Source organism: Nicotiana tabacum, chromosome 14 (genome assembly GCF_000715075.1).
Source record: "Nicotiana tabacum cultivar K326 chromosome 14, ASM71507v2, whole genome shotgun sequence".
Lineage (NCBI taxonomy): Eukaryota > Viridiplantae > Streptophyta > Magnoliopsida > Solanales > Solanaceae > Nicotiana > Nicotiana tabacum.
The window spans coordinates 26,948,303-27,020,391 of NC_134093.1; the positions used below are offsets into that span (position 1 = coordinate 26,948,303).

The following is a 72,089-nucleotide window of genomic DNA, read 5'->3' on the forward strand; positions in this document are numbered from 1 at the left end:
TCCCATGTCCTCTCCTTGGCCTTTCATTGCTTGGGGAATGGCCAATCGAGCCAAAGGCTTCAAATGGTCATAGATTCATTCTGGTCGCCATTGATTACTGCACAAAGTAGGTGGAGGCAGTTACTTTCAAGGCAGTCACCAAGAAAGCAGTGGTAGATTTTGTTCATTCCAACATCATCTGTCGCTTTGGTATCCCAAAGACCATTATCACTGACAATGCAGCCAATCTAAATAGTCATCTGATGAAGGAGGTATGCGAGCAATTTAAAATTGTGCATCGCTATTCTACCCCCCACCGGCCTAAAGCTAATGGAGCCGTTGAAGCAGCTAACAAGAATATCAAGAAGATCCTTAAGAAAATGATCCAAAGGTCTAGGCAATGGCATGAAAAGTTGCCTTTTGCTCTTTTGGGATACCACACGACTGCTCGCACATCTGTGGGTGCAACTCCTTATCTGTTGGTTTATGGAACTGAAGCTGTAATACCAGCTGAAGTTGAAATTCCCTCTCTCCGAATCATTGTGGAATCAGAGATTGAAGACACCGAGTGGGTCAAGACCAGATTAGAACAACTAATGATGATTGATGAAAAACAGCTAGCAACAGTGTGTTTTGGCCAGTTATACCAGCAAAGAATAGCACACGCTTATAATAAGAAAGTGCACCCGAGGCACTTTAAGGTAGGCCGGCTCGTTTTAAAATGCATCCTTCCGCACCAGGTAGAAGCTAAAGGAAAGTTTTCCCGAACTGGCAAGGACCCTACATTATCAAGAAAGTGTTACCAAAAGGGGCTTTGTACTTGGTAGATGAAGAAGGAATGGTACCAGACATGATAATTAACGCATATGCAGTCAAAAGATATTATGTTTGATACATAACTACTGTAGAAATTCCATTTATCGATTTTCTCAGATCGAGATAATGAAGGCTATATTTGCTCACTACCCCAAATAAGTGTCACCCTTTTGTTAACCCTTTTTGAGCCATATTTGTCTTCTTGGTTTTCCCTCCTTTTGGAACACACTTGTAAAAAAAATAAAATAAAATAAAATAAAAATAATAATAAAATAAAAAAAATCTTCTGAGTTATTGAACTACGTTCGACTTGATTTCGAAAGGATACGTAGGCAGCCTCTCTCTGGGGTTCAGTCACACCAAAACAAAAAATCCACATTCCCCCCAAAAAATGAAACTAGGGCAGATGTTACAATGGTTCGGCGATGGTTTCGCCTGAAAGGTCCCAAATTTGTAATTCAATCCAAATTCTTTTTACCCAAATCCTTTTCAAGTCCTTTCGATCAATCAACGAGAATGTTTAATAATTGGAGGATACAGTTATTTGGATCTGATGCAACCAAAATGAGAGAAATAAAATGAGAGAGTCTTATTGGAGAAACCCTCACAGGCACCATAGGGCGATGACGAGTAGAGAAAATGAAAATGAGAGAGTCTTGTAGTGAAAACTCGTAAAGAGCACTATAAGGCGATGGTTAGAAAAGAAATGAGAGAGGTCAGTTAGCAAAAACCCGCAAAGGGCGCTACTAGCCGAATGAGGGTCTTTGATACTTCGGTTTGAGCACAACCAAGACAGTTTCAAGTTGAACATTTGCGACGGATTCTGAGAATTAGATAGCTCAGATAGATCAAGTGTCCAGTCCAAAATGCATGTCATGATTCATTGAAGTCGGTACATACCTCCAGATAAGTCTCCCTATTCCTCTCCCCCGAAAGGGGCACCTTTTGTTTAGAAACATTTTTTTTCTTCACTTTCAATTGTTTTTCTATTTTAACCCATAATTTTTCTTTAAGTTCTTTTTCGGTATAATCTTGCATTAATAGCAAAGAAAAGAAATGGCTGCAAAACTGACTACAATTTCCCTATAATACCAAGCATAATTTGGGGCATATACGGAACTAATGAAGGCACGAATCCATCTGTGATCTCTTTCAATAAGAAGAACAAAATGTCTCAAAGAAACTAAAAAGGTCGCCTAAGCAAGACTTGATTCGTGGGAAAGGTTTATAAGCATTACAAACACAAACTGGTACTAAGTGCAAGACAACTAAGTTCGATTTTAAAGGAATTTTGCCTAGCCTTAGGGACAAGGGTTAATGGTACCCTGGACATCTGGATATTAAACAGTCGAGAGGAACATCGGAAAGCCAAGGTCTCCACAATGTGATACAGAGTATCCGAGCATCTCGGTACCACACTGACATAATCGGTTCTTCGATGACAGTACCCATGAATTCACACTACTCAGGGCATCAAGGCCACAAACCGACCACCACTTTAAAAACTCACAGTTTTTCTTTGTTTGAAGCAGGAACAAAGCAGTGCAGAATGGCAATTCTAAAAGGACAAATGTCACCAAAGATAAGTTTCTCAAAATCTCCATTTTTCCTTTATTTTTAGCATGCATCACTACTGCTCATACCTCTCATTTTCGTAGCTTAACTCAGGTAGAACCTTTTTGCCTAGGGGGATCCAGCTCATAGTTCCGGGTAGAAGTACTCTTCACTCAGGTTATTTTACATAGCTTAACCCAGGTAGAACCTTTTCGCCTAGGGGGATCCGGCTCATAGTTCTGGGAAGAAGTACTCTTCTCCCAAGCTTGTTTTTCGTAGCTTAACCCAGGTAGAACTTTTTCGCCTAGGGGGATCTAGCTCATAGTTCTGGGTAGAAGTACTCTTCGCCCAGGCTGCTTTTCGTAGCTTAACCCAGGTAGAACCTTTTCTCCTAGGGGAATCCAGCTCATAGTTCCTGGTAGAAGTACTTTTCGCTCAGGTTATTTTACGTAGTTTAACCCAGGTAGAACCTTTTCACCTAGGGGATCCAGCTCATAGTTCCGGGTAGAAGTACATTTCACTCAGGTTGTTTACGTAGCTTAACCCAGGTAGAACCTTTTCGCCTAGGGGATCCAACTCATAGTTCCGGGTAGAAGTGCTCTTCGCCCAGGCTGTTTTTCTTAGCTTAACCTAGGTAGAACCTTTTCTCCTGGGGGGGATCCATCTCATAGTTCCGGGTAGAAGTACTCTTCGCTCAGGTTATTTTACGTAGCTTAACCCAGGTAGAACCTTTTCGCCTAGGGGATCCAGCTCATAGTTCAGGGTAAAAGTACTCTTCACTCAGGTTGTTTTACATAGGTTAGCCCAGGTAGAACCTTTTCACCTAGGGGGATCCAGCTCATAGTTTCGGGTAGAAGTACTCTTCGCCCATGCTGTTTTTCGTAGCTTAACCCAGGTAGAACCTTTTCACCTAGGGGGATCCAGCTCATAGTTCCAAGTAGAAGTACTCTTCGCTCAGGATATTTTACGTAGCTTTACCCAGGTAGAACCTTTTCGCCCAGGGGATCCAGCTCATAGTTCCGGGTAGAAGTACTCTTCACCCAGGATGTTTTATGTAGCTTAACCCAGGTAGAAACTTTTCACCTAGGGGGATCCAGCTCATATTCCAGGTAGAAGTACTCTTCACCCATGCTCGCTTTTCGCACTTTAACCCAGGTAGAACCTTTTCGCCCAGGGGATTCATTTTCATTTCAGTAATACATGGCACTAACCCCTAGTTACATTTCTTTTCCGTAATACATGGTGGCATCCCCTGGTTACATTTCCTTTTAGTAATACAGGACGCCATCCCATGACTATATTCTTTTCAGTAATACAGGGTACCAACCCCAGATTGTATTCTTTTTCCGTAATACAGGATATCAACCCCTGGTTACATTTCCTTACGAGTATCAGGGTACACCAATCCCTAGTCGCTTTTCCAATATAAGGTCTCCACTCTTTAGTTTCTTTCATTTTAGACATAGGGTCTCCATTCCCTAGTCTCTGTTTTGTTTTTTGGGATATACCATTCCCGACCTTTTATTGCTTTCAATAAAGAACTAATTTAGAATTTTGTTACAATAACTCACGAAATTTTCCTAGTACAAACTGGGGCAGAAAAAATTTGCTCGTTTGTTTGTTTTGGTGTCTGAGTAGGTTTTACCTTGAGGCACATGATTCGAGATGGCCAAATGAAGAAGTCTCAATTCAGAATAAAAGAAAAGAAAAAATAGGTGAATCCAAAATGCAAAAGTAGTTGAAAAGATGTGGAATGCTCAAGACATGACTGAAGCCACGAGCATTGGAGTCCTGTTTTGATTAGAAGAAGCTATAGAACAATGAACTAGCACCTACAACTAGCGAGCATCAAGGTTTATATTAGAGTCTGCATGAAGAGCCAGTCAAGACTCAAGATCAAGTTTCAGAAGACTCATAGATAGGAATCTTGTAACTCATAGCTGATAGGCTTGTTTAGCTTCTTTTTTATAATAGTAGGACCGCGGACCAGAGCCTCGATGGAATTTTACTCGACTCATCCACTTATCATTCCACCATTCTCCTAGAACTACACGTGACCTGATTCCCCCATAACCCGGGATATGTAGGCTGTCCAAAACCAGGACTCGGTTGCACCCTGACTTTTATTTCTTTTCCTTTTGAATAACGGTTTGATCAAAAATTAGTCACATGGCTCACCTAGTCTTTTCCTGAAAACTCTTCATGTTTCCAAGTAAAGAGGGGCAGTTGTGAGCACCTAATTTTTGACTATATTTGAATTTTTATCACCTTATACTATGTAAATATTTTTAGAAATTTAATACATATATTTTTTAGCTTTGTTACATTTTTTTAAATAGGGTAAGAATTATAAATAATTTAAAAGGTCAAATTATTACTATTAGTATTATTTTTATTTTTTATCTTTATTTTTAAATAAAATAAATTTTAAAAAAACCAAAAAAATTAAAACACAATTAATTTTCGGATGGTGAAAATTTAAAAAAGAAAATTAAAATAAGTGGATAATAAAAAAGGTGAAGTAAAAAAGGTGGAAAATTAAAAATTAAAAGTAAAGGAAAGTGGGGAATTATTATTTTTTTAAAAAGAAGAAAAATGGAAGTGTGAATTCTTTTTAATTAAAAAATAATAAAATAATAAAATAATAAAATAATTAAAACATAATCTGAAAAATTCTGAATTTGTTTTCTATAAATAGAAGAGAAATGTGAGGAGAAGAGAGAGAGAAGGAGAAGAAGAAAAGAGAGGAGGGAATTGAGAGAATTTTGTTTTCTTCTTCTATGCTAAGTGAATTTCTACTCGTGTCATTCTTTCTTCGTCTCTTCTTTTCAAAAATTCTAGCTATTCATCAACCAAAACCCAACAAAAATACTTCATAACATCCCTTTTACACGCCAAAAAGTGAAGTCAATAGTCGAGGTCGAGGATTCCGTTGGAGCTATGTTCACTAGCTTTGATGTTCTTCTTCGCTTATGCTTGTTAGACGTTCGTCTGAGTTACTGTACATGTTCTTGGAAACTCATTTAATTAGAAATTTTGCATTAAAGGTTTATTCTTTCCTCTATTCTTTTAATCTTATTTCATGTGATTTTATTTATTTGCCTTTAAACTTTATAAATAATAATGTAAATTAGTCCTTAAATGCTATATACTTAATCATGTCTCTGAAAATATGGTATTCAAACTTGCTTTAAAGTTGGAAAGATTAGGACCCTAATAAGTTTGGGTTTCAGTTGTTGGATTGTAGGGTATTGATATATGACAGTTTATTTATTCAAATATCTAAAATCATACACTTCTTCTACAAGTAATTCCATAATTCATGACCTTACAATAATCTCAAATATATAGGAAGAATAATGAACAATGATAGAGTTCTTTAGGCACGCCTTTAATTAGTTTATCGCGATTATGTATACGTTCACGTGGCATAATTATGATTTCCAAAAATAAAACAAAAATATGTGTTAACTATGGCCAAAACAATCTTAATAATAAAATTCTATTAATTGTGTACACGTATGCGTGACAAGATTTTGGCATAATAAATAAAACGGATTCACACACGTGATTCGTTTCAAAGATAATTTTATATTTTAATAATTAAAAGCGGATAGATAAAATATTAAAACCAATAAATCATAGTTTATCCAAAATTAATTCAAACCAAGTTGTAGTCAATAAAGCAATTGTGCTGGAACCACGGGACTTGGGGAATGCCTTATACCTTCTCCCCGGTCAACAGAATTTCTTACCCAGACTTTGTTTTCGCAGACCAATAATAAAAGAGTCAAATTTTCCTTTGAATAGGGATTCAAATAAAAGGTGACTTGGAACATCCAAAAAATCAATTCCAAGTGGCGACTCTGTAAATAAAATAATCCCTACTCAAATTTTTCACTTTAATTGGAAAAACTCTTTAACCCACAACAATCCATACACATATCTTTTGTGGGGTAAAAGGGGGTGTGACAATGTCTCCTTTGGAAATGGGAAGAAAGGTGAGATCATTGGGGTTGGAAAGGTAGGTAAGACTGATTCTCACTCTATTGAGAATATCTACTTGATAGATGGCCAAAAATACAGTCTAATCAGTGTATCACAACTGTGCGATAGAGGTAACTTGGTAGCATTTACCTCTATCAAATATATTGTGATTAATCTTACCACTGACAAGATTGTTTTGCAGGGAAAAAGAGTGAACAATATATATATAGTAGATATGTCCACACTTTCAGAAAATGAACTCACATGCTTAAGTGTGTTGGACAATGATCCCCTCCTTTGGCACAAGAGACTTGGACATGCAAGTCTGAGTTAACTCAATAAATTAGTCTCTAAGGACCCGGTGATAGGGTTGCCTAACATTAAGTTCAAGGAAGACAAAGTGTGTGAGGCTTGTGCAAGAGGAAAGCAGGTAAGATCCTCTTTTAAATGCAAGAAAGTGGTAAGCACCACCAGGACGATGGAACTGGTCCATGTGGATCTCTGTGGTCCAATGAGAACATTAAGCAGAGGTGGTAAAAGATATCTGATGGTACTTGTTGATGATTACTCTAGGTTTACTTGGACATTATTTTTAACATCTAAAGATGAAGCATTGGACATGTTCACTTCTTTTGTTAGAAAACTTAGAAACAACTAGGTAATCAACTTGCATAAATTAGGTCCGATCATGGCACTGAATTTGAAAATGCTAAATTTGCTGAGTTTTGTGATGAGCATGGCATATATCATAATTTTTCTGCTCCTAGGACTCCACAACAAAATGGAGTAGTTGAAAGAAAGAATAGGACACTTGAAGATATGGCTAGGACTATGCTTCTTTCTAGTAAACTGCCCCATAGCTTCTGGGCAGAAGCTGTAAATACTGCATGCTACATCATAAATAGGTGCATGACTAGACCTCTTATAGAGAATACTCCCTATAAGTTACTTAAAGGGAGAAAACTAAACATATCCCATCTTAGGATATTTGGATGCAAGTGCTTTGTGCACAATAATGGTAAAGACTCCCTAGGTAAGTTTGATCCCAGAAGTGACGAGGGAGTATTCTTGGGATATTCTTCACATAGCAAAGCTTATAAGGTCTATAAGAAAAGAACTATGTGTGTAGAAGAAAGTGTTCATGTGATTTTTGATGAAACTAACATTCTTTATGAGAGGCAGAAACATGATGATGAAGTAATTAGACTGGTAAGAAACTCAAATGAAACGACAGCCCAGACTGAAGCTGCACTAGAGGAAGGAACAAGTGATGGAACAGGTTCTTCCACTCAGGGCAACATGATCGGGGGAATAGAACAAAGAGGGAATGATTCTCAAACCTCAAGGGAACCTCTCCATGAACATGTTCCACAACAACAAAGCATTGAAGGAACATCAAGGGGAAACCAGTTGGTTGTAAAATCTTACAAGTATCAAAGTTCTCATCCAATTGAGAACATAATCACTGATCCAACCTCTGGAATCAAAATCAGATCTTTATTAAAAAATCTTTGTGTTTTTGATGCCTTCTTATCTCTTATTGAACCTAAAAATATTGCTGAGGCTTTGCAGGATGCAGACTGGGTAAATATAATGCAAGATGAACTCAACCAATTTGAAAGGAGTCAAGTTTGGCATCTGATACCAAGAACTAAGGACAGATCAATAATTAGCACAAAATGGGTCTTCAAAAACAAACTTGATGAAGATGGAACAGTTACAAAGAACAAGGCAAGATTGGTGGTTCAAGGATATAGCCAAGAGGAGGGCGTAGACTATGATGAAACCTTTGCTCCAGTTGCAAGGTTGGAAGCAATAAGACTCCTCATAGCCTTTGCTGCTTACATAGAATTCACCCTTTACCAGATGGTTGTCAAGAGTGCCTTCCTCAATGGCTATCTAAAGGAAGAAGCGTTTGTAAAGCAACTTCCGGGGTTTGAAAGCACTTTATGGGCTCAAGCAGGCTCCAAGAGCATGGTATGAAAGATTATCAAAGTTTTTGCTTGAGCATGACTACAAGAGAGGTAAAATTGATAATACTTTGTTCTTGAAAGAAAAAGGTAAAGATCTCTTGGTAGTTCAGATATATGTTGATGATATAATCTTTGGAGCAACTACTGATAAGTTAAGTAAAGAATTTGCTAAACTAATGGGGAGTGAATTTGAAATGAGCATGATGGGCGAGCTTAATTTCTTTTTAGGATTACAAATTAAAGAAAATTCAAATGGAACTATGATCCATCAGCAAAAGTATGTAAAAAAGTTGTTTAAAAGGTTTAAAATGGAAGATTCCAAATAAATTGACACTCCTATTGCAACAGCTACAAAGTTGGATATAGATGAACATGGTTCATCTGTTGATTAGAAGTTGTAAAGGGGAATGATTGGCTCATTGTTGTATCTCACTGCTAGTAGACCTGACATTGTTTTCAGTGTAGGTCTTTGTGCAAGATTTCAAGCAAATTCAAAGGAGTCTCACTTGACTGCTGTCAAGAGAATTTTGAGATATCTAAAAGGCACCACTGATCTCTGTCTATGGTATCCAAAAGGTAGTAATTTCAATCTAGTGGGATATGCTGATGCTGATTATGCAGGTTTTCTAGTGGATAGAAAGAGCACCTCAGGTATGACACACTTTCTTGGCTCATTTCTTGTATCTTGGGCTACCAAAAAGCAGAATTCAATGGCCTTATCTACTGTTGAAGCTGAGTATGTTGTTGCTGCTTCATGTTGTACTCAATTGTTGTGGATCAAACAACAATTAATGGACTTTGGAATTGATGTTGGTTGTATCCCCAGTTTTTGTGATAACACTAGTGCAATTAGTATGATCAAGAACCCGGTTCATCATAAGAGAACTAAGCACATAGATGTTAGGCATCACTTTTTGAGGGATAACTATGAAAAAGGTTTGATAACTGTGGAATTTTGTGCTATTGACAAGCAAATAGCTGACATCTTCACAAAAGCCCTAAGTAGAGATCACTTTGAAAGGAACAAGTTAGAATTAAGGATGATTAAGATCACCTAAAAGGACCAGTTCAAAATTCCCAATTAAAAAAAAAATTGGTTAGAAAATCTGTAAATTGTGTATATAATTAGATTAAATTTTGCTCAGTCTCGTACTTTCAATAGTATACTCTTGTGTCATGTGCTAAAATGACTCATTAATCTCTAATGATATTTTCTCTATTTTTGGCAAAGTTAGACTTACACAAGAAAATTCTAAGTGAAGTACCTGGTTCATCAAGATAACACGGTATGTTTTCTACACTCTGCATAATTTGAAATAATAATATTTGGATCATGAGCAGAGTTCTACCTAAGTCCAAATTCCTTTTAAACTTATCCAATATAAGTGAACCAGTTCCGTTCAAAATAATCCTAACCAAATTAAACCACCTAGATACTAGGGAAAGACTCCACCGTCTCTTCAAAACTGACAATTCAGTTTGATTAGACTTCTAAAAGTCTAAAAAGCCTGTCGTTACCCATTAATTACCCCCTTTAAATTGATCATCATCATCATCTCTGTCTTCATTCCAAAATTTTTAAGTCGTCGAAATACTCTCCATCTTCTCTCATCCTCCAAATTTCAATCTACCTCTCTTTTTCTTCCAGAACCAAGTATAGCAATGGCTAACCCTTCTGAAAACCCCGGCACACCCCCACCATGCTCCTCATCTTCAACCACTCCTCAACCTAAGAAAAGAAGAGTTAAGATGCGTGCTCGCAAGACAATGGCTGGGAGTGAATTATCAAAGAAATTAGACGCTCAATTGAAAGCTAGCCAAACCCAAGAACCCCAGAACTTTGAAGAATACTTCAAGTCTGCTACTGAGGGGGAGGAAACTGGGTCTTCTGATATAGAACAGGTAACCTCTGGTCCAAATACTACTACTGACGTCATTTCTGAGTTAGCTGAGAATCTGGAGAACATGTTTATTCTGGTTGGATATGTGGTTGATGTAGAATCTTCTGAGTTCAGAAGGATTGGTGGTAAAAATAAAAAATAAAAATAAAAGGAGAGTGAGGATGCTCGTAGTGAAGAAAGGGGAATGGGTAAAAGAGTGGTTGATTCTTCACCCACTCCTGATACTGGTATAATGGCTGTTTGTGGAGCAGAATCAGGTAAAATGGAGGAAAGTGTGAAGAAAACAGGGAGAAGTGGGTCTGGCGAAGCCGCTGAAGGGCTGGTTAAACTTGGGCAAAATGTAGATGAACCTGGTTTATCAATAGAAGAAACCCTCGCAGACCTATTAAATAAAGTGAGTGAGAGCTACAACCCAAAGAAGAAGAGAACTTCCAAGGCTAAGATCCCTGACACTGCTTGGGCTAACAATAAAAGGAAGGCTGCTCCTTCTGATTCTGCTGAAAATCCTCCCACAAGAGGAAGAGCCACAAGAAGCCAGCTAAAACAGAATGAGGCAGATTTGCAAAAAGCCTTAGAAGAAAGCAAAACAAAAGCGATTGCAAAAGGGAAGAAGAAGATGGCTGAGCTTGTTGAGAATGTTGATGTTGATAAGATGGACCTGATCCATCAAGATAAAGATGTGATTGAATAAGTGGAGGTTCAGACTCCCAAACCCAAGAAAGCCAAGACTTCCACTAAGAAGTCTATCTCTATGTCAAAGTCTGCTGAACTATCCACCCTAGCAAAAAGGACCAGGTGTGCTGTGAAGACAAAACAAGTAAAAATTATTGAGGAAGAAAAATGGAGTGGAGAGGAAGAGGAAGAGGAAGAGGAAGTTGATTCAGATACTGAGAAGGACAAGATGGCCAAGTTTGGTAAGAGGACAATTCTGAAGGGTAGACTCCTCATGGATTTGGAGGAGGAAGAAATGGTGCTACTGTTGGAGAAATTAGGATTGCAAGGCTAGAAGGACATGGTCCTTCAGATGGATGGCTGATTGGCCAGGAGTGAAATTTTTGAATTTATGGCAAATGCTGCAGTGAAGGATGGACGAGTTACCAGCTTGGTGAAATGGGTGCAAATCTCTTTCAATGTGAAAGAGTTGGGTGAAATTATAGGTGTACCTGCTGAGGGGTACAATGACTACACAAAGCTTAAGTGGCCAAGCCTAGAAAACCTTCCTACTGCCCTGCCCATTACCAGAAAATTCAGTGACAATGAGGAGGAACTTGAGCTCAAGGCTGTGTACAAGAGTGGGATGAAGCCATCCCACAAGGTGTTGCTCGAATTTGTCAACACGTGTGTTCTATCTAGGCAGGAAAGGAGGAACATTGCCAACTTCACGGACTTGGTTCTGATGGAGTGTTTGGATAGTGGGAGGCAGATCAATTGGCCTAAATTTATAATCCAACTTCTTGATAGGGTTATAAATGGCTCCAAGGCTGATGTGATTCCCTATGGCTTCATTCTCACAGTTGTGCTTACACATTTTAAGGTGCCTATGAAGAAGTGGGAGGTGGCTACAAGCAAAGATTGCTTTGGGGCAAATACTCTGATTGCTTGTGACTATGAGGTCCATACCACTCCTAATGAACCTGGTTCATCCCAGAAGGTACCAGTCAATAGCAAGGTCAGAGCCTTGGTGCAGGAGAGTGGGGCAAAGCATGGTGAGATTGAGAGGCTGGAGAAAAGGTTGGATGAGGTGGAGGCTAAGAGAGATGCTCTCAGAGCTGAACTGGCAAGAGAAATTGGAGGAGGAAGAAATGGTGCTACTGTTGGAGAAATTGGGATTGCAAGGCTAGAAGGACATGGTCCTTCAGATGGATGGGAGATTGGCCAGGAGTGAAATTGTTGAATTTATGGCAAATGCTGCAGTGAAGGATGGACGAGTTACCGGCTTGGTGAAAGGGGTGCAAATCTCTTTCAACGTGAAAGAGTTGGGTGAAATTATAGGTGTACCTGCTGAGGGGTACAATGACTACACAAAGCTTAAGTGGCCAAGCCTAGAAAACCTTCCTATTGCCCTGCCCATTACCAGAAAATTCAGTGACAATGAGGAGGAACTTGAGCTCAAGGCTGTGTACAAGAGTGAGATGAAGCCATCCCACAAGGTGTTGTTCGAATTTGTCAACACGTGTGTTCTGCCTAGGAAGGAAAGAAGGCACATTGCTAACTTCACGGACTTGGTTCTGATGGAATGTTTGGATAGTGGGAGGCAGATCAATTGGCCTAAATTTATAATCCAGCTTCTTGATAGAGTTATAAATGGCTCCAAGACTCATGCCATTCCCTATGGCTTCATTTTCACAGTTGTGCTTGCACATTTTAAGGTGCCTATGAAGAAGTAGGAGGTGGCTACAAGCAAAGATTGCTTTAGGGCAAATACTCTGATTGCTTGTGACTATGAGGTCCATGCCACTCCTAATAAACCTGGTTCATCCAAGAAGGTACCAGTCAATAGCAAGGTCAGAGCCTTGGTGCAGGAGAGTGGGGCAAAGCATGGTGATATTGAGAGGCTGGAGAAAAGGTTGGCTGAGGTGGAGACTAAGAGAGATGCTCTCAGAGTTGAACTGGCAAGAGAAATTGGAGGAGGAAGAAATGGTGCTACTGTTGGAGAAATTGGGATTGCAAGGCTAGAAGGACATGGTCCTTCAGTTGGATGGCAGGTTGGCTAGGAGTGAAATTGTTGAACTTATGGCAAATGCTGCAGTGAAGGATGGACGAGTTACCAGCTTGGTGAAAGGGGTGCAAATCTCTTTCAATGTGAAAGAGTTGGGTGAAATTATAGGTGTACCTGCTGAGGGGTACAATGACTACACAAAGCTTAAGTGGCCAAGCCTAGAAAACCTTCCTACTGCCCGGCCCATTACCAAAAAATTTAGTGACAATGAGAAGGAACTTGAGCTCAAGGCTGTGTACAAGAGTGAGATGAAGCCATCCCACAAGGTGCTCTTCGAATTTGTCAACACGTGTGTTCTACCTAGGCAAGAAAGGAGGCACATTGCCAACTTCACGGACTTGGTTCTGATGGAGTGTTTGGATAGTGGGAGGCAGATCAATCGGCCTAAATTTATAATCCAACTTCTTGATAGCGTTATAAATGGCTCCAAGGCTCATGCCATTTCCTATGGCTTCATTCTCACAGTTGTGCTTGCACATTTTTAGGTGCCTATGAAGAAGTAGGAGGTGGCTACAAACAAAGATTGCTTTGGGGCAAATACTCTGATTGCTTGTGACTATGAGGTCCATGCCACTCCTAATGAACCTGGTTCATCCAAGAAGGTACTAGTCAATAGCAAGGTCAGAGCCTTTGTGCAGGAGAGTGGGGCAAAACATGGTGAGATTGAGAGGCTGGAGAAAAGGTTGGCTGAGGTGGAGACTGAGAGAGATGCTCTTAGAGCTGAACTGGCAAGAGAAATTGGAGGAGGAAGAAATGGTGCTACTGTTGGAGAAATTGGGATTGCAAGGCTAGAAGGACATGGTCCTTCAGATGGATGGCAAGTTGGCCAGGAGTGAAATTGTTGAATTTATGGCAAATGCTGCAGTGAAGGATGGACGAGTTACCAGCTTGGTGAAAGGGGTGCAAATCTCTTTCAATGTGAAAGAGTTGGGTGAAATTATAGGTGTACCTGCTGAGGGGTACAATGACTACACAAAGCTTAAGTGGCCAAGCCTAGAAAACCTTCCTACTTCCCTACCCATTACCAGAAAATTCAGTGACAATGAGGAGGAACTTGAGCTCAAAGCTGTGTACAAGAGTGAGATGAAGCCATCCCACAAGGTGCTGTTCGAATTTGTCAACACGTGTGTTCTGCCTAGGCAGGAAAGGAGGCACATTGCCAACTTCACGGACTTGGTTCTGATGGAGTGTTTGGATAGTGGGAGGCTGATCAATTGGCCTAAATTTATAATCCAGCTTCTTGATAGGGTTATAAATGGCTCCAAGACTCATGCCATTCCCTATGGCTTCATTCTCACAGTTGTGCTTGCACATTTTAAGGTGCCTATGAAGAAGTGGGAGGTGGCTACAAGCAAAGATTGCTTTGGGATAAATACTCTGATTGCTTGTGACTATGAGGTCCATGCCACTCCTAATGAACTTGGTTCATCCAAGAAGGTACCAGTCAATAGCAAGGTCATAGCCTTGGTGCAGGAGAGTGGGGCAAAGCATGGTGAGATTGAGAGGCTGGAGAAAAGGTTGGCTGAGGTGGAGACTGAGAGAGATGCTCTCAGAGCTGAACTGGCAAGAGAAAAGGAGAAGAATGATGGCATTCTTCAAGATATGCTGAAAATTCTCCAAGCCAAAAACCAAGCACCTAGTTCTTCCCATCCTTAAGCTCCTAGCCTAATGTAGATACTTCAGTGACCCAGTTATCAAGTATCAATAAAATTTGCCGGTTTATTCTCTAACTGTTTGTTTATATTTCTTTGATGGTTAAAATTCTTAGCTTGATCGATGATGATTAATCCATGATTGCATTTGAAGTAGCCCCAGGGGCCATGAGTAAGTTTTAAAATCTGGGTATCGTACATTTTTATGCAACTTTTCGATGATGCCAAAAGGGAAAAAAGGTTGTGCTTTACACTTTGAACAGTGATGTTTATAACCTAATGAACCTGGTCCTTGATGATAAGTGATAAAAAGGAAAAATGTTTCTAACATTGTGTTGATGTTGAGCTAAATTGAAATAGGGCCTAAGCTTATGAAAAATACAGAGTTTGACATCATCAAAAATGTCTCTATATATTGCAAGATATTCTCATTCTACAGGTATACATAAAAGCAGAAGTTAAATGTGGATAGAGAGCAAAATAGCAAGGCATTTTGCAAGCAATTCGTGTGTGATTCAAGTGTGCAAACCTGAAGCTACATGAACCAGATAGAAGAACCAGCTCCAAGTGTCTGTCTTTTATTCTAGTTCAATTGTAGTAGGTATTTTCATATTGTGTCTTTCAGCTTTATCTAGAGGCAATTGTAATAGGTACTCAGAGTATTCAAGTTAGAGTTAACTTGAAGTTGTCGCAACAGTTAGAGGTTGTTTGCCACAACGAGATTAGAGTTAATCCTAGGTTTACAAAAGTATTTTGTAAATGCAGTTTTTGGCTTAGTGATTTAGTGGAAGAGTTTGGAAAAATCCTACTGGGAAGTAGGTCGTGCTTTTTTCACCTTTTGGGCTAGGTATTTTTCACGTAAAATACTTGTATTCTTTACTTTCCGCATTTACTGTTTTAACAATAGTAGGTTAAGTAACACATAGAAGAACCCGGTCCTTCTATAATCAGTTTAGGCGAAAAATTGGGTACCGCACAAATCACCCCCTCTTGTGTGGTATTGAAGTTAAAAACATCATTTAGCATTAAAACACCAAAACGTAAGATATGTAATGCACTAAAAATATGAAATTATAGCCAAACATCATTATCCTTTAGAGAAAATAAGCTACAATCCAGCTTGATTTTTCCTTTGTTGACACGTTCTACACTTTTACTACCAATTAATTTTTCTTTTTAAGTCGTAGGCTCTCTTGCTCATGTAAGTTCATCATCATTTCAACTTTCTTTTGACCATTTAATCTTATAATAATATTCGATGCTATGTGTAGCTTAAACAAAGACGGTACAAGTTAAATGCATGCTGCTACCTACTTCATAACTTTTAAAAAGAATCTATAACATCTTGTATATTTTACTAAACTTGAATTTATAGTACTGAAGTATCTCTGACTCTGCTTCATAAATAAACTTGGTTTGTATGATAAAATTACTGAACCGTATCAATCAATCAACTAAGCTTTAATCTTAAACCACAGTTAGGAGCGGCAAACGGGAAGGTCGGATCGAATATGAACCGGTTAAAAACGAGTAATTGCAAAAATAACTAAATATATCTAATCTGATTCATATTTAATACGGATAGGAAACAGGTTAAGCGGCAGATAATATGTATATTCATCTTATTAATGACTTCTTGAATATGTTCACATTTGGCAGAATTCTTAGTCTCCCAAAATGGAGGAATCCCTAATTTGAGTCTTTGCAAATGTAAAAGTTAAACTCAATGGTTATCCATTAATTATTTTTTTATTGAGTGGATAATATGAATCTTATTCATATTTGACCCATTTTTAAAAAGTTCATTATACAACTCATTTTTAGTAGGTAATATAGATGGATAACTGTTTTTGTAATCCACTTTGTCACCGCTAATCATGATTATAGGATTTGTAATTGTAAGTATCTATTAGGACTCATTTCGTTTATCTCAATGTACTATGTAATACGCATATCACAACAAAATTTAATGCCAAAAAGAGTTTATAATAATTTGATTGTTTGTAGATAGTCAACTTACTATTAAAAAAAAAAAGAACCTACTATAACTATTCTCCCTTATGCATGCAAGCTCACATACGCGTACAAAAGAAAGTTACTGAAAATATTATAAAATAATTAATGAATTTACGCAAATATGAAGACCTCACAAATAGGAAGTATCACATGTATGGTAAATTATTTATTTCTGTGTCTGTCTGGACAAAAGGAAAAGTACTAAAATTGAAGAGGAATGGGTTCGACGTTATAGTCTTGTTCTTCACACATTAAGCCGATCTTCCCACACCACACATTTTACCTACTTAACAATCAAAACAATCCCTTCTCCCTAAAGAACAATCTTTAAACTAAAATCACATTGGCTGTTTAATTTGCCTATCTTAACTACCTTTCCTTTTACCAAACACCTACTTTCGTCAAATATCTTTTTATTTATATATAAAAAAATATAATTATTCAGGATTTGAAAGTTTACCAAAAGAAGTTTTACCACTCCCTACCAATATTTTTTTTTTATTTTCAGAGTTTAAATTCAAAACCTCTTATTAAAGGCAGAGAAACCTTTAGCATTCCACGTTCATTCATCAAATTAAATTCCATTCATGCATCTAACACTGCTGCCAATAATAGCCCTTTTGTGTACGTGGCCACCATCCTAACCCCAATCCCTACCTCACCTCTTAGACCTAAAGCTAAAAATATAAAAAAAATAAAAAGAAGAAAAGAGCTCTCTGATTTGTGGAGAAACATGAGCGTATATAGTGTGTTACCGTTGAACCTATATTTTTTGACGCGGAGTAAAAAATTATACGTAAAAATTTATTAAAATTGCATAAATAGTAGATATTAAACCCATAACTTTAAAAATATAATGTGTTCAACACTAAAAATCTTAAAAGTTGAACCTATAAAATTTAAATCATGAATTCGCCTCAGTTTAGAAACAATGTATGACTAAAAATGTTAAAACACATAATGTGACGCTCGTGATGCATTCATTGTTTTGACACTTTGTGTCTGAGTCTTTCGGTACTAAAAAGAATGTGAGTTAATTTGGAATACGAAAGCCAAAACATTCCAAGTTTTAGTGTAAACTTAAATATTGATTAAATAATTTATATTTCCAAAAGTTACTCTAAAATGTATTGTATTATTGTTATACATACTCAAAATTCTTAATTTCTCAAAAAAATATTCTTTACTTTTAAAAATCGTAATAAGAAGATATATTTGATTTCTCTAATATCAACATTTTACCCCTAAGCTCTTGATTTAGTGTTACGTGTCAAACTTCTGTCCAAAGCTTCAATTTCTTCAAATGGTTACAAGTAATAGAAATCTTACGTAAGAATGATCAACACAGTTCATTTGATTCAACAAATTGACAAACAATCTAAGACCTTTGATCTTGAGAAGTAGGTAGCTAGCTAATTATTGAAAAAACAATCATTATTTGTGTAGAAGGTTTGCTAAGAGAAGAGTTGAAAAGGAAAATAAAAAGGATGGTCACGTGCTCTTACTTGTTGACGCACGTGATCTCTATCTACCATTCTCCTCTTGAGCTTCTCATATAAATAAGTTAACAATCCCCATAGACACTTATCACGTACTACTATCTTTAAGCTTATCACTAGCCATTTGAAAACCCTAGTAAATCGTCCATCATTTTTTCCGGCGAAAATGGTGACCGTCGAGGAATTTCGTAGGGCGCAATGTGCCGAGGGTCCGGCCACGGTCATGGCTATCGGAACAGCCACACCTTCCAACTGTGTTGATCAAAGCACTTATCCTGATTATTATTTTCGTATCACTAATAGCGAGCATAAGGTTGAGCTTAAGGAGAAATTTAAGCGCATGTGTAAGATAAAATTCTCTTACCTTTTGTTATTCATTCAATTTTATGTTGAGTTTTTCCCCACTTAATTGAAATTTCACAATACTCCTTTTTTTTTTTTTTCATTTCTTTTATCAGTATTATTTACTTTTTATGTTGGAGTTGTAGACTAATGGTTCCAACTCAATATTATTAACTCAACCTTTTGTTCTCTATTTCGGATTAGTAGGTTCCTTAAATATAGCATCCCATGTGAGATGCTTTCTAGGATATTTTGACTAAACTCTATGTTACTTTTCCTTAATAAGTTGAGATAAGATACAACACATGCATGTTATTCTTGCTTAACATTGAGCTTAGACAATTTTAAATATAATAATTTGTCCAAATGGTTTGAAATTTCTGATATATTTTATGCCTAAATTCTTATCTATTTCCCTTTTCTCCCTCCAACAAGAGGGACACTGACCTTGATAAAAACAAGGTCATGATAATTTGGCATAAATTTTACTTTTATACAGGATTAGTTACTTTAACTTAAATATAGGGATGAGTATCCAACTTTGGACTTCAGTTAGCATTCACTTTCAGCCCAAAAAGGAGAACGTTTTCACTAGAATCAACACAAAGTATTCAATTCGAGTACTTTAAACACCTATAAGCCTAACTTTTCTGTCGATCTACTTTTACATGAGAAAGAAGCTTCTAGTAAAGTTTTAATATATTTGAAACAAAAGACAATACGTGGCTGGGAGAAAATAATCTGTCAAGATGGGATAATTTGAAACTGGACACGTTCTACAGTTTATTTTTACTTTTGGGAAAACAAAAACGACACTGTATAACTGCTCTCAAAATAATAACCGAAAAAATTATATATATATATATATATATGGCAGCGGGCTAAAAGTGATGGTTGCCCTTTATTTTTTCTAAAGTTTGATTCGTATAACCTTTGAGTTTATGATTTATTGATTTCCTAACGTATCTTTCGGTAAATTTGCAGGTGAAAAATCAATGATTAAGAAAAGGTACATGCACTTAACAGAGGAAATCTTGAAAGAGAATCCTAATATTTGTGCATACATGGCACCTTCCCTTGATGCTAGACAAGACATAGTGGTGGTTGAAGTGCCAAAACTTGGCAAAGAGGCAGCCCAAAAAGCCATCAAAGAATGGGGCCAGCCCAAGTCCAAAATTACTCATTTGGTCTTTTGTACAACTAGTGGTGTAGACATGCCCGGGTGTGACTACCAACTCACTAAGCTACTCGGGCTCCGTCCATCGGTCAAGCGGTTCATGATGTACCAACAAGGTTGCTTTGCCGGTGGCACGGTACTCCGGATGGCTAAGGACTTGGCCGAAAACAACAAGGGCGCTCGAGTCCTTGTTGTTTGTTCAGAGATCACCGCTGTCACGTTTCGTGGACCCAATGACACCCACTTGGATAGTTTAGTTGGGCAAGCCCTTTTTGGTGATGGGGCAGCCGCGGTCATTATAGGTTCTGATCCAATTCCAGAGGTCGAGAGGCCTTTGTTCGAGCTTGTCTCTGCAGCCCAAACTCTTCTCCCCGATAGCGAAGGCGCTATCGACGGTCACCTTCGTGAAGTTGGGCTTACATTCCACTTACTCAAAGATGTTCCTGGGCTAATCTCAAAAAACATTGAGAAAAGCCTTGTGGAAGCATTCCAACCTTTGGGAATTTCTGATTGGAACTCTTTATTTTGGATTGCTCATCCTGGTGGGCCTGCAATTTTGGACCAAGTTGAACTAAAATTGGGCCTAAAGCAAGAGAAACTAAAGGCTACAAGAAAAGTATTAAGTAACTATGGCAACATGTCTAGTGCTTGTGTGTTGTTTATTTTGGATGAAATGAGGAAAGCCTCTGCAAAAGAAGGTTTGGGAACTACTGGTGAAGGGCTTGAATGGGGTGTGCTTTTTGGATTTGGGCCTGGGCTTACAGTTGAGACTGTTGTTCTCCACAGTGTTGCTACTTAGTGGGCTGGGCTTATATTGTGGGAAGATTTTAAGTGTTATAATTGTTTATTTTGTTTCTTGTGGTTGAATTTATTTTGTTTGTAATGAATGTATTTGCTCTATTTTGCTATTTCATCTTGCAAATAATGAAATTTGTAATGTGAACTATTTAATCAAAGAACTGAATTTCTTTCTCTTTCCTTCTCTTTCTTTTGGTTATTTTCTTCTATCTAACTTTAATTCTTTGATTGCATATTATCACTTTAATTTCAGTCTCCTTGCAACAATAAAAATAATTTTTCTACTACTCAAAAATACTTATTCTTCAAAATAAGCACGTTTTTTTTTTTTCAAAAAGGAGTTCTAATTTTCTGAAAATTTTGCCAAGCAGATTATAATATATAAACTGAAAATTTTGGCTTGCATATCAGTTTTATTTCCTATATATATTTTGTGTAAAAAAAAAAAAAGGAAAGGGAAGCTTAATATCTGTTGGTGATGTTGTCAAGATGGTATAATATATAAAATGAAAAAATTCGATTTCCTATCAATTTTTTATTTGTGTGTGTGTGTTAAAAACAAGGAAATACAAGCTTACGTATGACCCCTATTTAAGACATAACCGGAATTTAATTTAATTTTTGTTTTTGCAAGTTTAGCTACTTTAAAATCAACTCGAACTTCACCATACGGGTATGAAGGACACGCCAAAGCCTAACTTCGCTTGTGTATCTTGATATTTTATAAAGCATCTAGGAATTAAGAAGAAGGAATAAAACCTGTACATTCATAATTGAATTCAGAACAGAAACAATTAATTTCTAATACTAACTTAGGTATCAAGAATTAATCAAAAATGTTGTTTTGCAGAAACTCATTGATCATATCTTCTTGTGACGAGTCTCTATATGGACAATGTGATGTAATCTTTTCATCCAATATTTGAAGGGCCTTTTGAAATCCATAATCATTCCCAAAATTGAACAACACACATTCATCATCGGCGCTACTAAATTCAGTAGCTGTAGATTCTGTAGTAATCTTTGAGATCACGTTATTCTTCAGTTGTAGATTCAACTTTGGGAATTCAAGTGGAGGATCATTCTTGAATGGAGGACGAGGTTTCCTGAAGAATAACACATCTCTCGTCCTTCTATGTCTAACAACTTCTAAAGTTGAAGTTTGAGCTCCAACTTCAGACATTGGTTCAAAATAATTCTTGTAATATTACTTTAATGTAATCTATAAGAAAAATTTTCTTTTAATTCAGCTTAAACAGTAGGAATAAAAAACAATTAAGAATCAAAAATAATAAATTGAACGAATTAAGGATTGATGAAATACAACTGATTTCACATACCCGACCGTGGATGAACTCTTCTAGTTAGCAATTAAGTAAAAGGAGGAGAAGAAGAGGATCAACTTTTTTGTCTGAGCCACACTATTTTACTCGAGATATATATGTTAAGAGAACAAAAATTTGCCTAGTTTAGACCTTCTATATTTATTAGAGTTCTATTTGATATGGGAAAGGTATTAGATGATTACCATAAATTTAAAAAATCGAATCCTTTTATAATACTTATTGTTACCATTATATACAATTAAGACCATTTATGTTTATATATGTTTTCCTAACATGAGAAATGGTCCATCTTTTACGTTAATAATACAAGCTAAGCTAACAAACCTACCCCTTTTCTGAAACAAAATAAAAATTATCACAAGAGAGAGTAGGGATAGCAAAAATGGATGGAGGAATTGTATAGCACACAGAGGGAGTCGATTAGTCAGGAGATTTTTGCACTAGCCTCTAGTCTGTACAGATTTGAATTGAATGTATATTTGGTTGGTTGGAGATTAATACTAATATTTTTCTTTACACCAAAAAAAAATTATTGAGCGAGAAGAGCATTCCGAGTAAAAGAGGAAAAAAGATTTCATTTATTTGACTTTTTGATTACGAATCCTATTTTGTAACTGCAATGGCTTGTACAAATTGCCAAAAAATAAGGAGAGAAAAAATTTACTAAAGAAAGAATTGACAAGTCGTAGAAAAAAAGAAAGAAAAAACATTTTAGGGTTTCCTTACTTCCACGGTTACACTACTATATTAGGGTTCCCTTCTCAAGGAAGCCCATATTTCTTCTTTTTCTACAGAAGTTTCTTCAGGAATTTTCTCTCAGAGTTTTAGCAATGGCCGTGAAACAAACAAAGACGCAGAAAAAAGTTGCTTACGACCAAAAACTGTGCAAATATCTTGATTTGTACAACCAGATTTTGATCGTTAACGCTGATAATGTTGGGTCGACACAGTTGCAGAACATTCGTAAAGGTTTAAGAGGAGAATCTGTTGTTCTTATGGGGAAAAATACTATGATGAAAAGATCTGTAAGGATTCATGCAGAAAAAACTGGCAATGAGGGTTTTCTTAATCTCATCCCTCTCCTTGTTGTAAGTGCCTTCAAACTAGCAATAAATTAAAGTTCATAAGTTATTTTTAATTGTACAATTGTTTTCGTGTATAAGTCACGGGTTCGAGCTGTGAAATCAGCCATTAACACTTCATTAGGGTAAGCTGACTACATCACACTCTTGGCGTGCGGTCCAACCCCGAACATCCGGGCTGCTTTTTTTTTTTTTCAATCCCTCACAATATATATTACTAAATCTGAGAAAAAAATTCGATTTTATGCTTTCTATTCTTTTCAGTGTCAGCTTTTGGTTTTGTTCCATTGAATCCATTGATTTATTGTTAAGGTACTAACCTTTTGTTCGTTTGTCAAATATTAGGGCAACGTTGGTTTGATCTTTACGAAGGGTGATCTGAAGGAAATAAAGGAAGAAGTCGCAAAATACAAGGTATTACATTATTCTATATTTGATGGTTTTCTCCTTGTTATTGTATTGTATAATATATTGTATTGTATTGTATTTTACTATATTATTTTATATTGTTTTGATGAATACAATATTTGGATAGATTGTATCGCTTACCGTTGTTTCATTATATCACATACCGATAATATAAAGAATAAACATAAAAGATTACAAAAAAGGGGGCACGGGGTAGTATTATTATAAAAAAAGTTATTTAATGTAGTAAGTAAGGCAAGACGAGAGGAAAAAAATAAGGTAACAATGCGACCACACCACTTTTTGTTAAATTTAACAATACAATACAAATACGATACAGTACAATAGGTTCCATATGATATAAGGTATCATAGCAATATATAGTTACATTATTTATATTCATCAATCCCTCATGTTTTTCTTATGCTAAATATCATAATAAGTAGCTTTTCAATTTCATATTGTCTCAATTTGATTACACGTTGATGTTTTGTGTTTCAAAAAATTCTACCTTGATTTATTTCTCCTCATCAATTGCCATGTAGTTAGAAGCACATTATGTTGAATTTGGGTTCACCTGCATCCGTCTTTTTTGTTTATACCATAGATATGTGTATAAAGTATAAAGTTTTAAATTTTTTTAACACATTAAATTTAAATCTCATAGTAGGTATTTATTCTATGGTCCTTTTATTAATTGTTGTCATTACAAACAGGTTGGAGCTCCTGCACGTGTTGGCTTAGTTGCTCCAGTTGATGTCATTGTCCCTACTGGCAATACTGGACTGGATCCATCTCAAACTTCCTTCTTCCAGGTTTTTTATCTCATACCTTCTCATTATGTAATTTAATTTAGGTTTTATATTTCCTATTTTCCTTCGTGAAAGATCTTAAAGCCACACAAATATTATAGCATATTTACAAGCACAAATTTCAAAAATCTTTCTTTATTTCTTAAAATCGATGGTCAGCCAAGATATTGCTTCGTTGTACATTCATTAACAATCGATTCAAGAGTAAAAAAGGACAGTCCGGTGCACTAACCTCCCTTTATGCGTGGGGTCTAGATTCGTATAGAGCAGTTTTTTTAGTATAAAATGTCAATAATTTCTACAATTTGTTACTTTATAGGTTCTAAACATTCCTACTAAGATCAACAAGGGAACAGTTGAAATCATAACACCAGTGGAGCTAATCAAGAAAGGTGACAAAGTTGGATCATCAGAAGCAGCTCTATTGGCCAAGCTTGGAATAAGGCCATTCTCTTATGGTCTTGTTGTGGTTTCTGTTTATGACAATGGATCAGTGTTTAGCCCAGAAGTTCTTGATTTAACTGAAGATGATCTTATGGAGAAGTTTGCAACTGGAGTTTCAATGGTCACTACTTTGTCTTTGGCTGTTTCTTACCCTACACTTGCAGCTGCTCCTTACATGTTTGTCAAAGGCTACAAGAGTGTTTTGGCTGTTACTGTTGAAACTGAGTATTCATATCCACAAGCTGATCAAGTGAAAGAGTATCTCAAGGTAATTACTTAACTCCTTTTTATATGAATTTAAGTTAGTGACGGTGTAAACAGAGGCGAAGCCAGAATTTGAAGTTTATGAATGAGTTCTGAATTTAGCACAAAACCCATTGTTCGTCTTAGTTAGTGGGTTTGCAATTAAATATTTATGCATATTTAATTAGTTTCCTAGCCGAACCCGTACACTGTAGACTAGCTCCGCCTATGTGTATAAATAAATTTTAACATGTGATAGCATGCTCTAATTAGTTATAACTTTTATTAGGTTACTAATTAATGCTTTACTTGTGGTTACTTTATAAGTGACCTGATTCTATTTGTCGCACCAATGATTATTATATTGTTTTAATCTCATTAAAAAAGATGGTAGTAATATATTTCTTGTAGTATAAAATTTTGAAATGAAAACATTTATTTGTGTTTTTATAGAGATTCAAACATAAGTATGATTTTGGCACGGTTATTTTTAACTTGTTTAGTAGTAGTATATTTCTTGTTCTCTATTTTTGTAGCCAAAAGCTTAGTCTATACTACATAAAATTTAGTTTCAAAAGTCATGTCCTTTACAAAACTAGTCTTTCTAAAGAGGCTAATCTTAAATTGCAAATTCTATGTTATATTGCTGTGTCTATGATAAAATATTTTATATTATTTGATATCAACTAAATCATTTTTCTTCCTGTGTTAGTATTTGTTCTATAAATGCTGAACCTTTTTTTGCATTTCTGCCCAAACTATTGCAGGATCCTAGCAAGTTTACTGTTGCAATTGCAGCAGCTGCTGAATCTGGTGCTTCTCAAGGTGATGGTGAAGTTGTTGAGACTAAACAGGATAAGAAAGATGATGAAGCTGAAGAATCTGAGGATGATGCTATTTTCGGTCTTTTCGACGAGTAGATTATCAATTTCTTATAAGTTTTTATTACCAAAAAACTTACTCCTCTACGTATTTAAGTTCTGTTTTTGTTACTTGTTTTGATGACAATGCTGTTACATTATAGATGTCTCCTGCAGTACTTTTATGATTTTGATATCAGTTCAACTTTTAGCCGATTGATAATTATCTCTTTTCTGATTTTCTCCTGTGTTAGCCCGCATGCAGACTGAAGCAAAAGAATTTACGTACACCTAGTTTATACCAAACTAATATAAGACATTTTTATTACATACACTCCTAACATTTAACTATATTAAAGTCAAAGAATGTAGATTTTTTTATTAACATGTTAGTTAGTCCTTGGTTCAGAATGAATACTCCATACTTTCAATTTATGTAGCAAAAGTTTGAATGGACGTGACGTTTAACAAAGAATTGAAACTATTGAAATTTGTTAGATAACACTTGAAATACAGGTCTCGCCTATTTCCTACCTGAAATTTTTCCAAAAGAACACTTGGTGAAGTAGCGACCTATACTCTTTTTAAAGAATTGAGATAACTAAGCATACTAAGGACCCGTTTGGACATACAATTTGGTTGAAGATTTTTTCAAAAAAAATTCGTTTTTTCCCGAAATCAGTGTTTGTTCATAAAATTTTCAATTTTCACTTGAAGATGCATTTTGGAAATTTTCGAAAATTTGAAAAATTGCGAAAAAGTTATTTTTCAAAATTTTCACTCAAATCACTCACAAAACTTCAAAAACAACCCAAACTGAAATTTATGTCCAAACACAACTCTAAATTTCAAATACCATTTTCACTTGAAAAATATTTTCACTATTTTTTTGAATTTTACAATTCTTATGTCCAAACGCCTACTAAGCATCTCGCCTATAGCTTAGTAAGATAACACTCCTCTCGATCGTTAGAAAATATTACCATGTACTTTTTATTTAAAATAATTGAATCGACAGTACCTCATTGAATGACAGAAATAAAACACTTCAGTGCCATTATTGACCTTTTTGACTCCAGTAACACAAGTTTTGGAAGAAGAAAAAAGCCTCATGCTAGAATTTTAAAGTTTGCTTGGCAAGAATTTTTTAATTCGCCAGAATTATTCTTGATCGCAAGAGTTTTTGATAAGTTATGTGCCTTTTTGTATCTTGATGATCTAACAAACTTTATGATAAGAACTAGATCGGGAACCTGTTACGCATCCTCAACGTGCTCAAGAACTACAAGTCTCAAGTCTGCCACAAGTTCCGACAACTAGAGTCAAAGAGACGATAAAGGGTACAGATGGACATCAGTTCCCTTTGCAAGGCTTTGAGTAAAAGGAAATCATCAATGCTTCCAGTCATATGCTTAGAGCAGCCACTATCCATATACCATTTTGGCTGCTTTCTTTCGCTGCTCCCTGCACAAGAAAATCAAGGATTAGACTTAGGAACCCAAACAAGTTTGGGTCCCTTGTAGTGAGGAAAAGGGCGAATTAAACTTTTTTTTATCAAAGCAGGCATTATACGTTTTTTTAGTAGAGGAACCAGGTTCTTTAGCAGTTGTTACCTTTTCAAAAAAACCTTGTTTTTCTGTTGGGACTGAATTCTAGCCTTATCGTTTTCTTTAAAGTGCCAGTGTTTCCACAGTGAGTGAAAAGCCAGTTATCAGGGACAGTAACATACTTGCTATATGGATTGTAGGGAGTCTTTTCCTTTTGAAACCCGACTCCCTGCTTGTTCCCACCATTGCTTGTATACATGGCAGTGATTGTATCAGAGGACTAGGTCCATTTTAGAGATTTTTCTAGGTCATTTTTAACTCTGCCTAGATCTTCTTGAAGTTGTCTGTTTCTTTCAAGTTCAGCACACATACTAGATTTCACCAATTTGAGTTCATTTTCAAGCTTAATGTGTGCCTCACTTGCAACTCTTTTTCCCTTTTGGATGTTCCCAGAACTGTTTCCCTTTTTTAAATCCTCAATTGTTTCTTTTAGATCCACAACTACTACCAACATGTCATCTCTCTCATGCTCTATGTTTTCAATTCTTTCAATTAGAACATATTTTTCTCTCTTTAGAACCTCAATGGTTTATTTTAGATCAACCACTACAACTACCAGATCATCTCTCTCGTGTTCTACCTCTCCTAGTTCTACAGTTAACATATTTTTATAATTTATAAGATTATGATAAGTATCAATTAAAATATTGGCCAAGGATATAAGCTTCTTTTGAAAGTAAGACTTCATATTTCTTTGAACGTCTAGAAAGTTTACCTCATCATCATCATCTTTTTCGTCATCGTTAGATTTTTCCATCAGGGCAAAGATAGAGTCATATTTAATTGCTTCGCTTTCAACTTCCATCATGGAGGTGTCACCTTGTTCATCGTCTTCCACAGATTCACTTGAAGAATCTCCCCATCCAGCAAGAGTTTGTTTCACAACATTGCCAGCGGCATCTTTTCTCTTGAATCTCTTGTCAGGAACTGGGTTCCTCTTAGCTGCTTTGTCTGTGTTGTGCTTGTACTGGTCTTGCTTGAGGAAAGGATAGTCTTTGATGAAATATCCTGCCTTTCAACATTTATGACACAAGTCATAACCTTTTGGTTTGTTAGAGCTGCCCCTTTTTGGAATGCCTCCATTCCTGCGAACCATTTTCTGAAATCACTTTGTAAAGTGTCTCTCAAATATGAGACAAAGGAAACAAAGTGGAATTCTTATAAAAAACCTACACAATCACAAATCCCATGAGTGGTGAAGTGGTTCTGTTGGCAAAAAGATTCAAAAATATCTATGTTGCTGATTTTGAGTCTTTACACAATGGGGACCATACATGTTTGAGTACTATTGATGATGATGTTGAGCTGTAGCACAGAAGATTGGGACATGCAAGCTTTTCATTGCTGAACAAGTTGGTCAAGAAGGACCTGGTCCGTGGGCTACCCAAGTCAAGATTCAAAGATCACAAGGTGCATGATGTATGTGTAAAAGGAAAGCAAGTCAGGTCCTCTTTCAAGCCCAAGAACATAGTAAGCACCTTAAGGCCACTTGATATCCTTCATATTGATCTATGTGGACCTATAAGGGTGCCAAGTAGAGGAGAAAAGAAGTACATTTTTGTCATAGTTGATGACTACTCCAGATTCACATGGACCCTGTTTCTCAGAACCAAGGATGAAACCTTTTCAGTTTTTGTTGCATTCGTAAAGCATATTCAAGTGAAGATGAGCCACAATGTTGTAAGTATAAGGTCTGATCATGGCACCAAGTTCGACAATACAAAATTCGACGAATTCCGTGCTGAAAAATAGTATAAGTCACAATTTTTCAGCTCCCAGAACACCCCAACAAAATGGTGTCGGGGAGAGGAAAAATAGGACTCTTGAAGACATGGCAAGAACTATGCTAATTGACAGTGGCGTAGCAAAAGGCTTTTAGGCAGAGGCAGTTAACACTGCGTGCTACTTGGTGAACAGGTGCATGATCAGGTCTCTCTTGAACAAAACCCCATATGAACTGCTGAACGGGAGGAAACCCAAGCTAACCCACTTGAGAACATTTGGCTGAAAATATTTCATTCTTAATAATGGTAAGGAAGCACTGGGAAAATTTGATTCCAACAGTGATGAAGAAATCTTTCTTGGCTATCCATCACAAAGCAAAGCATACAAGGTCTACAACAAAAGAACTCAATGTGTTGAAGAAAGCATACATGCGATCTTTGATGAATCACACCACTTATGTAGAAAAGATTCACATGATAAGGTTGATCAAGACGGAAAGCAGTCAAAAGGTTCCTGGTGAAGTCATTGATATGGCAAATGGAAAGGCTGACATGATGAGTCAAGTCAAGGAATCCAATGAAGATGATGCAGCTGAATCTCCAGCTGATACAGAGGAACCTGGTTCCTACTTCACAACATTTGAAGCAGAGAACATAGTTGCTGATGCCAAAATGGATCCCATTCAGTTGAACCTGGATCTTCTCACAATGAGATTCAGGTGTCTAACTGGAAGCACAAAAGTTCACATCCTCTCCAAAATGTGATCACTCCTCTTGACTTTGGGATTCAAACCAGATCAAAGACAAGAAGTTCACTTGCCTTCTCAACTTTCCTTTCTCAAATTTAGTCCAAAAATATCAAGGAAGCATTGAAAGATGCTGAGTGGTTTACTGCTATGCAAGATGAACTCCATCAATTTTAGAGGAACATCGTATGGCACCTGGTTCCTCGACCCTCAGACAGAACTGTAATAGGAATTAGGTGGGTATTTAGAAACAAGCTTGATGAATTTGGGAATACAACAAGGAACAAGGCCAGGTTAGTAGTGCAAGGGTACAATAAAGAAGAAGGGATCTACTATGATGAGACTTTTGCCCCAGTTGCTCGAATGGAAGCCATCAAAATCCTCATTGCCTTTGCATCTCATATGGAATTCAAATTGTTCTAAATGGATGTCAAAAGTGCATTTTTGAATGGATATCTAAAGGAAGAAGTTTTCATCAAACAACCACCTAGTTTTGAGTGTCATGAGCATCCTGAACATGTATTAAAACTTGACAAGGCATTATATGGACTGAAGTAGGCCCCTCGTGCATGGTATAGGAGGTTGTCCAAGTTCCTTCTTGAAAATGGCTTTACAAGAGGAAAAATCGACAACACCCTATTTCTGAAGATACGGGGGAGGAACCTGCTCATTGTGCAAGTCTATGTTGACAACATCATCTTTGGTGCAACAAATGATTCCTTGTGTGAAGCGTTTGCAAAGCTTATGGGAAGCTAGTTTGAAATGAGCATGATGAGGGAATTGAATTTTTTCTTAGGGTTATAAGTTAAGCAAACCCCTAAGGGAATAATGATAAGTCAGCAAAAGTACATTAAATAGCTCCTAAAGAGATTTGAGATGAAAAGTTCAAAGACCATTGATACTCCTATTGCCACTGCCACTCGTCTGGACATGGATGAACCTGGTTCTCCTGTGAACGAAACCATGTACAGAGGTATCATCGGTTCACTCTTGTATCTCACAACTAGTAGACCTGATATCGTATTTAGTGTGGAATTATGCGCTAGATTTCAATCCAGTCCAAAGGAATCTCATCTAAAAGCTGCCAAGAGGATTCTAAGATATCTCAAAGGAACGCAGGACCTGGTTCTCTACTATCCTTCAAGATACAATTTTGGCTTAATTAGGTATGCTGATGCTGATTATGCTGGTTATCTGGTGGATAGAAAGAGCACATCTGACATGGCACATTTTTTGGGATCGGGTTTGATTTCATGGGATACAAAGAAATAAAACTCTGCGGCTCTTTCAACTGCAGAAGCTGAGTATGTGGCAGCCGACTCTTGTTGTGCTCAACTACTGTGGATCAAGCAGCAACTGGAGGACTTTGGTGTATTTTCTGATTGTGTGCCATTACTGTGCGATAACACCAGTACTCTCAACATGGCAAAGAACCCGGTTCAACATAAGAGAACAAAGCACATTGATGTGCGACATCATTTTCTTAGAGACAATGTTGAAAAAGGTCTTTTCTGCATGAAGTTCTGCTAAACAGAAGACCAAGTAGCAGATATCTTCACCAAAGCACTAGCAGAGAGTACGTTTAAAAGAATCGATTGACATTGGGGTTGATAAAATCAAACTGAGCACCAGGTCCCTCAATGATTAGCTATGAAAGAATGAACAGGTAAAACAACTAAAAAGTATTTTCTGGCAAGTTCTAACTCATCTCTATACCGTTACAAGTAAACACGCATGGCAACTACAGAGCAAACAAGCAGCTAATAACGTTGCATCTTGGTAAAAGGATGAGGCTCACATTTAAAAAACTAAGTCAGGGAACCTGGTTCCCTTGACTCAGGTTAGAAGTTCCTTTGTACTCTCATGCACATTTTTAACGTCTATAAAAGTGCCACATTATTAAATGTTTTCAGTCTCTCTCTTTCTCTCATCTCTTTAGAACTTAAACGTCACACCCATTACTAAACGACACGTCTACCCAGTAATTCATACCCATTTATAACCGGTCCCTAATTTCCTCTAAATAACCCCAAACGCTGTCTCTTTCCTCACTATCCACATCAAAGCCAGAAATTCCCTTTTCTCTCTCAAAGCAAACTCTCTTCTTCTCGTGTCTTTACTTCCAATCTCCACTATGTCTTAGAATCTAGAAATTCCGAACACTTCCAGTGTCGTCCCCACTATGTCTTGGTCTCACGAAGCACTGAAGCGAGAGTTTGAGTCCCAACAGTTGCCCAGCCAAAACCCCATACCATATCAACAACCACCTACTGCTTCCTCTCTAACCCAATCGAGTTCTGATTTTCACCAAAGTCGTAAGACTCAGAACCCCAAAAGGTTCATTGCTGCGATCTCTCCTTCTGCCTCTCCGAAAAAAACTACAGAAGACGAAACATTAGACGAAGATGAAGGACAAGAAGTTTCTAGTCAGAAAGTTGGGGAAAGTTCTGAGATTCTACAAGATGCGGTTCGTAGTGGCAAAGTTTCGACAATGTCCATTCCAAGCTTTGATCTGAATATTGCCAATCCTGCAGGTAATGTTCCTCCTGTATCCTCTGATTCTATTTTGGGGGTAAATGAGAAAGCAACCATTGAGAACATGTTACTAATTGTTGCAAAGGGAGGTTTTGTTGGTGGTTATGAGGGTGATAATGAGACCACTGGGTCTCAGGGGGAAGGTGAAATCACATGGATGAGGGTAGGGAACTGGTGTTCTTTGAAAATTTGGCACCTATCAATACTACTGGGGAAACAATAGAGGGACCTGATCCCTCTGCCCAAGAAGAGCACTCTGCTCCTACTTGGGATGAAATCCCTTGCTCCTCAAAAGAACCCCAGGTCAGTACTGATCCTGCTCCTTCTCCTCACTTCGATGTTGAGCTGTTGAACTTTGTCATTCGTGAGATGAGATCTCTATCTGAAGAGGAAAATGAAAATAGTGAGGAAGACTGACAATGTGATTGTAGCTAGCTTTATTGCTGCTAGAAGTGGAAGGGCAACTTTGTTGATACCCAATTTTGTCTTCATATTTTTATAAATATCCTATATACTTTCAAAATATCATTTCTGCATCATCACCAATTTACAAGAGTCATATAAGTATTTTCTGCAATTTCTCATAATTTTTGAGGTGTTAAAATTGATTTTCTTGCATTTAAATTATTCAATATTTATTAATTACTCCTTCAAATTATTTTGTGATGACTTAATCATCAAAATTTATTATTTACACCTATATATATGCTTTATAATATTTTACTTCATTCTATATATAATTACATATGTATTTACATATTTTTTGGAATAATAGCATATACTTTACAATTAATTGCACTTTTTCATTTTATTCATAGTCAAAATAATTTCTTATATTTTTATAACCTTCATATATTATTTTAAAATGTTATGTTGCATAAATAATATTTCTATATATTTAACTATTTTATTAAACTATTTTTCCTTTATTTCTTGTATTTAAAATCCAGTCCAATCATAAGCCAATTTTCGGACCAAATTAATGGCCCAAACACCCCAAACCTTAGCCCAATCTGCCCTGGCCTAAACTAAACGACCCCTTTATTCCAACCCGGTTGGGACCCGTTTCCTCAACCCACCCCATCGTCCTTTTAATCTTGGCTGTTAATCTCAAATGATCAACGCCCCAAAATAAAACCCTCACTCTCCTTATATCCCTACCCCAAACCCTAAAGACCATTCTCTTTGCCCATCCGCCCTCACACGCTCTCATTTTCTACGAACCCTAGCCATCTTACCCCAAAAATGCCTCTGAATCCGGTTATACTATGGAGTCCTACAATCTATTTACCTTATTTACACTACCCTGCTACTACTCACACGCTCTTGATGTTACTTAGTACTCACCCTAAGTTTGGCAAGTATTACCATTCCAGATCGGACCCGTTCAGCTTTGATCTTCAAGATTTGGACGATATCTCGTCCATATACACGGAAAATGGGTTGATTCCCCACATCCACGAGTCAATTTTTCAGTCGTTGAACCCTAACTAGGGTTTGAGAATCTCCTTCTCCTTTGCCGATTTTGATTGCGTGCGATATATTCTTTCCTTCTTTGTGTTTGATTGATAATTTTCCATGTTTACCTACTTAATTTGAACACTATATAAACCCCTCCCCTAATTCCCTTTAAAGAGAGCTTAGTCACTGAAATTAACCACTATTGCTCTCTTATTCTCTTATTCTATATTGTTATGAACTTTGGCTCTGGGCCGGTTGAAAGCCAAGGCCCCCTGAATTCGACTAGTTGACCTTTCTTAGTGCGAGCACTGCCCTTGGGAACTCTGACGCACTAAGATTATTTTGGGTTCCACTGCTCTCTATTGACATTTGAAGTACCGCTGAGACAGTTCTACTTATTTATTTATTTATTAATTGATAGCTGGTAAGTTCTTTGACCTTAGCAGTTTATCCTCTTTCGTTTGTGTTCATATTCAGTATATTCATGCTATTGAGACTTTTGTGAATCAATATGTTCTTATGCCATCTATGTTTGCAACCTTATTGGCTTCGAAGCTGTTTTGTGACTCTGAACTCTTTTACTATCATTTGAACTTGCCTACAATTCCCAACTCTGATATCTGTCTATTACTTGTGTTCAATATGAATGATTTTTTACTCTCTTAAGCATGTTTACCCTAGTGTGTGTGTTTTAATTCTTATTACCTGCTACTCTACCTGAGTTTTCCCCCTACTTTATTCTGCATCCTTATGATAGACCAACTATTGTGTTTTAATGTATCTGATACTCTACTACGACCAATTCTTAACTGTGATGTCAGCTAATTGTGAGCTTTACTATGTGTTCCATGCTTAGTTCAATCCTGTATTGTTTAAATATACTTATAGTCTATAAGGTGAAATGCAATATCCAGCCTTTATGTGACAATCTAGTTCTTAGTGCGTCTTTGCCTATTGAAAATTCTGGCTCTACTAAACCTGTTTAGCTTGCTATGTTATGCTGATGTTTGTTGTCAATCCTGAGTTTGCTTTCCTACCCTGTCCTGGATTGTTATGTCAACCAAACTCATGCTTAGGAAGTAATTTAGTCCATGCTTAACTTGTTACTCTTATGGTCTTGCTGTTCATGAGGACCTGTTATTATGCATTCATGATTCTATTGTGTATTTGCTGACTTGCTCAATCCTGCATTCCATAGTACCAGTTAAGACCTTAGGAATAAATCTTACAGCTGACCTTCTTTCACCACATATGGCCAAATAGTATTAGAATTGATGCTTGCTTCTCCTAATATTGAAGTTTGATATTGTCTCTTGTATTGTGATTAATGTTCAACATGATAACTTTCTCTTGTTAAGTAATTGCTCGACTATGAACCTATATTATTAGTCTTTATGTTAAACTTACTATATTGAGGTTGTTCTCTATTTCTCCATTAGCTTTCATGATTAGATCCCCTATTTGAAAATTGCCTTAAGCTGTTTTTGACCATGTTAGTGTTTGAAACTTCATTTGAAAGAGTATGTTATCCTAGGATGATCAATCATGTCCCTTAAAATGCAAGCATGAACTTGTCTTATGCAATATGATTTGTCTATATGTCTTAGAGAGAATTAGTACTACAGTCGTAAGAGCTAAGTGTGTGAACTTCCTACTCTGTTTAATTAATTCAATGCATAGTTTGTTGCTTGTGTGGTTGAGTTTGACATCTAATGGGGATATAAGTCATTCATTTGGGCCTGGTACTGGGTTATATATGTTGTTGGACTTTGCTGTTGGATTCAGACTTACTATACTGGTCTTATGAGCTAGGGATTTGGGTCTACTGGTCGTATGAAAGGGAGTTGTCGAAGGCCCAGAAAAGCACTAGGTTATTTTGCATCGGGCCTATCATTGGGCCTATAGTTGTCTCCTTCTATAACTGTTCATATTTGGTTCGCATTAATCCATTTGGGCTGTAATAACGAATAATGGGGAGATTAATAAAAAGGGGGCTGGGATATTCTAATACTTGCATGAAAGGGTAAAAAACATGCCTATAGGGTCCATGTGTTCTATTTGCTATTACGTCCAGCATGCCTTATTTGTTGTTTCATTTAGTGTGGGTCGCACACTGATAGGGATCATGCCTATAGGAATCACGCACACACTTCACTTAACTTGTCAAAATATGTTGGCTCAAGTAATTGCTATACTTGTTTCCATGTCTACTACTCAACGCTTTTAGATAGTATGCCTATAGGATACAATAATATAATGTCTTTGCTAATCTAGATATCATGACTATAAGGTTTAGTAATTAATCAGCTGCTTTATGTTACTTTTATCTGCCTCACTTAGATGGCATGTCTATAGGGTTAAAGTGTTACAAAATCAAGTCTAATTGTCAATTGTTAGAAATCCTGCCTATAGGATGTTTATCAACGCTGCTAATCCTATGTTTTCAAGCGACCTCACTGCCTTATTATGAAACTATTAGAAATCATGCCTATAGGATACTGTCACCTGCCTAAGACGCATATATATAAAATCAGCACTGGTAATTGAGAGTTCTGGGATTGTTTTCACTACCTTATTACGCAAACAAAATAGAAATCATGCCTATAGGACTTGCAACGCTTTAATCCACCTATACGTTTGTCCAGAAACTGCAGCACTGCCTATATAATACTGGAATCATATAGAAATCATGCCTATAGGACCTAATGATTCTAATACGTCTTAATTCTATCTACTGCATAACCAGAAAAATCTGATCGCGTGCTTTTGTGCTTATGTGTAGAGGTCAACTTGTGCCTTTCATTGCCATTGTGTACAGTCCTATCAGTTTTGAATGTCTCCTAGTTTTATCATTTTGAGAAACCTAAGTAAAGTCTAGAACCACCTAATAGTAGGTCCAAAGCCTCCTGAACCATAGGCACGAGACGGGTAGTGCACGCATAGGGTACATTTTTGGAATTGAATTAGAGCGCCTTTAAGTAATAACTTCAACATAGTAATTGGGTAGCAGGAGATGATAGTTTGTACCTGCTGAATAATATGAGCAACCCCTACCTCAAGGGAGTTGCGAAGTATTATTTATATTGTACGGGGTGATCCTTTAGGATAAAAAACTTAGGACCTCTTTTCTTTATATGCTTGTTGTCCGCATTTAGTCATTTGTACTCCTTGTGATTTTTTAATACTTGTATCAATTAGCCATATAGTTAATTCTTATGTTATAATAGAGTTTTCAACTTCTACAGCTTTGTTTGCTTATTTGATCACCTAGCTTAATTCTCTAATCCACATAGTTTAAACTTCGGTCGAGAACCACAGTTGTGGACCTCGAAGAATGCCTAACACCTTTTCTTTGAGGTAATTTGAGCCCTTACCCGATCTTTGGTGGCGTTGACTAGTCAAAACAGAGTTATTTACAAATAGGTGCCCTAACGTACTTTAAAATATTAGGTGGCGACTCTTCTCTTTTAATACCCATTTAAAAGAGTTGTCACACGTCGAAACCCCTTTTCGCGAGAAAATGGGGCGCGACAAGCTCCTAAAGAGCCCACTCTTAAAAGACCCACTACCAGGCTGCAAAAGAAGGAATCCTTTGACTCTATTCTAAAGAAAAACAAAGAAGAGAAGAAAATGAGGAGGCTGATGAAAGGTGGAAAGCTAGTGAATGAGGAGCCTACTTCCTTAATTCCTAAGTCCTCTAAGAAACCTGTGATTCCAAAACCCAGGAGAGAGTCATCTGTAAAAACTGTGGATGTGAAAAATGTAGAGGGAGAGAAGTGTGGTGAGAAATCTTCTGAGAAGTCTGAAAAGAAGGAGAAGAATGTGAGGTAGTCTGTGAAAAAAAAGGCTGGTGACACCGAGAAACCTGGTTCCTCTAAAAGGGCCAAAGTGATTGTGCCAAAGGATGAAGGCACAGAAAACCTCAGGAAGCAGAGGGTACTATGGGGCAGAATATTTGCTCCTGACATTCTCGACATGGCAGGGATGCGTCAATTGGTTGATATTTATGAGTTTCAAAAGTGGACACACTTGTTCACCAATCAGAGCCCCAAGGTGTATGAGAAAGATATGCATAGCTTTTACACATATATGTTTACAGTGGAAGATGAAAACATTAGCTTGAAGGTCAACATAGTTGTCACGACCCAAAATCCATTAAAGGTCGTGATGGCGCCGGACACTGCTGTCAGGCAAGCTAACAATACATACTTAGCTTAATTACCCATTTTAATGGATTTAAAATCAAAATTTCTTCAATGAAATAATAAAAATAAAACTCATAGAGTAAATGATAAATATTTTTAGCAACTAAATTTCTAAACAACTCACAACTATTCCCAAAACTCGATGTCACAAGTGCATGAGTATTTACTAGGAAATTAAAATTTAAAATACAGCATCTGTCCAGAATATAAACTAGATAGGAAAATATAATATCTCTGAAGGAGACTCTGTTGGCTGCGGATTGTAATATAGAATGCAGCTCACCTAAATCCCTACATTTGTAACCATAACTCTGCGCTCACAAAGTCGCTAGATATATATGTACCTGAAGTGCAGCATGAGTACGAAAAATAACGTATACCCAGTAAGTATCAAGCCTAATCTCGAAGAGGTAGAGACGAGATGGCCGACTCTGACCTCACTAAGAGTCAATAATAATAAATGAAATAAAAATAGCAATATCTAGATCAACATGATTTATAGAATTTACAATGATTTTCTTTAACCAACATAAATAATTAAATTCCTTCAATTCCAATAAATTTCAAATTTATCAATTAGCCTCATTACAAAAATAACAATAATTTTCTTAACAAATAGAGATAAATAAATTCTTTAAATTCCAATAATTTCCAAATTTCAATTAGCTTCACAAGCTGAAATAAACTATCAAAGTATCATGTAATTATTATTATTCAGCACTATTTCCGCCGAGGTCGTACGACCCGATCTAGAGTTTCATGTACACTGTCGAGGGACGTGCGACACGATCCATAGATGCATCTATCCTGCCGAGGCGTTCGGTCCGCTCCACAAGAAAGGAGGATTGTTTCTTATGTACCTCCGGAATGAGAGTATATTTATTATAAGATAAATTCAGGAGGAAGAATAATTTCTCTTAACAATTAATTAATTTAAATAGAAATTCAAGCATATGAGATTTCCATCCTTTAATATTTTTATCTAACAATTCACAACATATATATAAATATATCAAATAATTTAATTAAGTAAACACTACCATTTACACAAGTAATTCATGCTTTTGAGTCCTAAACTACCCGGACTTTAGCATTAATAGTAGCTACGCACGGACTCTCATCACCTCGTGCATACATAGCCCCCACAATTAGCAACAATTATTTAATTTAATCACCTATGGGATAATTTCCCCCTCACAAGATTAGACAAGAGACTTACCTCATCTTGCTCCAATTTAATCCATTAGTAGGCCTTTTCCTCGATTATCCAACTTCAATTGGCTCAAATCTTACCAAAATAATTCGATACAATCACTAAATTTATAGGAATCAATTCTATAAGGAAATACTACATTTTAAATAAAAATCCCGAAATTAATTAAACATTCGTCATTGGGGCCCACGTCTCGGAATCCGGCAAAAGTTACGAAATCCGACAACCCATTCAATTACGAGTCCAACCATACCAGTTTCACTCAAATCCGACTCCGAATCGATACTGAAATCTCAAAAATTTGTTTCTATGAGATTTCTAAAGTTTTCCCAAATTTAAATCTCAAAACACTAATTTATGGTGAAAACAATGATATACTTGTATATGTCGACCAAATCCGAGTTAGAATCACTTACCCCAATATTTTTCCCTTGAAAATCTGTCAAAAGTCGCCTCTGCTCAAGCTCAAGTTCGTCAAAAATGGCAAATGGGACGAATGTCCTCTTTTATAAACTGCTCAGGCGGCCTTTGGAATTGGGCTTCGATCGTGGCCCTCGAGCTTGGGACTCGGTCATGGCCTCGAGCTTGGGACTCGGTCATGGCCTCGATCATGGCATCGAGCCTGGGACTTCAATCGTGACCCTCGATCTTGGGTCTAGATCCTGGCCCTCGAGCCTTGCCTTCGATCATGGCCCTCGAGTTAAACCTTTGATCGTGGCTTCGATACTGAGCCTCGTCTCTGGCTTCGACTCAGGCCGTCGACCCTGGGCTCGATATCTGGGCTTGATCTTGGGCTCGATCACAGCCCAGAATATCTAGCAGAAGAAAAAAACTGCAGCAACTTTTTTAGTCTAACTTTTGATCCGTTAACCATTCGAAACTCACCTGAGGCCCTCGGGACCTCAATCAAATATACCAACAAGTCCTAAAACATCATATGAACTTATTTGAAACCTCAAATCACCTAAAACGATGCTAAAAGTACGAATTATGCTCCAATTCAAGCTTAATGAAACTTAAAATTTTCAACTTCTACCTTCGATGTCGAAACCTATCAAATCAACTCCGATTGCCCTCAAATTTTGCACACAAGTCATAAATAATATAATGGAGCTATAAAAATTTTCAGAACTGAATTTCGACTCCGATATCTAAAAGTCAACTCCCCGGTCAAACTTCCTAACTTAAATTCCTATTTTAGCCATTTCAAGCCTAATTTAACTACAGACTTCCAAATAAAATTTCGAACACGCTCCTAAGTCCAAAATCACCATACGGAGCTGTTGGAATCGTCAGAATTCTATTCCGAGATCGTTTTCTCAAAATGTTGACTGAAGTCAAACTTGGCCTTTTAAATCTAACTTAAGGAACCAAGTGTTCCGATTTCAACCCAAACACTTTCAAATCCCGAACCAACCATCCCCGCAAGTCATAATTTATTATAAGCACATTTAGGGAGTTTTATTTAGGGGAACGGGGTTCTAAAAGTCAAAATGACCGGTTGGGTCATTACATTCGCTCCCACTTAAATATACCTTCGTCCTCGAACGTGCTAAGGAGTGTTCCGGAGTTATCAAAAATCATTGCTTAACACATCGTGCACCTACTCTTCCTACCACACCCAGTTGAGCACATTAACTCAAGCCAATCTGAAGATTCTCCCCTTTATTCAGGCAAATAAGCCTTAGAGCCAAATTCTAACATCCATAATTCTCCACCATGCCTGTTTCCAACCTATGAACACCGTATCAATCACTACACGATGCACCAATACATGATTGCATACTTTTGTTGAATTTAGACCATGCACCGTATCATTCACATTACCACAATAACATCCTTCAATAACAATAGCCAAAATTCCACGAATCTGATGTTCACAACACACCTCATGATACATATAAGTCCTGTTCCAACTCTTGAAATGCTTCCACGATGGAAAAAATGTGTAAAAATTCATAACCAACTGCCAAGTCAACAAATTATTGAGTTTCTCCCTCTGACAAGAACCATTGCCTCATTATGGATCAAATAATGGTATTTGCTCTTTATTATACTTCATATAATCCAATCGCACTGATCCCGGATCCAATAATCTCGTCTCACCTAGTATGAGCTGCTCAGGAAATAAGCCACCTCAGACACGATCAAAAAGCCTCATATGATGCCACAATGAGCTAATAAGATACAGACTCGATTGCGATACATAAGAAAAATGAACTCTGGAAAGGATTACTCAACCCACATGACTAATTAAACAACTGAAAAGGTGTCATGAACCTTTCTCAGAAAATGGGATGCAAAACACACAAAATAGAATATAAGGGACTGTACTCAACATCACACTGTTGCGGCGTGCAACCCGATCCATACATGATACTGCTGCGGCGTGCAATCCGATCCAAACAACATACCCATGGTGGCATGCCACCCGATTCGCACAAAAGGAATTTATAAGAACATACTTACCGAGCTAGAATGCTCACTACTGCAAAATATCCGAATATCAGACACAAGCACGCTAAGTGCATGATATCATCCCTGGGAGGACCGATAGCGCCATACGCTACAAAACTCAAGAACAACTAAGGTGTGATATATGATCTGAATCTCAAGAGCCATCCTGCTTACATAACACCATCACTACGCGGAATCTCAACACATAAGAAATTTATCAAGTTGTTTCACAACTCACACGACACAATATATTATTACATGAAATAGCCGACGACGAAACGACATCCAACGTTCGAATACTCTTCCATAAGGAGCGATATGCTAAATGAACACATTCGGCCTGATATAAAGTCCATATTCATATTTAAATCCATCCACAGACCTCAAGCCGATTCTGATCGCACCATACTAGGGTAATAACCTTTCAAGGATCCATAATAACCCTTTTTCCCATAACACACAAGAATTGCCATCATAATTGGAACAAACTTCCACAGTCCATAACTAAATAAACCGAGCGCCCTCCAGGCATATATCCTTGAATTAGCGATATCGCCACAATCTTTATACTTGGTTTCAATCTTCACTCAATTAAGTGACTACATGCCACTCTTACACCATCTTTCCGTGAGAAACACTCCCACGACCTTCCGCACCAGGTAACAAGTCTGCACACCCATGCTACCGGTTAGTCTAATGCTGTAAGCATATCAAAAATCCACAAATGAATACACAAGGTCTCTTACACCTGACATCGACCTTAGGTGATGCCGAAAACAATACCATCTTACTTTAAACATCTAAATCCTTTTCCTTCTTATCCGAGCTCATGACATCCTTGTCAACACCGAACCGAAATCTTGAATCCTCAACTTTCGAATTCCATGTTACTTAGTGCACTAAATCACGCAATGCGCAGGAGTACAAGAATTCCATCATAACTCCCGAACCACTAATAGGGTAAACACTTCATCATATAGAAACCTTCTACTTAAATCATTTCAAGAGAACCATTACAATACGGGACTGAATTCCCATATACGCAGAAAATACCGGCCTCAAGTAGTGGTCTAAATCACCATAACTCTTCCGGGATCCCTTTATACATAACATGCCATAATACTTGAATTCCTCCAAATAAAATCAATTACGACGGCCGCCAAGCCTCGCACGTACCGCCACAAATTACATGCATAACTCTTATGTGCTGAAGGAACTGATAATTGCCACCATCATGCCGATTCAACCATTGTTAGCCGACCCGTCTTTTTTCTCAATTTATTCTCAACTTGCCTTAGAAATAATAATAACTCCATTCATTACATCACGAACTCAAATCCGCACTCATCCCGAGTGACCTTATTTCACGAGACCACGCTGTTTCAAAACCCACTAATCATCTCATACTCCTCCTTGTGCGCACTTTTACATCTTCAACTGGTACACCCATTATGATACTTCTTTTATGAATCTGAAGATAACGCTACACCACAACCGGAAGATAACACAGAGTACTCCGAATCCGGTTTCATAATCTGCTGCAAAAGCTCGATACTCAACCATACTACGGACTCGAGATCCTTAGGCACCGTACTTTAAATTTTTGAACCCTCTAAGACCGTTATCGAGAGTCACTTGCTCTGGCTTATTCCCAAGCATGGTCAACTCCAAGGCCCTGCTAGCACATGGACACTTTCTCAAAGAAACACCCGACTGTCTCACTTTCCCCGTGCATTACATTTACACAAATCATAAACTCTGAGTCTTCCAAAAACCTGAATATGAATCGATAAGGCCAAATATGGCACACATTCCCCAAATCCTTTGCTCAAATTACCGCTGATGTTTTCTTCCCTTAGTTGCAATGACCCACCAATACACCGATAACCAGGAACCTCACAAATAGACAACCATACAATCCAATTGTAGATGGTGGGGCTCTCCCACTTAGCTTGAAGCTATAATTACATAACTCTGGAATCCACCGAGATTCTTTCTTCATTGTTGACATGATACTGCACACGCAACTTGCCAAATTTATCGAAATCCTTCTATTAACCTTTAATAAACACTCCGAACCACTAGCCACATTTACATATTAATTCTCTTGCCGAGTAGCTAGTAGAATTCTTCGCAGAAGCTTCGTCAACACCACGCGACCGCTAATCTGCTCACAGGAAATAGCCCGCCCATGAAAATTACATGCTGACATTTTCCAACGTCGCTGCACTGGGTGCAATTTCTACTAAATCAGTAGATCATCCTGGGTCCGAGCTCATTCACCAGCTGCACCAGTTCGTTCACTCCTCATGGACGTCAACTAAAAGTGCGACAATACATTCCAATCCAAAGTCATGTTGTATCCTTCTTCATATCAAGCAACTCCATCTTGTTGTATCCAATCTCCCTCGATATAGCAGCTAATATTACAACTTAAGTCCGTAGACCTAGTCACTGTGCATTCTACATCCCAAATCACTCCAAACTTTCCTCAAGACGTGTAATCATCCTACCACGTAACCCATATGCTACCTTGCTACTCTCCCACTTTGGTCAACCATCTCCTTTAAGCAGCTACTCGACTTCTGTTTCTCACACTTGGCCTCCTAAGAACTTAACCACCACCCAAGACACCTTCCACAAGTCCTTCCTCATCTTTTGCTGCCCAGTTGTTGCCTTAACTCAAAATCCGTTTTTGTAGCACTTGAACCAATAGGTCGTTACTAACTTTAAACCTTTTCGAGGATTATCCTTCTCGAGCCATCAATACTAGGAACACCTCTTAAATCCTGAACCACTGCACACCACGATCTCTAACAACTGCTTCCCCTACACCAATTCCTAACACCCCATCGTGAAGGCTAGTTGAAGAAAACTATAACACCGGTAAACCTTAACACATTTAACAAGGCGATGACACCACATCAAAATTAAGAACTCTACCACGCTCGAAAATATCAGGCTTCGTTACTCTATCAACCCCAAACCTGAACATTCATAGCCCGATTGCCTTTTTCTCTGCTGGAAATAAAACATGGAACCTATGAATCATGTACTGAGAAAAATCTTCTTTCAAGTCGTTTACTGCCCTGACACATAGATGGGCATTTTACCATTTCATAAACACTGTGCGATAACAACACACGAATCATCATAACAATCAATGCCAAATCTCAAAACCTTAGGTAGTATTGCTACTTAATTTGAAATGACAGAGCGGCCTTTTGCAATGCGACGACAATAGCTCAATTAATTACATAGGGAGAAGCATCCTGTACTACATCTGTAGTACCATTAAAAATTTCCTCGATCCCCAATTTATAACAAGCGCTTCACGTCGCATAAGATTGAGTAGGAAGGAAATGAAGGCATAAGCCTCAAAGGAATCAAATCGCATGATGAGGAATCAAAAAGGAAAGTATTCCTAACAGCCATGTAGCCTCTCGAAGATAAGCATAGACGTCTCCGTACCGATCCGCAAGACTCTACTAGACTTGCTCATGACTCGTGAGACCTAAGTGAACCTAGTGCTCTGATACCATGTTGTCACGACTCAAAATCTATTAAAGGTCGTGATGGCGCCGGACACCGCTGTCAGGAAAGCCAACAATATATACTTAGCTTAATTACCCATTTTAATGGATTTAAAATCAAACTTTCTTCAATAAAATAATAAAAATAAAACTCATAGAGTAAATGATAAATATTTTTAGCAACTAAATTTCTAAACAACTCACAACCAATCCCAAAACCCGGTGTCACAAGTGCATGAGCATTTACTAGGGAATTAAAATTTAAAATACAGCATCTGTCCAGAATATAAATTATACAGGAAAATATAATATCTCTGAAGGAGACTCTGTTGGCTGCGGATTGTAATATAGAATGCATCTCACCTAAGTCCCCACATTTGTAACCACAACTCTACGCTCACAAGGTCGCTAGACATATATGTACCTGCATAATAAAATGTGTAGCAAGTGAAGCATGAGTACGGAAAACAACGTGTACCCAGTAAGTATTAAGCCTAATCTCGAAGAGGTAGAGACGAGATGGCTGACTCTGACACTCACTAAGAGTCAATAATAATAAATGAAATAAAAATAGCAATATCTAGATCAACATAATTTATAGAATTTACAATGATTTTCTTTAACCAACAGAAATAATTAAATTCCTTCAATTCCAATAAATTTGAAATTTATCAATTAGCCTCATTTACAGAAATAACAATAATTTCCTTAACAAACAGAGATAAATAAATTCTTTAAATTCCAATAATTTCCAAATTTCAATTAGCTTCACAAGCTGAAATAAACTATCAAAGTATCATGTAATTATTATTATTCAGCACTATTTCCGCCGAGGTCGTACGGACCGATCCAGAGTTTCATGTACACTGTCGAGGGACGTGCGACACGATCCATAGATGCATCTATCCTGCCGAGCTCGCTCCACAAGAAAGGAGGGAATTTTCTTATGTACCTCCGGAAGGAGAGTATAATTATTATAAGATAAATTCGGGAGGAAGAACAATTTCTTTTAATAATTAATTAATTTAAACAGAAAATCAAACATATGAGATTTCCATCCTTTAATATTTTATCTAACAATTCACAACATATATATAAATATATCAAATAATTTACTTAAGTAAACACTACCATTTACACAAGTAATTCATGCTTTTGAGTCCTAAACTATCCGGACTTTAGCATTAATAGTAGCTACGCACAGACTCTCGTCACCTCGTGCGTACGTAGCCCCCACAATTAGTAATAATTATTTAATTTAATCAACTATGGGGTAATTTCCCCTCACAAGATTAGACAAGAGACTTACCTCGTCTTGCTCTAATTTAATCCATTAGTAGGCCTTTTCCTCTATTATACAACTTCAATTGGCTCGAATCTAACCAAAATAATTTGATACAATCACTAAATTTATAGGAATCAATTCTATAAGGAAATACTACATTTTCAATAAAAATCCCGAAATTAATTAAACATTCGTCAGTGGGGCCCACATCTCGGAAGCTGGCGAAAGTTACGAAATCCGATAACCCATTCAATTACGAGTCCAACCATACCAGTTTCACTCAAATCCGACTCCGAATCGATACTGAAATCTCAAAAATTCGTTTCTATGAGATTTCTAAAGTTTTCCCAAATTTAAATCTCAAAACACTAATTTATGGTGAAAACAATGATATACTTGTATATGTAGACCAAATCCGAGTTAGAATCACTTACCCCAATATTTTTCCCTTGAAAATCTGTCAAAAGTCGCCTCTGCTCAAGCTCAAATTCGTCAAAAATGGCAAATGGGATGAATGTCCTCTTTTATAAACTGCCCAGGCAGCCTTTGGAATTGGGCTTCGATCGTGGCCCTCGAGCTTGGGAATCGGTCATGGCCTTGAGCTTGGGACTCGGTCATGGCCTCGATCATGGCATCGAGCCTGGGACTTCGATCGTGACCCTCGATCTTGGGTCTTGATCCTGGCCCTCGAGCCTTGCCTTCGATCATGGACCTCGAGTTAAACCTTCGATCGTGGCTTCAATATTGAGCCTCGTCTCTGGCTTCGACTCAGGCCGTCGACCCTGGGCTCGATATCTGGGCTCGATCTTGGGCTCGATCACAGCCCAGAATATCTAGCAGAAGAAAAAAAATTGAAGCAGCTTTTTAAGTCCAACTTTTGATCCGTTAACCATCTGAAACTCACTTGAGGCCCTCAGGACCTCAACCAAATATACCAACAAGTCCTAAAATATCATACGAACTTATTTGAAACCTCAAATCACCTAAAACGATGCTAAAACCATGAATTATGCTCCAATTCAAGCTTAATGAAACTTAGAATTTCCAACATCTACCTTCGATGTCGAAACCTATCAAATTAACTTCGATTGACCTCAAATTTTGCACACAAGTCATAAATGACATAACGGAGCTATGAAAATTTTCATTACTAGATTTTGACTCCGATATCAAAAGGTCATCTCCCCGATCAAACTTCCAAACTTAAATTCCTATTTTAGCCATTTAAAGCCTAATTTAACTACGGACTTCCAAATAAAATTTCGAACACGCTCCTAAGTCCAATATCACCATACGGAGCTGTTGAATCCGTCAGAATTCTATTTCGAGGCTGTTTTATCAAAATATTGACCGATGTCAAACTTGGTATTTTAAAGCCAACTTAAGGAACCAAGTGTTCCGATTTCAACCCAAACACTTCCAAATCCCGAACCAACCATCTCCGCAAGTCATAATTTATTATAAGCACATTTAAGGAGTTTTATTTAGGGGAACGGGGTTCTAAAAGTCAAAACAACCGATTGGGTCATTACAATAGTACATTTTGTGATGGACGAGGTTGTGTTAGGGAATATTTTGGGAGTGCCTACTGAAGGGATCTCATCCATTGAGGGGACTTGTTCTTAAAATTCAGAAGTGCCATTCTAAAGGATGATGCTATGCAACAAGGGGAACAAGTACACAAGAAGACCCTCCTTCCAGTGTATCAACTTCTGTTTGATATGGTGAATAAGGTCTTGCTTCCACGTATATAAAGACGTTCGATTACTTCAAAAGCAGACCTATTCCTCATGGAAGCACTGGATGCCTACACCACTATCAATCTGCCTGTTCTAGAGCATATGAAGAAAGTGGAAGACTTCAAGGATGGTAATCATGGTTTGCCCTATGGGTTCTTTCTCACTAAGGTGTTTAACTTCTTCAAAGTCCCTTTAGGAAAAGCAACAGTGGGAACTCGCAAGCAGACCTTGTCAAAGACCACCTTGGAGGAATGTGAGTGTATTGATAATAAAGGAGGTGTTGGCAGCAATTCCACTATCTCTCCATTGATTGATGCTCAGAATGCTGTCAATGAGGAGATAAGGAGGTTGAAGGCACATAATTCCATTCTTGAAGGGTAGCTTAGTCAGGCCCAAGAGGCACCTGGTTCCAGCAATGCACAAGGCACAGAGGTTGGTCGCCTAACCAAAGAAAATGCAGATCTTAGGAAACAAGTCGAGGACCTGAAAGAGCGGCTGCTTAACGAACAAGTGTCTGCAAATGCTCGAATGGATATTCTCCTCAGAACCCTTGCCTTCTCATCCCTGCCTCCCCCTTATAGTGCTTCTTAAAACAGTTCCCTTCCCAGTGTTAAGTTGAATGATGTCTATCCTACCTTAGTCTCTATCTTGTTGTTTCTATGACTGGTACTTTTAAGTTTTTTTTTTGTGAATGGTTGTGTAACAATGGTACTACTATTTCTGTTCTCTTCTTTTTCAAATTAATGAGCATCTCGTCTTTTGCAAGCATGTTATCTCTTGCGCTCTGTTTTTAGCCATATTGTGTGCACACATGTGGCATGAGTTAACTTTGCTAAACTTCTTTTTGCCTATTCCTTGTGTATAATCTTTTTATGATGCCAAAAAGGGGAAGAAAAATTGAGAGTGGGGAACAGGTTCTCAAGGGGAATAAGAGTCTTCTTATAGGAAATATTGTATGGAGATCTGGTTCTCAAGAGGAACTTCAGTTATAAGTTTGTCATCATCAAAAGGGGGAAATTGATTAGTTATGCGCCTTTTTGTATTTTGATGATCTAACAAATTTCATGATAAGAACCAGATCGGGAACCTGTTACACATCTTCAATGTGCTCAAGAACAACAAGTCTCAAGTCTGTCACAAGTTCCGACAACTAGAGTCAAAGAAACGATAGAGGAAACAGATGGACACCAGTTCCCTTGCTGACAGTACAAGTCAGCTCCCCACAACTGTAAAGTCGCTGCACTATTTTCTCTGCATACACGCAACAGTGCAAACAATGCAACTGTCACTTTATGAAGCATGCCTTGTACCAGATGATTGCTTGCATCATCCAAGTGACATCACTTGTATATTATCAACATGAAGCAAGATAAAAACTAATATTTGAATAATTCGAAAATGATTAAGCTTCTCTCTCAAGTGTGTTGCCATCTTAGAAGTGACTTCAAGGCTTCAAGAACGAAGAACAACAAAACAAAGGAGCAGTTTCCAGGACTGTGTTACCATATGTCCTTAGTTGTGTTGTACCTTTGTTAGAGTGATCTATTTGTAATTCCTACTTAGCTTAGCTAGAAGCATTGTGAAGGAAACCATTTCTAAAATCATAAACCTTGTGTTTTGTGTCTTGGCTAGAGATAGTCGAGTTGTGAACTTTGTAATAGAGTTATTACAAAGAGGCTTGTAATAGAGTTATTACAAGTGAGTGAGGGATTAAGAGTTTAATTACTAGGTTACAATAGTTTGTAATATGAAATTTTCTCAGTAGTGAAGTTGAAATCCTACGAGTGTAGGTCGTGGTTTTTAATCCCGTGAGCTAGGAGTTTTCCACGTAAAACTCTGTTGTATCATTTACTTATCTCTGATTGTGTGCGTTCTGTGGGAACTAATAGAGAACCACGTTCTCTATTCAGTTTGGTGGACCCTTGTTTTCATCAGTTTTAAAGCACGTTGGGCAGGATTTTAAAGCTCGCAACAGTTATGGTGATCGTCAGGATTTTGCCACAAATCCTGACGGATCACCAAAATTTTTAAGCAATATGGTTTAAAATTCTAGTGATCATTTCCGGTTCTCCAAAATTCTGGTGCCGAAAACTTTGGTGATTGTTAGAATTTCTGGTGCTTCAAAATTCCTGTGAGCATGTTTTAAAATTCTAACGCAAGGGTATTTTTTCAAAACTTTTCTTAATGGGGTCAAAATATAAACAGTGGTTTAAAAAAGGTCCATCAATTATAATTTTTAATTATGTAAATGGGAAAATCTATTTGAGGACATGTTCATTTATGGACCCTTTTCCCACCAAATTTATGTTTGGAGTTGTAGTGTTGCACTAGATCAATGGCTCACAGGTCATTATGTTTCAGATTTTTAATATATGTCTCTTTCTTTTACTGTATCTTGGGAAGAGAAACCATATGAATTATCATGTGATGAATACACCAGTTACCAGCAAAAATGAAGAAAAAGTAAAAGTAAAATATATACGGATAAATTATTTGTTCGAAAGAGGAAAATCTATCTAGAGTTGATGTAAATAGAGTGATGAAATAAACAAAGTCGAGATACAACAATAAAAAAAAAATAAAAAATAAAATAAACCTACGGCCAATGATGCTGTTGAAAGTAGCTGTATGTTATACAACTCAATTATTCAATCTTGCAGGGTGTTAATATTTTTTTTGGTGAAGAAAAAATATTATTAATTATTCCAACAATAATAACTGTATGAGGTATTCAATGTAAGACTTTACAGACTAGGGAAGCTAGGCATTTTTACCTATAATCTCCCCTAAATTGGAGCTCCCCGAAATTTTGGGCCTAAAGCCATTGCTTTGGCTGCCTCACCCTACAGCCGACTTTAGGCCACCGACAATGTTGAACCGCCCTTAAGTTCCTGCTAGACCTATTTCGCTATTTCAAAAAGTTTATGTAATAAATTGGTAAGTTTTGGAAATATTTTTGCTATATATATGCCGATGCTATTGTTTTAAATAATTCCTTTATCTCTACTAATCACTAATGGGACGTCGATGATTGAACAATGTAATGTTTCTTAGTTTTATTAACAATGAGTTAACAGTCTAAAATCTCCTTGTACTATCATATTTTTGTTAGTTTCCTACTTAAACTATTCGGTGTCCCCACAACCCCCTGAACTTTATTGTCCTTCATATTAAAACTCTCTCGTTACTGACCTGGCATAATGTGTGTAAACGGTCACTTGGGAGCGCGTGGCAGCTGAAAAAAGTCATCAAAATGGCTCACATGATAGAAAATAATGGATAATTAGCCTAACTCTCTTTCACATTTATTTTTTTTAATAAATATTCTCCTTATTTTAGTTATATCCACCTTTCTTCCTCATTTTTTCATCATTCTTCCTTATTTTGTTTTTAATCTTCTTCTTTATTTTTCACTCTCTTCTTTATTTTTAACCTTTTTTCTTCAATTCTCCATATGAGTTTCCTCTGGAAAAATTTCTCCCTCTCTTGTTTTCTCTGAAATGATTTATTCTCTTTTTTGCTTTAGTCTTCTTTCATGTCTTACGCATATTGTTGAAAGATACTATTGCTAAGGTATGACCCCATCCATTCTTTTCTTTACATATATTACGAATTGGACTAACACTTGTAGGCAACAACCAAAGAATGATGGAGCTATTAGGCTCGAAAGCACGTGTTGCACTCTTTTTTCCTTGAACCGGTTTTGTCCCAAATGGATTTTCTGGCAAGTTTTTTATTGAGGCAACAGTAGATCGTGCTAACTTAGAATTGAACACCGATTACGAACCAAAGTCGAAGGTTGCATCAACAGTATCCGAGCCCTCTCAACGATCGACCTTGAATACTGGGGGGCATCACCCTCAGATAATAATTTTAGCAAGGAAGGAAACTTTGTGCTTGAACAGTCTGGGCTCAGTGGATATGATTTATTGTAAGGGCCAAACGGTCAAATGAACCGTACCCACATAGACCACTTAAACCATAACATGAAGTTTGTACACATTTTCAATTTTGTATGTTGTGCACAGAAATAAAAGAAAGTTTCTATCTTGCAGATACATATTTTGTCCCTTAAGACTATTACATTTTGTTCCTTAAGGATAGATATTGAGTCCAAGGGCCGCCTCTATCCAGATCCAAGAGATCACCTCCACTCGGGGACTGTCGTCCAAGGCAAACTCGGGCAGCTCAGGCTATCGAAGCCCGGAGGCACAAAAACCTATTAGCCAGTGCCTAAACTTAAAAGGTTACGACCACCCCCACTCGGGGACTATCGTCCTAGGCAAGCCTAGACAGCTTGGGTATCGAAGCCGGGGGGTACAAAGCCTATGAGGAAATGCCCGAAGTTAAAAGGCTACGTCCATCCTAGAAACGACTCAGAGATGTCCGAAGCCCGTAATTAAAACATAAGGCCTTCAAAAATTCCAAACCGGTTCAAAGGCTACCCTCGGCAAAACTATAATCTAAAAACATTTAAGTAAGCACTTTGGTGAAAGATTCCAATCATATCAAGCCCCCACGAGTTTCAAACAAAATTACCTCGAGAACGAGCCTTGTTCGAACCTTCGAACAAGACCCTATTACTATGTTTTATTTCGTGCTAAGGCATTTGAAATATTTGCAATCATAAAGAAGAAACCAAAAGAAACAAACTCGAAAATTACCAAAGGTAAAAGAAAGCCTTATGTATATTCCAATAAAGATCTTTACAAAGGCCAAACTGCCTCAACAAAATGAACAAAAATACAAAAATAAAATAAAATTCTCTAAGGCACCTAAGCCTGATCTCCACCGGAGCCAGCCTCGTCACCGGAGCCATCGGGGTTTTCTCCGCCCTCGGGTTCGCCGGAGCCCTCAGAGCCTTCCTCGTCCTCGGGGTCAGCTAGCTTCTTGGCCTTGGCCTCGAGCTGTTTAGCATCTTTGATCTCGGTCGACAGGTCGAAACACCGGGCATGGACCTCCTCAAGAGCCTCTCTTTGGGACTGCCACTTCACGTTCTCATCAGTGACTTTCATGCGATCCTGGGCTGCCTCAGCATCAGCTCTGTACTGAGCCACCATCTCTTCAGCATCGGCCCTGGTTATTTCCGTCACTGACTTGGCTATTTTATGCTCCTTGCCAAGGGCATCCCGTTCAGCGATGGTCGAGCCCAGCTGAGACTGGAGGTCTTCGATGTTTTGGGCCCGGGCTTCGGCTTTCTCCCTCACCATTCGAAGTTGTACCTTTGCCGAGGCCAACTACTCCCGGGCAGCCTCTTCCTCCAAAGCCCATCGGTCTATTTTTCCCTTCCACTCTTCGACCATGGCCTTGACCTCATCCATCTCGGCTCAAAGTTGGTCGATCCAGCCAACCTTCTGCTGAACGTGCGGGTTTTGGCTATTAGTTGCCATGTCTAACTCGTCATCGCTAAGTTCAAAGTTCTTTACTTGTTCCACCAGGTCGGCATGTTCCTTCTGAGCCGCGTCTAACTCAGCCGGGAGATTCTTGACTGCTTCTTCACGTTGCTCGCTGAGAAGCTTATACATGTCCCTCTTCTCAGCAAGGTCCTTAACCTCATCCTAGAGGTAGCTAACCTCAGCCTGATACCGGAGAAAGGCTTCATGATGGAGTACCGAGGCCGGCAAATATATGAAAAGGAAAAGGCATAAGAGATATCAAAAACTAAATTCGAAGACAAAAGAGTGTTTACCTGGTCAGCGCCTGTTGTGCTTTGTTGAACAAGCACGGCGCATCCACCTCATTCATTTTCGCCTGATATTCTTCGGTTACCAGGCACCGGAGGTAGCTAACTACTCCGATAACGGCGGAAAGAACCCGGGAATCCTCCGGGACGGTGATGATAATTGACCGCTTCCTACCGGGATCCATGCTCGGGGCGAGGAACCGGTTGATCAACTTTGGGCTCGAGTTCGACCCACCGACCTCCGAGGATGAGCTTTTTCTCGGCACCTCTAAATAACCCAACTCGGAGAAGTCTTCTAGAGCGGTTGAGTCCATACCATCAAAAAAGCAACGGAGGGGATTGTCCGCACCATGACCCCTTCGTTGGATCGCTCCTTCGTCGCTCGGGCTTCATCGAACATAGACTCTGTAAACGAAGGCGACCACAAAATGTTTATAACACCGAGCGGGGCGGAGCCGACGTCTCGAGAGGTCTCGTTACTTACTTCTGCACTAGCCTCCTGAACCTGAGGGGGATTAGCCTCCGTTGTTTCCCCCTTGGCTTTCACCCGCTCCTCGGGGACGGACGACTCACCAGACATAAAAAGTTCGTCCTCCTCGGGCTCGTCCCTAAGCTGGTAAAGCGAGTCCGAGTCAGGCACTCGGGATCTGGAGTTTTCCTTTGTCTTACGAGCCAACCTTCTTCTTGTCTTCTTTTTTTCCGAGTTCGGGGAACTTAGGGACCTTCTTATTTTCTTCTCTCCTGTTGTGGCCCCGGGCTGCCTCGAAGCAGAAGGATCAGCGGGCAGGTCTTTGCCCCCTACTAAGGGCCTAAGCTCAATGGTCTTAGGCAAGCCTGCAAAAAGAGAAGAGAAGGAATGAGAACATAGTTCTGAGAAAGAAAGCCTAGTGCTACTTATTCAGGAACAAATCTTACCGTGGGAACGGGCATCCCAGCGGCCCTTCAAGAGCTCGCGCCACGAGCGCTCGGCATAAGGCATCTATGAACAAATGCCCTAAATCCACTCCTTGAGCCAAGGAATGGCGTTTGGGACTCGAGCGAAGGCTGCACCACTGCAAATACCGATGAGGAAAAGGGAGGTAAAATGTAAAATTAACATCTAAAAGAAAAGGACACTTACGTGCTACATTCCACTTCTTGAGGAATGGCCTAAATTCGGCAGGTATCAGGTCGGCGATCCTCACCCGGACAAAGCATCCCTACCAACCCCGATCCTGGTCCTCGTCAATACTTGAAAATGGGGCTTTACTAGCCTGACGTACGAGCTTTATCAGTCCCCCCCGGAAGATTCGGGGACTGTACAGGCGGAGTAGATGATCGACGGTGAACAAACAAGAGACGACTTTGTTAACAAAGAATCGAATGAGGATTACGATCCTCCATAGTGACGGATGGATTTGACCGAGGCACACGTCATAACTCCTGCAGAAGTCCAGAATGACCGGGTCCACCCGGCCATTGTGAAGGGGTAAGTGTAAACACTCAAATACCCCTCCACATGGGTAGTAATGTCATCATCGGGCCCGAGGATCACTACGTCCTTATCCGCCCAGCCGCAGTCCTTTCGAACCACAGGAAGAATGGCCTCAGTGATGGAGGAAATGTACCTTGACACCACCTCGCATCGGCCTTGCACCGAAGAGGGCTTTTCGACCTTAAAGTCGTCCGCGACCGAACACCCCCCGGGGACAAATATTTTCAAGGGGGCTCGACTGTCGGTTCATCGGTAGCCACGTCAGGAGCGGACCTCTCGAGGACAACCACATCAGGGGCGGTCTCCTCGACCTCGGTGGTCAGCTGCGAGGAAGAAGAAGCCCCATTATGGGGAGCAGTCTTGGAAGTCTTCGCCATTGTTATCTGGAAAAAGGTTTGAAAGTGTGAAAGAAGATTAGGAGATGATGGGTTAAAACTTGCTAAGAAAATCAAACATACCGGATTGAGTAGAGGATAAAGAAAAGATTGCAATTTGTTGAAAAAACTTGAAGAATGAAGGTTAGAATGTTGGAGTATGAAGAAAGGCAGTGAAATCTTGGAGGATCGAAGGTAGAAGCTTGGTAAAAAGAAAAAAATGAACGGAGGAGGAAGTATTTATAAAGGCTTTGCGCCGTTTCGCATCCAGGAACGACCTGCCAATGGCTGACACGGGTTTGGAGTCATTATGACGCGACTGATAGAACGTTTCGGTTTCTTTGTCGTTTCTGTCACGACGCGTTGATGAAGGAATCGAAGAGCTCATGTCATTCCTCGTCATCTCCGTAAACTTACTCTCCGAGAAACGAGGGGACTATCTGTATACGGGTGAAACCGGGCCCATGGGACACCCTAGTTTCCAATAAGGTAAATCGAGCAAGAGACATGATAATAAGAAACCGGAATCGAGGCGAGGGTCTCATCGAGCCAGGGTCCGGGGGCACAACGCCCACCCTCGGGAATATCCCGGCCATGACCCCGGGATCGGTCCAAATCCCAAAAGACTTCAGAGAGCGTTGTCAGGCAACCGAGCACGATTAACAGAAGGCCGTGATATCCGTGACCAGCCGGGTATCACGGCGTGGATCTCGGCACGTACCGGTGGAAATCCGGTGATTAGTTAAACGGAAGATTTTTACCTTTTATGAAATTGTACCTAGGGTAGGACTCTCCTACTATATAAAGGGGGTCTGATTATTCATTAGACACTGTAACACGCATATCAAGGCAATATACTATTATTTTCTCTGTTATTCAAAGTTCTTATTCTTGTTCATCAGTGCTTGGTCATTGTGAGTCCGGAATCGAGGGCGAATATTTCATTAAGGCTGTTGTTAAGTCCATAATCACCCTCCTCAAGTGGTTTGATAATTTATTACCTCCTTTATTTGTTTAATCTAACACAACTTATCATTTGTATCGAATTAATTCACGTATCCTTAAAACCATAAATAAATTTAATTTTTATCTGTTTTTAGGGTAAACAATACTAACATTAGTGACTTCATTAAAATGACGTAATTATACTTTTACTGTATTGACTTTAGATGAGTTCACACTTATGATAGTGTTATCTAAGTTGACGTTAACTGAATGATGCATAAAGAGACAAAGTCGAGGTACTACAATTACAATAATAAATAAATAAATATTAAAAAGAAAAAACCTACGGGATCATTCTGAATTCAACAAATTACTCTCGACAATATGTTTTGTTCTTACAATAAAATAAACACAATAGACAAACGTAACATTAGTGACTTCATTAAAATGACGTAATTGTACTGTTACTATATTGACTTTAGATGAGTTCACACTTATGATACTGTTATCTAAGTTAACGTTAACTGAATGATGCATAAAGAGACAAAGTCGAGGTACTACAATTACAATAATAAATAAATAAATATTAAAAAGAAAAAACCTACGGGATCATTCTTAATTCAACAAATTACTCTCGACATTTATGTTTTGTTCTTACAATAAAATAAACACAAGAGACAAACTTACGTTTGTTATTTCTTTGTCTTGTTTGAAGTCTAGACGTATCACTAGGCTGGCAGAGTCACAATCAACTCCGATTTGGGTATTGTTATTATCGTTTATTGTTTATTGCAATTTGTCATAAGTATTTCACTTTTTTGGATATAAGTTTGAGAGTTTAATACGCACATTTTTTTTGGTTTTCCACCCGATGTCCAGTATCCGTATTGGAGACCGATTATATTCAGATTCGCGCTGCGTAGGGCCCCATTCAGTGGGAAAGCTCCCTACCAAGAATTTTTTCATACTCAAGACTCGAACCCAAGACCTCTGGTTAAAGGAAAAGCAGTTCCATCCGCTTCACCACATTTTTGTGTTGTTTAATACGCACATTGAAATCAAGCTTGATGGATAAAGAGCGTGCAATTCAATTTCATTAAATGTGAAATATTTAGTTTTTATTTTTGGGTTAAAGAGGAAAGTTTATGATATTTAATATGCATTATTATAAAGGAAAGGGCTATTGAGAGCATTTTGTTGTTCCAAAAAGAAGTTTCTAATTTGTCGACCTTAACAAATTTTAAAGCAAATAAATGAGAAATTGCAAAATAGACTAAATGATAATATTGTCAATGTGCAAAATCCGTCCCTAATCTGTCACAAATTGTGAAAGGTTAAGAAAATCCGTCTCTAATTGCAAAGGATTCGCTCTTCACAAATTTGTCACATGCTTAATGTGAATATGTTTTTAATTAATGCGATGTTTAGACATTGAACATAAATTCTGTCACATAATGCTTTTAGTCTATTACTGATTAAGGGTGGATTAATGACTTAAACTCTATAGTTTCTGTTTTAAGGTTTTTATAGTTGAAGTTATTTTAGTTTCAAAATTATGGTTCATATCTACTAAATATTGCAATTTTAAAAAATAATTACACATAAATATATATTCTGCATAAATAATTATGGGTTCAACTGAACCCGGTGTCAAAAAGCTAGATCCGCCACTATCACTAATGTACCACTAATATTGTGCCATGAATTAGTCTGACAACATTAATTTATGAGTTATTTTAATTTGACTGACGAAAAGGTTTTTCTGCCCCCCTCGTTTTGGCGAGAATGGACCAAATGGGGTTAGTTAGGTAAAATCACACGAAAACTAGGGTTTCTCTACGAATTCTTTGCCAAAACTACCTGTAACGACCTGACCGATCGTTTTGAGCTCTAACGCATCATTCGTCGGTTTGAGGCCTTGAGTAGTTTCACTTCATGTTTTATGACTTGTACGTAGGGTCGGAATTGAATTTTGGGAAGTTCAGAGTTGATTCGGATGGAAGAATTCTCAATTCGGAAGCTTTAAGTAGGAGAAGTCGGCCAAGGTTTGACTTTTGAGTAAGCGACCTCGGAATTGGGATTTGAAGGTTACAATAGGTTCGTATGATGATTTCATACTTGGGTGTATGTTCGGGTTGAGTATCGGGTAGTCCGGGAGCATTTCGGCACTAATTGTGGAAAGTTGGCCTATTGATGGTTTTTGAAAATCCTAAGTTTGGTCTGAAGTGGACTTGGGTGTTATCAATATCCGTTTGGGATTCCGAGCCTTGGAATAGGTACGTATAGTGATTTGTGACTTGTACGTAAAGTTTGGCGTCATTCCGGAATGTTTAAGTATAACTCGGACGCGTTCGGAAAAGTTTGAACGTTAGAAAGTTGAAAGAAGGATTTTAATCGTCGTTTCGTAGTGTTGATGTTGTTTGATGTGATTTGAGGCTTCGACTAAGTTCTTATTATATTTTAGGACGTGTTGGTATGGTTGGATGGCCCTGAGGGCCTCGGGTTTGATTCAGATTGAAATTAGAGTGAGAATTAAAATTATGCAATTTCTGATGGCAACAGATCTGGTGTAACCGGGGGACTACGAAGGATCGAGGGATTCTATAATCATCATCTTCGTCAGTCCTCCGTTTCTCTAGTTGGGTTGAGGCCGGTGTTTGTGACTGCTATCTGGCCTCCTGTTTTCCCTTCGAATTTGACCCCATCGTCGATGAGAGCATTGATATCGGAATCACTTTGTCAACGACAAACATTTCCTTTGCAGCGGGTTGCTCCCCGTAGACTGGATTCCCTCTAGTATTGGGAATTTTAGAACCCGGTGAAGGGTCGAGGGCACTGCTCTCATGTTATGGATCCATGGTCTTCCGAACATGGCGTTATACCTCATGTCGCCCTTGATCACATGGAACTTCGTCTCTTGGATGGTCCCGACCACTTTACTGGCAAAGTTATCTTGCCCTTAGTGGTTTCACATGCCATGTTGAATCCATTTAGCACTCGGGCCGCATGCACGATTTGGTCTTGTAGATCGAGTTGTTCTATGACCCTCGATCAAATGATGTTGGCCGAACTACCTGGATCAATTAACACACGTTTAACTTGAGTCCTATTCATGAGTACAGATATTACCAGTGCATCGTTATGGGGTTGTATAATTCCTTCGTCGTCGAAGGACAAGGTTCCTTTTGGTATATAATCCTGAGCCCGAGGTCGCTTTTCCCTTGTGATCGACACCTTAGTGCGTTTTAACACTGGCCCTTGGAGAACATCGATCCCTCCGACAATCATGTGAATAACGTGTTGCGGTTCTTCCTTTCATTTTTTTCTGCTGATCTCCCTGTTTTTGAAATTATTCTTGGCCCGATCACTTAGAAACTCCCGAAGGTGCCCTTCATTGAATAACCGGGCTACTTCTTCTCTCAACTGTCTGCAATCTTCCATTCTGTGGCCATGGGTTCCATGATACTTGCATACCTGATTGGGATTCCTCTGAGCTGGATCGGTCTGCAGAGGTCGGGCCATTTAGTATCCTTGATGTGTTCTATAGCCGATACGATGGCGGATGCATCAATATTAAAGTTATATTCTAATAATCGTGGTGCTTCCTTAGGTACGGTATGCCTATCGAAACCATTCTTGCTTATGAGCCCTCGAGAGATCTGGCCTCGATCATTTCTCCTTACACCTCGTGCATGGTTGTGCCTTGGCCTGTTGCCCCTACGATCTCTATTATATGGCTGGTATCGATCCCTGCTCGACTTTGGTTCTCGATCAAAGTCCCTTTTGGTAACGGACACGGAAGGAGCCCCCAACTGGTCGTCTTCAACTCTAATCTTCGATTGATATCGATTATGTACATCGACCCAGGTAACAGCCGGGTACTCAATCAAATTCTGCTTCAACTGTTGTGAAGCCACTGAGCTTCGTTCATTTAGTCCTTGAGTTAAAGATTGAACGGCCCAATCATTGGCGACCGGTGGTAGATCCATTCGTTCTATTTGGAACCGAGACACAAACTCTCTGAGCATCTCGTTATCTTTCTGCTTTACCTTGAAAAGGCCCGACTTCCTAGTCTCGACCTTTATTTCTCCGGCGTGTGCTTTTACAAAAGAATCTGCAAGCATGGCAAAAGAATCGATAGAGTTAAGTGGTAAATTATGGTACCATATCATAGCTCCCTTTGACAGAGTTTCCCCGAATTTCTTTAGTAACACGGATTCGATCTCGTCGTCCTCTAGATCATTCCTTTTAATGGCACACGTGTAAGAGGTGACATGCTTGTTGGGTTCGGTCGTTCCATTATACTTAGGAATCTCGGGCATGCAAAACTTCTTAGGGATTGGTTTGGGAGCCGCGCTCGGGGGGAAGGGCTTTTGTATGAACTTTGTGGAATCCAAACCCTTCCATATTGGTGGTGCCCCCGGGATCTGATCAACCCTGGAGTTATAAGTTTCCACTTTCTTGTCGTTTGCTTCGATCTTCTTTTCCCCTGACTCTATTCGATTTGTCAGTTCCTCGAGATTTTTATAATTTCAGGGTTAGTCCCCGATTCTTGTTCATTTGACCTTACCACAACTGGCCCCGTTCCGTGGGTGACTTCTTGGAGTTGACCGGGCTCAGCCCTGCTCGGTGCCTGGGTTTGGCTATACAACTGTGCTATCGCCACCTGTTGAGCTTGAAGCATTTCGAAGATCATTCGTAGGTTGATCCCGTCTTCTCCGATATTTTGGGTATTTCGAGCTGCAGAACGGGTTCCACCATGGACGCTGTTTTCGGGACCAGTATGTTGATTCGCGTCGATGGCCACATGTGAATTAACGTCAATTGGATCTACAGCCCCAGTCCTAACGGGGTCAGCGGGTGGACTTACATCACTGGGCATCACGTTGTTATTCTCACCTTGATGGCCTGATCCGTTGTCGATATGCATGGGCAATAATTGAGAGTTCGTCATTCTTAGCCTGAAATCAAAGACACTTCAAAGTGTAAGTATAAAATTGTGTGTTTTATAGAGATTTGTATCAAATAACCACTATTATCCTTAGCCCCACGGTGGGTGCCAAACTGTTTACCTGAAAAATATAAACAATTGAATTTATATGCGGCTCTAAGAATACGTGATATAATTTAGTACAAATTGAGAAAATATATAAATTAGTACTGAAATTAACTATAAAAGAAATAAATGCAAACCAAATGAATCAATTAGCCTTGGCCCTCAAGTTCAATCACCCTCGAACCAAGTGAAACACTACAAAAAAACTGAAATTAACTATGAATGTCGTCGCTAATCTGTCGATAAAATGCTCATAGCTAGCAGAATTTCTTGATAATCCGTTGTTAATCTGTCGCTAAATGAGATTAGCGATGGATTTTTCTGTTTAGCTATAGAATTTGTCCGTCGCTAAAACTTAATTTTTTTAGTAGTGAAAATTCCGCTAGTATATGAATAGAATAACAGAATAATGAAGCTAAAAGAAGGCAATGTATTTTTTTTATTGCATAAAATGATCTGGCCTGTATAAATGATCAGACCCCTTTTATATAGTAGGGAAGTCCTACTTTGAATAAAATTCTAAATAGAGTAAGGAATCCCATGATAGATTAATTGGCCTCTCCTTGATATGCGCCGGAATTTTCGCCGAGATTCTCGCCCAATTGCGGATATTCCGGATTTATGTTTTTTGGCTCGATAAGCTTTCCTCGATCTTGGTTGATCTCGATTTTGATCCGTCTCTCTTTTGCTCGATCTCGATCTTGGCTGATCTCGATCTTGATCGGTCTCTAGGTCACGAGCCCGACAATTTAACTTCGCATCACGGCTCGATATCACACGAGGTTGAACCTTGGTCTATCATGTTCTAGTCTCGATTAGTCATACGAAGGGCAAGCTTGGTTTTGACTGTATACAATACATATCATAACATTTGGATGTAAAGACTTTTGAAACTTGTGGTTTTAAACATTCCATCCTTAACATTTATGTGGAGATGATAGAAAGTGTAAATCCAATTATTTTCAAATTTAGAAAGGTATCATTCTTCTTAGAACGACTTATAAAGGAAACATTGTCACATAAAATAAAATCGAGGGAGTACCACTGTTTACCCTAAAAATTGAGTAACAATTAAACTTATATTGTGATTTTAAGGATATGTGATTTAAACCAGCACTAATTGATAAACAATAAATTAAATAGATAAATTGGACAATAAAATAAATCAAACCGGTGTGCAAACGATGTCTTGACCTCAATTCGAGATAGTCTCGAGGTTAGTTAATAAGAACAATAGAGGATAAAACAAACAACGATGAACAATGATGAACAAAGAAAATAACGTATAAGTATATTCTTATCAGTGAATAATGATGGTCCCCTACAAGTGAATGGGATCCCTCTTTATATAATAGAGGAATCCTAAATAAGGTACAACTCTAATAACGGAAGTAGATCCAATGATTGACACTAATAACCGCTTTGATTTGATCTGTTGGATTTCCGCCCTGACTTTCGACCGGTTACTGATATCTCGCCATTCTGTTATTACGTTTTACTCGAAGTCAGACATGCTCGATCTCGATTATTGCTAGCCTCGATCTCGATGAACACTTCGATCTCCAAGTGTGATGTTCAATAATTGAGATCGATCATGACTGAATTAGAGTAAGGCGTAATAATGGAATGACGAGATATTAGTAACTGGTCGAAAGTCAGGGCGAAAATCCCAGAACATATCAAATCAAAGCGGTTTTTAGCGCCAATCATGGGATCTACTTCCGTTATTAGAGTTGTACCTTATTTAGGATTCCTCTATTATATAATAAGGGATCCCATTCACTTGTAGGGGACCATCATTATCCACTGATAAGAATATACATATACGATATTTTCTTTGTTCATCATTGTTCATCGATGTTTGTTCTATCCTCTATTATTCTTATTAACTAACCTCGAGACTATCTCGAATTGAGGTCGAGGCATCGTTTGCAGACCGGTTTGATTTATTTTATTGTCCAATTTATCTATTTAATTCGTTGTTTATCAATTGGTTCCCAGGCAATTTTTCTTTTTTGCGCTTATATGCTTTTCTCTGTCTTTGATGTCAAACCCAGTCCCAGTGACCCATTGGATTGGATTTTCCCCTTGAGAATCACATATCCTTAAAACCACAATATAAGTTTAATTGTTACTCAACTTTTAAGGTAAATAACCATGTATAGGTAATTTGTAGGAAGCATCAGGATATAACAGTAGGTCGCTAGTTTATTCAGCGACCTACTTTTATTTTTTATTTTATTTAATGTCAAGTTTTATATACGCTCTTTTAAAATATTGAGATAACTAAACATCTCGCCTGTAGATTAGCAAGATAACACTCTTCTCGATCGTTAGAAATATCACCATGTACTTTTGATCTAAAATAATTGAATCGATAGTACCTCATCGAATGACAGAAACAGGATCATTTAGTGCCACTATTGATTTTAAGAAACAAAAGTTTTGGAAGAAAAAAAAAGTATTATGGGAGAATTTTAAAGTTTGCTCGACATGATTTTTCTCGATCACCAGAGCTTAAAGCACGCTAGATAGAATTTTAAAGTTCGCATCACTTATGGTGATCGTCATGATTTTGTCATAAATCTTGATGGATCACCGGATCTTTTAAATATTATGGTTGAAAATTCTGATGATCGTCACAATTTCTGGTGCTTCAAAATTCTGGTGCTAAAAATTTGGGTGACCGTTAGAAGTTTTAGCATTTCAAAATTCCGGCGAAAGTGTTTTAAATTTCTATCACAGAGCTTTTTTCCAATTTTTTCTTTTATGGGGTCAGAATATAAACTGTGGTTTAAAAGAGGTCCATCCATTATAATTCTCAATTATGTAAATGGGAAAATCTATTTGAGGATATGTTCCTTTATCTTTATGGATCCTTTTGCCACCATACATATGTTTGCGCTATAGATCTAGTTGTACTGTTGCATTGGGTCAATAATTCACAGATCATTATATTTCAAATTTTCTATGTCTCTTGAGAACAGAAACCATGTGAATTATCGTGTGATGAGTACACCAGTTACCAGCAAAAAAGAAGAAAAAATAAAAGTGAAATATATACGGATGAATTGTATGGCCCAAAAAGGAAAATCTATCTAAAGATGACGTAAATAGAGTGATGAAATAAACAAAGTCGAGATGCAATAACTGTGTGGGGTATTCAATGTAAGACTGTACAGACCAGGAAAGCTAGGCGTTGCTACCTGTAATCTCCCCTAAAATGTGGCCCCCAAACCTTTGGAGGCCTAAAGCCATTGGTTTGGCTGCTTCACCCTTCAGTCGGCTTTAGGCTACCGACAATGTTGTACCGCCCCTGAATTCCTGCTAGACCTATTTGGAGGCCCCCAAACCTTTGGAGGCCTAAAGCCATTGGTTTGGCTGCTTCACCCTTCAGTCGGCTTTAGGCTACCGACAATGTTGTACCGCCCCTGAATTCCTGCTAGACCTATTTGGCTATTTCAGAAAGTTTATGTAATAAATTGGTAAGTTTTAGAAACATTTTTGCTATATATGTGGCAATGCTATTGTTTTAAATAGTTCATTTAACTCAACTAATCACTAATGGGAGGTGATGATTGAACAATGTAATGTTTCTTAGTTCTATTAATAAATATCCCATTTAACCCCAAAAAAAATCAAATTGTCCTAATTTATGTTTGATCTTACCTACAACAAAATAAACATTTTGGGACACTTGTTCAGAAAAAGGAAAAGAAAATGCAAACATGTTTGTTATACCTTTGTCCTCTATGCCGACGGAGTCATAATCACCGGCCAAGTCTATCGTCAATGTTTTACAAATCAAGATTCGAAGTATTTAACGTTGTAAATACAACTAGTGTAAAAACAAATGTACTATATTCGTTACTTTACACGTATGATACATTGTCTAAGGATGACGAAAATTTTAGTACTGATGCATAGAGTCAAAGTCGAGTACCGCAATTTCTTTTAAAAAAGAAAAACATATGGCAAAATGACGATGCAATGACATTGCCATATACAATAAAATAAATAACGAAACAAACTTATGTTTGTTATTCCTTTGTCTTGTATTAAGTACCTTTATAGTCAGTTTGGTCAAGTTACAAAAATTAGTTTATTTTGAGAACTATTTTTTTAGTATTTTTTTTTGTGAGAATCAGTTTGTGTTTGACAAACTTATTTGAAAAGCATTTCTGAGCAACAATTAATGTTTGACCAACCTTTTAAAAATTGCTTCTAAATGTATTTTTCTCAAAAATACTTTTCAAAAAGTGCTTTTGAAGAAAATATACTTTTTTTCTGCTTCTCCAAAATTGCTTCTGTTTGTACTCAAAAACACTTTTTTTTTCTTCTAAAAAATTGGCCAAATACTTCAACTTTGAAAAAAAAAAATATTTTTTGGTCGGAGAAACTAAGCAAAACACCGCGGAGTCTCAATCACCAAGTCTGGAGGTCAATATCTACAAATCAAGATTCGACATTTTTAACGTTATTATCAATGCAATTAGCGAGTAACATATACTCCTTCCGTTCAAATTGGCATGATTCATGCAAATATTTTTCTCTCATGGGTATACCATTTCAACAAGACAGACATAGTGCCCGTTTGGATTGGCTTAAAAAAAGTGACTTTTAAGCATAAGTGCTTAAAAATAACTTTTAAGTATTGGAGCTTGTTTTATAAATAAACAGTTACCTGTTTGGATAAAAGTGTTGAAACTTAAAAAAAATTGTTGAAGTGTTTGGTAAACAAGTGCTGGTAAGCACTTTTTCTGTTAAAAAAATAAAAATATCCTTAAAGCTGTTAACATTATAAAAGAGCTGATTACTACAATATATTTAATTCTGAATTAATACAAATAAAAAATAATTTATATTTTAATTTAGTTTCAATTTAATTGATTGCTTTAGATAATTTTTATAAATATAATTCTTGAATGCTCATTTTTCACCACTTTCAATCAAGTAGACTTGCGTAAAAGTCTCAACCTATTTTAAAATACCAAATTATTTTGTTGAATTCATCTTTTCCTTTTTGCCCATTTACTCTTGACAGATTAAAGTTGCAGTTACATCCATTGAAAGTAGAAGGAAGCTCATTATGGCATTAGCTCATCTTTTTGGAAGGACAGTAGAAACCGATCCAATATGTAACCTTAATTCCATTGTAATTGTATGTTTGCATAGAATAAAATATTGTAATACTCCTTTCATTTTATGCAAGATTTTCTGCAAGAAAGCGATTTTTCTATCTTCCTCTGGGGTATTTACTTTTCTGGTATGGTAACCATTGACTTATATGAAAACTTATAATGGACAAGAAAGTAATTTTATTGGTCAAACTAAAATGACTTTTAAGCCAAAATCGGAGAAGTTGGGGTCAACTAACTTGTTGCTTTTGCCTTTTTAAAGCACTTTTTAGCTTTTTTTAAGCAGTTATTTTTTTGCCAAATACTCTAGAAAATTAAAAAGTGCTTAAAAGTTAGTTTGACCAACTTTTAAGCCCATCCAAACACCCTTCTTGTATGTGTTAGTTTTTTTGGGGGCTTTTTCCCTTTTTATTTGGAAAAATAAAATAGCTTTTAGACCTAACCTATATTGACCTATTGTCACGCCCCAAACTCGAGGAGCGCGACCGACGCTCAACCGAGTGAACCCGGCCGAGAAATCCTATTAGATTTCCTTCTACCCAAACTCATCCATGAATAAAGAGGAGATGCACTCCATTAATCAAACACTGAAAATATTTTATTAACAACTCCCATTCATTCCATTAGCAACTTCGTTCATAATTTTTAAAGTATTACAAGTTTATAGGTATAATAAAAAATATGTTTTCCAAATAGCAATATTTCTAGTTCAATTCCCAACATCATACACCACCCACAACTTGTCTACGGAGCCTCTAAATATGACAGGAGAATAGTATGGAAGTGCCGGCAACAAGGCCCCGGCTATACCTCAAGACACAAAGTGTAACATCAAGTGACATCGGGCTCGGAATAGAGTAGGGCTCATCAAAACCTACTGAATAGGGAGTAACTGCTAACGAGGACCAAATCTGCACCGCTGATGAATCACCTGCATCTATTTAAAGATGCAGCGCCCCCGACAAAAGGGACATTAGTACATATGGAATAGTACTAGTATGTAAGACTAACTGTCCTTTTCAAAATAGAATACCAATGTAAGAAAGGAAAGTCCATAGAAATAACAAGTCACAATCAATGATATTCAAATGTCAAGTTAAAACATAATAATTTTCAAAATATGAAGATAACACTGTGAAGTGATAATCAAATTATGATGATAATATTATTTTTGATAGGGAGATCTTTAGCACCGATATATCACTGTTCACAATTTCACTTTTTACAATACCAATATTCACAATAGCAATACCACCGTACTTTTAGCACAGAGTCCGATCACGACTCGATTGACTAGGATATCTCATTAGAGACATCAACCACAATCACTATCAATACCAATGCCACCGTACTTTTTAGCACGGAGTCCGATCACGACCCGATCGGCTAGGCCATCTTATTTGAAGACATCAACTACAATCTCAATCACAATCTCTGTGCAAATATACCACCGTGAATCTAGCATGGAGTCCGATCACGGCCTGATTGGTTAGGCTGTCTTATTTGATGACATCATCCAAAATCACAATTTCAATTATAATTTCCAGCACAATCACCACCATGTGTGCGGCATGGTGTACTATCACGATCTGATCGGCTAGGCTATCTTATTCGAGACATCAACCCTTTTATATAAATCAATCTTATTCTAATTAAGAGGAATAATTTTATCACATCAATCTCATGCCAAATAAGAGGAATAATTCACAAAAATAACATAGGTGCAAATGTATTTACCTCATCATCTTTCACATTGTATAAATCTCCACTAGTATTTTCAACCAATAACAACAACAATATTTTTTTGGCTCTTTTGGCCATTCACAAGATTCTTTATTCAAGACACGATGACCATATTTGTTATTCCATATTTTCATTTCTTCTCATATATCAACATACGTATAATATTCCGGAAATCACAACTTTAAGTTCATTAGAAATGAATAATTTAAGCACAAAAGATTTCTTTCCGAGAAATGGAGTAAAATAATTGGCAATTGATGCGCAAGTTAAAATCATCAACAAATAACACACCATTTATTCTTGACATATTTCGCCCCAAAAAGGGCAATACACAATTTTCACTCACAAATATGTAAGAACACAAAACACATTGAAAATACTCACAAACCATAGTGTCTATTAAAATAGCCACATATAGGCATGCCTTGAGTTTATAAGCTTTTAGGCAATTTCATTTTCGAATTCAATTCGGAATAGTTGAATCACGGCTCATTTCATAATCTTTCTCACATCATTTCATTTCATTGACACCATTGGCCATAAGTATAACTTTCACTTATATCAATCATCACATTTTATACTTCTTTCACATCTTTTAATTTTATTGGTACCATTGGCCACAAGTATAACTTTCACTCTTGCACATTGGCCACTTTATATCCCAATTCACTTATTTCACTTCCTACCGTCTTTATAGGTTATCAACAGTAAGACATTTCCAATCAAGACTTTAGGTACACATATGAACAATTAAGAGTCTTAAGCATATTGAATTTTCTCACACAATTTGAAATCATAACCTTCATTTGAAATACAACTCAAAGACATAGCATTTTAATACATATATCATTCTTGAACATATTCCCAAAGGATAACATAATGTGTTAGGAATATTTGGAACATGTTTTGAATACTTAATTCTCGGAACTTTACTTATTCAGGACAATCGAATTTATTGGGAATAACTCGAAACATAGAATAAGGAACTTAAGACAACCATACTTGAAACATATGAGAACATTATTGAATTCAATTCTAAGAGAGTAGTTTAGCCAACATACCTCGCTTTGACCTTTCCTTAAATTACTACAACGTTCCAGAAATTCTAGCAATCCCAATCTATTTTGATACATAATAAAATTGAACCATAATTAGGAAGATATTCATGATCTCAACTCATTTGAGCATTTTATCAAACACTAGGTGTGTAAATTTAACTACAAGGTTCTTCTACAAGATTTCCTTCACTCCACAACCCAATCTTTACTTATTTGAGCTCAATAGTATTTTCACAAACCTTATTAGTACAAGCATGTATAAATAATACTCTTACACCCAAGAATCATACTCCCAATCACTCATCGTTTACCCCAAACTCGAAATTGAAGACTAGGGGTTTGAATCTTACCTCTTAGATGAATATCTTGTGAAGTTCCCTTGTTGGATTTCAAAGCTTGGGCAAGATCTTGATGAATAAAATACTTCATCTATTTTATCTCTCTAGAACACTCTCACTTCTCTCTAAAAAAAACCTCAGATGATTGCCTCAAAATAAGCCCCAAAGCCTATTTATCAAAATGGGGTCGGATTATGAAAATAGAAAACTTAACCCTCCGAAATCAGGTCTGCGGTCGTATAATGGACCGCAGAATGGGTATGCGGGTTGCACAATTGACCGCAAAATTGGTGCCCAAAACTGGGCTGCACTGGCCAGGTCTGCGATCATTTTGCGATCGCATAACCACTTTTGCGATCGCATAATGGTCACAAAGTTAGTCGCAGAATCGTATTCTGCCAGCTTGTGGTAATTTAGTCATAACCTCTTGCAAGAATGTCCAAATGATGAACGGTTTGAAGAGTTAGAAACTAGACACATATACCTTTCTTTTGATAGGTAATACACCATATAAATCTTTATCAAGAGATTTATGTTCATTTGAAATTAGATCTTGTGCGAACTCACTTGAAACTTTATCCCATCATAAAATTTTCAACTTGACTTAGCCTTGGGGCTCTTCTTAGACCATAAATCATTATTAATGCACCTCACACATATATTATCATGATCAATTGATATCATTCATATAATAGTCCTTATTTGTACACAAAATAATATAATTAGCGCACATCAACTTTCTTAATAGCGTTGAAGTACTTCGAAATTTTCTGGGGTTTGACCTATAGCCCACTAATATCAAGACATATAAATATGAACTATTTTAATGTTTAGGTTAGAATTAAAAAAAAGAGAAAACATAATGGGCAGCCAATTTTGAAGCCTTGTGAGAGAGAAAAGTGTGTTCTTTTGCTCCAGAAAATTTCTGCCCATGCAGTCCGCTCAATTAACGTTTTCGACTCCTTAACCATTGGATCGCGCTCAAATTTGAACTGAGAGTTCTCTAATTTGGTTCTTAGAGTTCAACAGTGGAGATTGGATTTGGATACCTGTAACTTCGATTTTGAAGGCATGAATAGTAGCTCGGTTTTGGGGTAATTTCTCTCCTTTCTTCAACTGTTTTGGTGCAATCTTATTTAGTGGAGCTTTGAGGGCCTTTGGTCCCGTATTGTTTTACCTCTTCATGTTAAAAGGGTTTTGTACGTAAATTTAATGTCTCGTATCTTGATGAATTTTGCCTTGTTATTTTTTATTTGCTTGTGATATAGTTGCTACCCGTATTACCATTTGTGCCAATTTATTGTCTTCTCTTGGTTCAAGTAGATTGGGAAGATTTAGACTTGAGTTGTTTCCGCTATATGCCTAGTCATGAAATTTGGTATTGCTTGTTTCTTCCCAATAAATAGGCCATGGTTATTATTCTGTTTACTATTTGAAGTCTACGCACAAGGGCGTGGCCTTATAATTCATAGAATTAGATTGAAAATTATAGGGTACTACGAGATCCAAATCTCTATAAATGTAAAATGTTAGGAAAATTCTCTCCTATCTAAATTTTGATGAACATATCTAATACATATCCATGTACCGAGGCGAAGACAAATACACCAAACACCACTATTATCAAAAAAGTACTCACTTCATTCACTTTTACTTGTCTAGTATTCTAAAAATAAATTTTTATTTTTACTTGTTACTTTTAGCATATCAAGAGAATATAATTGCTTTATTCCTGTTATACTCATAGTATTAATTATTCATTTGAAATTATTTTCTCAAATTCATTTAAAATATGTATCAATTAATATGAGTATTATGATAAATATGCACTTCATTATTTTTTAAGGGATATACAAAATCCGTAGTGAAATAGTAAAAGTAAACGGAGGGAGTAATATTTAATGCAAATAATTATTACATCGTTTCAATAAAGAGAGAAACATTTATTGAAGCTTTATAGTGCACAAGTGATCACTTACACAATGTCCACTTTCTTCTGTTTATATAAACCTTGAGAAATTTTACTTTCTATGTCATATAACTAAGGCTGGCAACTGGGCCGGGCCGGGACCGGGGGTTAAGTGGGCTAACCGGGCTGGGACTATTTGCCTCGCGAGAAGTGGGTTCATGTCGGTCTCGTGGGCCAATTTTTAGCAAGGAACCGTTA

At 37.7% G+C, this 72,089-nt stretch overlaps 2 protein-coding genes across 2 annotated transcripts; both read left to right on the forward strand.

Annotated features, from left to right (window-relative positions):
• Positions 1-18,208: 18,208 nt before the first annotated feature.
• Positions 18,209-20,591, forward strand: LOC107801774 (chalcone synthase). The gene is given in 2 exon segments (NM_001325705.1): positions 18,209-18,440; positions 19,423-20,591. Coding segments are annotated over 2 exon segments (1,170 nt in total). The 5' UTR covers positions 18,209-18,262; the 3' UTR covers positions 20,415-20,591.
• A 1,844-nt stretch (positions 20,592-22,435) lies between these two features.
• Positions 22,436-25,819, forward strand: LOC107801773 (large ribosomal subunit protein uL10z-like). Its single transcript, XM_016625161.2, has 5 exons — positions 22,436-22,847; positions 23,187-23,255; positions 23,966-24,064; positions 24,381-24,773; positions 25,516-25,819. The coding sequence occupies exons 1-5, from the start codon at positions 22,590-22,592 to the stop codon at positions 25,666-25,668; spliced, it is 972 nt and encodes a 323-aa protein (XP_016480647.1). The 5' UTR covers positions 22,436-22,589; the 3' UTR covers positions 25,669-25,819.
• Positions 25,820-72,089: the final 46,270 nt, after the last annotated feature.

Excerpts from the sequence above, each read along its gene's own strand:
- LOC107801773 (XM_016625161.2), top strand. The coding sequence starts at position 22,590 with ATGGCCGTGAAACAAACAAAGACGCAGAAAAAAGTTGCTTACGACCAA. Across the intron at positions 23,256-23,965 it reads AAGAAGTCGCAAAATACAAG|GTTGGAGCTCCTGCACGTGT; the intron begins GTATTACATTAT and ends CATTACAAACAG. Across the intron at positions 24,065-24,380 it reads CTCAAACTTCCTTCTTCCAG|GTTCTAAACATTCCTACTAA; the intron begins GTTTTTTATCTC and ends GTTACTTTATAG.